Consider the following 62,435-nt stretch of genomic DNA (forward strand, 5'->3'; position numbering starts at 1 on the left):
GCCAAGGTGCTTAGGCACTTGGCCGTGTGAGCTTCACAACCCGTCGGAACACTACTCCCATGGAATTAGCTTCATCAAACGCAACACTACGAGTCGGGGAGTATTGTTTTGATTGCTTCTCCCACATTTGCTTTTTGAATTATATACATTTTGAGTGAGCTTGCATGTGTACATTGAGGACAATGTACATCTTAAGTGTGTGTGTGTGTGTGTGGGGGGAGTTTCATAGTGCACACATCTTTTCTATTATTCTTGATTAATATATGCTCACATAACCAATGGCGGTTCACCCTAGTTGCAATGATCGTATTTTTTTAAGTTTATGATAATTTTTTTAACATTGAATATTTTCATGCTCTAGTTTTTGCTTTGAATTTCTAGGAATTTTTTTGTCCCGATTTACACTCGAGTGCACTATTCACTCTTTAAACTCTTTTGGAAACTCATGTTCGATGTTAAAGGGACTAGTTGTAGTTGTTTCTTGTATTAAATTCTAAAAAAAAAGTGTTTTTTGTTATTTGTGCTTGTTGGGTGGAAAGAGCTACCACCTATGTAGTATGAAGCTACTCTCATAAGTTGAATACTAGCTATGCCCTAATGGGAGAAAGAGCTATCTCATAGGATGAGTGGAAGCTACCACTCCGGTAGAAAGAGCTACCACCTCGAAAGTGTGAAAGCCACCTTAGCGGCTGCTTTGGAAAGGGCTACCTTATAGGATGTGTGAAGCTACTACCATCTTTGAAATTGTTGTCACTTTTGTAGATAAATAAGTCCATTGTACTTAGAACTTTTGAGGAGTATACCTTGGGTTGTTTTGAGTGAGTTCACACACGTACATGATTTTTGGGTTTGTTGTCCTTTTTGATTCAAGTTTTTTTAGCTAGAGCTTTGATCTTTCATATCTAGTGTTGAAATTTCCCTTACTTGTAGAATGCTCTCTTTGTATACTTTTGGTGAACCCTAAGGCCAAGCACTTTCAATATTTTTCTTCATTGATGCATAGAATGTTTAATTTTTGCTTAAGGACAAGCAAAAGCTTAAGTGTGGGGGAGTTTGATAAGTGCTTGTGCGATATGAATGCGAAGCATTCATTCCTTATGTTGAGCATCACTTTTCTTGGGTTTTTACACTAATATGTGTGTTTTTATGTTGCTTTCATGCAGATAGGGTTGTGAGGCCGATTATGAAGGAAAGAAGCCAATGTGGATCACAATGCACCGATTTTGGAGGAAATCTTGCTAAGGTTCAAACACGATGACATAGGCCGGGTGTGAGATGCACACGGGCGTGTGGAAATTATACAGGAAATCCTTATGTTGAGCAGCACTGTTCACAGCTGACCGAGAAAATAGGAATTCAGAGAATCCACACGGGTGTGTGGAAATTATACACGCCCGTGTGGAAATTCCACATGGGCGTGTGTAAAATCCACAGGCCCGTGTGGTCGCCCGATTCCAGCCCTATTTAAATCCAAATTAGCCCTGATTTTAGTATTCTTTTCTCCATCTTTTTCCCCAACTTGGGAGAGGGCTTCGGCTAGGGTTTTGAGGGGTATTGGCTATGGTTTTGGAGAGGTTCTATGGCTCCGACATCGTCATTCCTTAGGAAGAATGTTGGTAGGGGAGCTTCCGTCGAGGCGTATCCTATAGCGGACGAAGGAATCCTTGGACGACGAGTAGAGGACTCTCCATAAGACCATCGACATGACCATCGAGGCGGTTTCTATATGGATTCATTGCTTTTATATTCTATTTCTTTGATTGTACTTAGATCCATGGAGAGCTAAACCCCTAGTGGGTACTTGGGTATTTGTGAACCCTAGGATGTATTTGTTTCATTGAATATCTTTATTATGCTTTCAATTAATTGATGTTTATTGTGAGTTCCAACCTTGAATGCTTGATTGTATGAACATTTCCCCTAGAGTGACACTAGGGTTGAGAATTCTTGTTGGTAACCTTGTGAGTGAGTGACACACCACGAGCGTTAGACAAAGCTAGGTTGGAGAGGGTTGAGAGGGTGAGGCGAGAGGTACAGGAGCGTCCCCTTTCCTCTCCGACATGATAGATTCTACCTCCGTTCCTCGAGTTCTTTGTGGCCATAATAGAGTAAATTGTCTAAGGGATGATCTTCCGCTGGGGCTTAGTTGCACATGCAACGGAGTGAAGCGTTGAGGTGATCTTAGTATCTAGTGCTTAATCGTGGTTAGGGATCTTCCACCTGGACCAAAGGGTTAGGTCTATAATTAGGAAGAGATTTATCACTTGGAATCCCTAGAGCTCATTGCAACTCTATGCGAGTGCGAGGTTGAGAGGTTATCTAATCTCTCCTCCGGGACATGTATAGAGTTAGGCATATTTGTTCTTAGATTTGTGACTATGTAGTTAAGGATTTCCATGACTCACCATTGCATTGATTAGGAAGCATAATAGAGGGTTCTTGCACTTGAAACAATTATCCTAGGTGGAACATTATCCGAGTACCCCATCTTTTATCGATTGCCTTACCTCCTCCTTTTACTCGTGCTCTCTTACTTGTTGCTTTTTACTTTTTGAGAATTGAATCATTGTCACAATTATCACTACTGATCTTTCACATAGCTAAGAAGTGAATTAAGTGTTTTTTATTCCCTACTCCCGAGTGGATTCGATACTCGCTCACACGGGATTATTACTCGACAAACCCGTGCACTTGCGGGATATACGCAGGGGACCTTGTCGAAGAATTATACCTCCGTCCCTACAAAAGGCGGCTTGATGGCTGAAGTTGGCTTAGTGTCTTACCAGACAGATGGAAAGATCATGCTAATGGAAGCCAATCAATCCGGAACGGAAGGCTAACTAAGAAAGCTTATGTGGTACTACCACTACCGGAAGGACTGTTTGGTTGTGATACCAATGTCAGGCGAGACTGAAGCTCGACAGAAGGTAGAACAACTTTTTTTGTTGTTCGAATCGAAAGAAAGGTTTTAGACTCTCAATGGCTAGGCTAGGATTAACCAAGACCAGCTCTCCTTTTTGCAACACTGCTTTGTTCTCGGCGGTCCTTATGTTTACTTTCACTCACTATGCCTTTAGCTGAAAAGGGTCCCTGATGGGGTCCTTTCGTTACCCTTGTGTTTCAACATCGAACGCCCTTGAAGTTCCTCCCAGATACATGGCTTAACTTACATACCTGGGCCCGACTCAACATTCTTGGAAAACAATCGAATCTCGGACTTGGGCATTCAATCTTGTGAACTAATCGAGACCAAAATTAGATAAGGAGATACGAACGGAGAGGAATAACCAATCGATGAAAGATCATGAAACTATTCTGTTTCAACATAGGTATAGGAAAGGGTTGGGGGGAAATGAAGTAGGTGAGGTGGTTGGATTTTGCGAGCTATTCCAAGCACTACTGGATGGGATTCCAAGAGCCGAATGAGAATGAATACCACATAGAAGAGTCAAGACCGTGCTCCCTAATAGAATATTTAACCGATCCATTCCGGATCGATCGAATTGGTACGGAAGTTCTAACATGGGAAAACAACAGAAAACACGACTTATTTGAATAACCTGGTGACCTACCAATTGTATAACTAGGATCTTTGGCAAGCAATAACCACTTAAATAATACAATTCGAGTGTACCAAATTCTTTCTCATTTCGAGGAAAAGGTTCGGAAGGAAAGGGAAACAACGGAGAGATCCGAATCAGACCTAAATGGGAATGACATGAAAAGTCTTTTTCAAAACCTATCATTAAGGGTGTTATGACGATATATGATAGGAATGAAAAAAAACTAGTGATTGGTGTGGAGGGGAGGATCTGCTTAAGAAATAGTTCAAGAAAGAGTCGTATCATTTCCTTACTTCTTTGTTCTTTCGAATTCATTCACTTCGACGACTAGTTCTGAACGCTGCGTAACGTCATCTTCTTCAACCAACCTCCACCGCCATTTACACTAAGGGGCCTGCCTACAGCCACTAAAGAATTACTTATACACTAAACAACTGCTTATGTACGCTTACTTTCTCCCCGTGATGTGACTTTCAATTTTAAGTGACTAAATGGACCATAAGACATTGTATTCTTTCATACTCTCTTCTCTTTACCATGCGATTGGTCAGTGAAGCATGAGTGGGCGTGGAAAAGGAAATGCCAAAGACTTCTGCCTAACAGGAATGAGCAACGACGAAATGACAAGATGAGGTGCCCGAGTACCCCATATAGAAAGAAGAATTGAAGGTTTTGGGCCTGTAGCTTTCCCCGTTCCCCCTTCATCGAGTGGTGCTTGTTTGGAGGGTGTGCCACCAGAAATCAGGCTTGTTTGGTCATGACTACTATAATAAAGTGAAGATTCATCTTCCTATTCCACATGGAGGAGTGCGCATATTTATGTTGTGTTCTTCTGTCGTGCGACCCGGTGGCTTATGTTCGACCTATGGCCCATGCCACCTATTTGTTCCAGGTGGACGGTGTGAACTCTGATTCGATCCGGGTATTCAATCCCGTAGCTGAGATGCTCAGCTGACTCATTAACCTTGATAGGAAGATGGCTTATTGCAAAATTCGTGCATAAGGGTAAGGAACTTTGGATGAACTAATGCGAATGGGTGTTAGCCTCGCTGCTCGGAAACACCCATTACTGACCACACTGAGAGACACTTGACAAGATCCCCTTGCGTATATTCCGCAAGTGCACGGGTTTATCGAAGTAATAATCCCGGATGAGCGGGTATCGAATCCACAGGGACTAGGGAATAACTACTCTGGTCGCCGGAAAGGGTAATGGTGGGATTGGCAGACAGCTTCTGTCAAAGTGCAAGAATACAAGATTTCGGGTTGAGCGAAGCAATTAATCAAGCTTACATCACTGATTTTAGCTCTTTACTCGTGCTCACTTTAGTATTAGTAATAGGAGGTTAGATATGGTGGAATTTTTTACCTAGAAAAATTTTCAACCAACCAAAGACAATATGTTGACCAGAATGCCTTCACGCTAATCAAGTGGTGTGTCACTCACTCACAAGGTTACCAACAAGAACTCTCAACCCTAGTGTCACTCTAGGGGAAATGTTCATACAATCAAGCATTCAAGGTTGGAACTCACAATAAACATCAATTTATTGAAAGCATAATAAAGAAGTTCAAAGAAACGAATACATCCTAGGGTTCACAATCACCCAAGTACCCACTAGGGGTTTAGCTCTCCATGGAGCTAAGTAAAATGAAAGAAATTGAATGTAAAAGAAATGAATCCATAAAAAAAACCCTCGATGGTCATGTCGATGGTCTTACGGAGAGTCCTCTACTCGTCGTCCAAGGATTCCCTCGTCCGGTATAGGATACGCCTCGACGGAAGCTCCCCTACCAACCTTCTTCCTCAGGAATGACGATGTCAGAGCCATAGAACCTCTCCAAAACCCTAGCCAATACCCCTCAAAACCCTAGCCGAAGCCCTCTCGCAAGTTGGGGAAAAGATGGAGAAAAGAATACTGAAATCGGGGCTGAAATCGGCTTTTAAATAGGGCTAGAATCGAGCGACTACAATGGGCGTGTATGATGTCACACGCCTCATGGAATTTTCCACACGCGTGGATAATTTCCACAGCCCGGTGTGGATTCTCGAAAGTCGTCATTTTCGGCCGGCTGTGAACAGTAACTACTTTGCCCAAAAAATACTCCGGAATCCACTTTTCATAGAGGTAACATAAACGGGCACACGTTTATGCGGTGGATCGCTTTGCTTCTTCAATGACGGATAAGTTGATGGAAATCTTGTTCTATGTGCATAAGTGGGGAGTGCTTGAGTGTAGCTGCCTTTGTGCCCCTCCAAATGGTTGTGCTCACTCAAATACGAGGAGGTTGGCACACACTCTAGCATCTCACACCCGACCTATGTCATCGCGTTTGAACCTTAGCAAGATTTCCTCCAAAATCGGTGCATTGTAATCCACATTAGCTTCTTTCCTTCATAATTGGTTACACAACCCTACCTTCATAAAAGTAATATAAAAACACACATATTAGTGTAAAAACGGAGAAAAGTAATGCTCAACATAAAGGAAATAATGCTTCCACATTCATATCGCACAAGCACTTATCGGTGGGTGAACGGACGACAAGGGTAGGTGGGCATTTTATGTAACAGTCGATGCATCGATGCTCACTCGAGCGAGAGGTTGTATAGCGGTTGAGCGATCGGGTGGTAGCGGCTATAAGCAGCTCATATCTCATACTACGAATTAGAAAGTAGCAATAATAGAGATCTCTTTCCTCACTGAGTTTACCCGCCTGGGATGAGGATTCGAACCACGTAGTTTATTGTTGATCCCACGGGAAAAAAAGAGCAGGAATACCCCGTGCGAAATTCCAATTTTTCAAATATCTCTACTATGAGCAGTCGCGAGTAAACCGGATTTTGAGCATCGTTAAGGTAAATAAAAATCAAGATTGCAGGCGTCTTTAGACACTTTTACCAGAGGGAGGCGTAAGGAGGTTAAGTACTAAGTTTTAAACGACCACATTCGAGGCGTCGACAAGACGAAACGAGCCTTCAAACAGACCAAAATTGTCCTACCAAGGGCCACACATAGAGATCACTGATAGACATAAGCAGGCACTACCAGTTGAATAAAAAAAGACTTCCAGCGAACAAGCACTCACCACTCATACATAGGGAGATAGGAAGTCTTCTAGAAGTCCCATTACTTGTCTATAACCTGATTCTAGCAGCAGTCGAGATGCCTTTCCTAGGGGAACCCTTCCCTTGCATTCTATTATTGTATTGGGTTCAATTGATCCTGAATCGGCGTAAGGCATAAGAAGTCATCAATCAGACGGCCTTAAATGCGACTCATCTCGCATGATGGGGCTCATCTGATGTCATCTGTCGCCAGGTTTCTGTCTGGCAGGGGGGTCTCGGCTCATTCATGCTTCTTCCACTGGTAGCTTTATTGCTTGAATCGGCGCATCAAAGATCGGTTGTGAATACCTGCCCTTAACTGCTAGAGGTGGATCGAATGATAGGCCTCTATTTGTGTTTGCTCCTCCTTTTGCTATCGAAAGAAGTCAAACTTGAATTTGCTATTATTTCAGCCTTTCCAAATGAACCTTTCTCCTTCGGTCGAAAATGAGATCCTTCTCCGCTGCCCATTAATGGTCAATCCAGCTATATCTCCCATGAGACAGCTGACCTCCAACTCTTAGCATCTTTCACAAAGATGAGCTCACTGTCTAAACATTCGATTAAGTCTGCTTAAGGTGTCAACTGTCTAGCCTTTGCTTTCTTGTCATGCAATGCGGTCTTCTCAGCTCCCTTGCGTTGATGGATGCTTTCAAGGTGAGGTTATCGATGTCTAGTTCTGATCCATTAAGCTTGGCTCCAGTTCGGGACCTTGGTACTAGGTAAGGCTCTATAAGGCATGGTTCTCTTCTTAGTGTTGCGGATCCGGATCCCCATCTATTGCATGGTGCCTATCTCTTGTTGAGCATAGTAGCTACGGATCTTCATCTTCAAAAGATGTGCTCGGGCGGTGATTGGCGATGTTCGGGATGCTCGATTCTTTTCTCGATTCGGAGCATAGGCATGGCCAAAGAGATCAAACTTGATGAATTCAGATTCTAATCTCTTTTTCCTATTTTTATGGATCATCCAAAAGAGGAAGATCTCTTCAGCTACTCCTAACTCTCAAAGCGAGCCCTTTAATTCAATTCTTCATTCTTTAATTAGGAATTAATCAAATCTCCCCAAGTAGGATTCGAACCTACGACCAGTCAGTTAACAGCCAACCGCTCTACCACTGAGCTACTGAGGAACAACGGGAGATTCGACCTCATAGAGTTCAACTCCCGTTCTCAACCCATGAACAATATGAGTCCGAAGCTTCCTTCGTAACTCTCGGAACTTCTTCGTAGTGGCTCCGTTCCATGCCTCATTTCATAGGGAACCTCAAAGTGGCTCTATTTCATTATATTCCATCTATATTCCAATTCCATTCATTTAATATCCCTTTGGTGTCAGTGACATAACATAAGAGATGTCATTTATAGTCTATCTCTTTCTATATATGGAAAGTTAAGAAATCATCATATAATAATCGAGAAATTGCAATAGAAAAGAAAAAGGGGAGGTTTGCGATGATTTTGAAATCTTTTCTACTAGGTAATCTATTATCCTTATGCATAAAGATAATAAATTCGGTCGTTGTGGTCGGACTCTATTATGGATTTCTGACCACATTCTCCATAGGGCCCTCTTATCTCTTCCTTCTCCGAGCTCGGGTTATGGAAGAAGGAACCGAGAAGGAGGTATCAGCAACAACTGGTTTTATTACGGGACAGCTCATGATGTTCATATCGATCTATTATGCGCCTCTGCATCTAGCATTGGGTAGACCTCATACAATGACTGTCTTAGTTCTACCATATCTTTTGTTTCATTTCTTCTGGAAAAATCAAAAAAGCTTTAACAGTATTAGAAATACCAGTACCAGAAACTCAATGCGTAATCTCCGCAATCTCAACATTCAATGTGTATTCTTGAATAATCTAATCTTTCAATTATTGAACCATTTTATTTTACCAAGTTCAACGTTAATCAGATTAGTCAACATTTATATGTTTCGATGCAACAACAAGATCTTATTTGTAACAAGTAGTTTTGTTGGTTGGTTAATTGGTCACTTTTTATTCATGAAATGGCTTGGATTGGTATTTATTATTCTGGATCCGGACAAAATAGATGAAACGGAAGATGTCCGAGCAAATAGAAAGGAAAAAACAAAGGATGAATTCGACTTTCACTTTATAGAGACATGCTAAAAAGATAGCCCTGGTTACGATCTTATCTCCCTAATTTGCAATTGGGAAGACTTAAAGAAGATAAAAAAGAAAAGAATTAAGAGTTCCATGCAGCGAGCCACTCCCCGAGGCCAAGGACGGGGTCGGACCGTCATTCTAGGATTTGCAGTCCGATACATTTCCATTATGTTACCTAGCCAAACCCACCACCTCATGTGCCAAAGTAAAATGGTTGTTCTTCCTTCCCCGCTCCCTCTTTTTCTACATATGCGGTGGCGGGCTCCGCACTCTATATAACCGGCGGTGTGTTACCATAGAGAGAAGAGGGGACAACTTCTTTCTCCCTTGTCTTGCTCAATCTTCCTTTTTCGATTGAAAGTTGCAAGCTACTCCCACTGCTGGTACAGAGGCGGATAGAAGGTGGCTTCTTCTAGATGTATGTTCGAGCGAAGAAACGAGATAGAAGCTAGCTCTTGTTTTGGTTGCAACCATACCCATATAATATAATTTAGCTGACCAAAGTAAAGTGGTCTTACAAAAGAGAAAATTAGAGGATAGTAAGTAAGCTTTAGAGTTTCGTTTCCAAGTGACATGCCTTTTTCACTATTTCTAGGAGAAAGGTTGTACATCCAGTCCTCCGAGATCAATTGTTTATGCTGGCGAGTGCGGTGTGCTCAAAAATCTATCTTTCGCCACTCCTCATTTCCTTGTCTCCATTCTTCGTGATTTGCTTCTTCACGCAAGCGCTTGGTTCACTCCTTGTTGCATTTCGTGATCCTCCGCTTCAGGATGCCCGCCTTTTTAGATAGCTCTGGATCCGACGTTGATTTCCGATTTCAATGTCGACTCGAGGTTTTGGGCGGCCCTATCTGGTTGGTTTAGCTATCACTGTCTGGAAGCCCCATGCGGTTGTTCGGCTGCATATCTCAAACTAACCCTACCTATTTCATTTTTCCTTTCCTGTATCTTTCTATCTATAGGGTCGGCTTTCAGATGCAGATAGATGTTCACCGTGGGAGATGGATGTTCCTTTAGGTATGCCTTTCCCGATTGCTTCTTCCCTTATCATCTTTTTCCATCCGAGTGGCGCACTTTGCGTCGAGGAAAAATCTTCGTCTTCGAAAGCAACGCAATAAAGAAGTCTAACTCTTTCTCTCGGCTTATGCGGTCATTGATTCAATCAGGGAGTCATAGTTCACTATAAATCCTATGCCCGTCCATTCCTTGAAAGCTTGATCACGCCTGCCCCATCTTTCATCTTGCCCTTGTTATGCAAAATGCCAACAAATCACCCTCTCCTTAAAAGGGCTCTATTCGGTCCGAACCGAAGTTGTCTTGCTTTAGGTTCTCGAACCTTATCTCTAGGATTTCCTGCATTTCACCAAGTCATTGCCAGCAATCTGCTATTATCACTTGGGCGAGTTCCTGTCTTTTGTCTTGCCCAAAAATAGTCTCTCATTGGAGAAAAACTATCCAACGGCAAGGCAGTCCAGCTGCTTTCTTTATCTCGCTTGCCTCGTCTAGCATCTTTCGGTGCCCCGGGGTTAGACTGCTTGGGTTAGATTTTTCTAGCGATCAACGTTCTTCTCCCATTAGACTTGTCAATACTTTGTTTGCTCTTTTTCCTTCTCTCTTCCAGTTATCTCTTTATTTGACGAGGGCGGAGAATACCACTCTCTCAATAACAAGAAAAAAAAGCAACAATTCCATTTCAAATGGTTTGAGCTTGGAAGTAACCTGCTATCTATCGATAGTAGAGACTGCTATTGGCTACTTCGCCTATCTATTCTATTATGTATGGGTCGGGTTTGGAAGACGGGAAGAGGAAGACCATTATCTCTATCCGAAAGTACGATCAACGCTTTATTCATTCGTTTTTCCTTGGGGATAACCATAAGCATTGAGATCAATCACCACACCACCTCTATCATACATATGACATTACACGACGCGAGAGTGCATCGTCAGCACACACATACAATGCCTACATTCTGCTTGCAGCCAATACAACCATAACCTAACTTGCACGATATTAAATAAGCGAAGCTACTGGTAATAGTGGGGGACGGCATCCTCCTATACTATAATAGTTAGCGAGTAAAAAAACAACCGCTTTGGGGAAAAGAAAAGGACCGTCTTTGACCATAGTAATTCGCTTAACTTAGGCCTTGAACAAAAGGTTATCTCACATTATAGCAGCAATAGGTCTCGACAACCAAGAAGAACAACTCTGTGAGGGGGGTGGGGCGGATAACTGTCCCTAGGCGAGTGCGACTTCTCGGGGAAGGAAGCATTTCATCAGTAGTTCAAGGTCAATATATATAATAGAAAGCACAGATCTGTACACCAGATCCTGATTGGTTTTAAAAGTTATAGCATACTGGAGTAAGAGGAAAGTCATCTCGCTTCCATGCCACTCATGTATTGATCACTCTCATTCCTTCCTATGCTACAAACTCAATAAGACAGGCTTCCTTATGCCCCAGGAAGCTCTCGTTCGGTTCGATCAATTTCTTTTATACAATGAGTATTCTAAGATGGGAGTCACATCTAAGTTTGCAATGAATGGTAAATCCCTCCTGTACTTATAGATTAGATAGAATTCGAATAGGATAAGCCTACATTATGGGTTCCCTAGAGGTTTACCACCGGGGCTCGTGTTCCATTGCCCTACTAATGTTCATTATGTGATTAGGTTCCGGAGGGATGGCCCCTTATCCTAGCTAATATATAGGGGCGAGCTAGGGAGAAAAAATAGCTAGGACCCGAGTGGCATCTATTTTGCTCCGAACATTGCCCCCGGGTCTTCCACACATGTATAGGTAACCCGAGGGAATATGATTGACCCATGGATACTACAAACATCGTGGGATTCCCTTCCCAGAACCGCTAAAAAAAGGTGAGCGTAGTATAAGCTAGGGGTTGCTTTTGGCGCACCACTCACTTCTACGGACCTCGAGAAAGAAAAAAATATATATCGGTGGCTATGCTATAAGGTGTTTCTTGGCTCATTATCCAGCCACCTGCTAGAATAGCCGAGTGCCAGCGTTATATCTTAAATATGGAGTCGGGCAAGGTGTTGCAAAAAGCAAAGATTGGTGAGGATAAGAAAAGAATGGAAGCCCGAGTAGGAAGGTTACAAAAAAAGATTCCACTAAAAAAATTTCCCATACTACCGAGGCAATTTGTGATTGAGATTCGTCTGCCACTACCTCCTTCCTATTTGACTTGGAACTGGGTCAAAGCACACTTTGTTTTTTTCTTTCTTGCTTCAAATGATGAGCTGCTTCTCACAGTGGCTCACACAGGCTCTGGAAGAGTTGTTAAGGGGGCGCAGCGATGTCTATTCCTTATCAATTGATACAGCCATATCTCTAGCTTGAAATTCCTCGTCTCCCATTTTTCCGTTTTCGTTAGGCAAATAAAGAATCATCGTGAAGGAGATAAGTCTTGCATGTCCCCGAGAGTAAACTTGACCAAGAAGACAAGGCTATTTGAATAGTGTGCACTCCACATCAGATGGGAGACCGTCTTTTAGGTGGGATCCAACCATCGATCTTCCTTCACAGTTCGAGAAAGTGAGGTAGTCTTGACTGAAAAAAGTTTTGTAAGAAAATGCATGGATGTCAGTCTTGCCCTTCGATCGCGATGCGAATCTTACTATCTGACACAGTCCAACTTCTCCCTGCTAACCTACAACTAAAGCACCATGACTCTTTCATTCCGAATTGCGGCCGAGGGCATTCCATCGGAAAGGACCCATCACACACCCTAACTCCACGAAGAGATGGAATAGATAGGCACCGTTGACCCTACGATTAGTCCTTGCTAGTAGGACAAGACATACCTATTGCACTTGTGAAAATGCAAGACAAAAGAAAAAACTGTAAGTTTTCATGCCTAGTCTTTATAGATTTATTTTTTCATATCTACATAAAGTGGTGTGAAGGCTGATGAAGAAAAGTTAAAAGGCGACCCCCAAGAGTGTTACAGACATACGGAGTTTCCAAGGACTTGCCACCTTCTTTCTATCGGCGGTTCATCAGGTCAGTAGCCTGATAGCTCTAGTTACCAACTTCTTGAAGCAACAGCGATTCGAATTGACACAAACAAGAAGCTAATGAGTGCTTCAAACTGATCAAGCATAACTTGACCGAGTCTCAGAAAAAGATTATACAAACGATCATACCAACATTTTTTCTTGCTCATCTATTAGAAGAAGAAGGGGGTATTGTAAAAAGAATGATCATTCAACAGCTCTCATCTATCTCATATGTAGGAAGCAGCTATTGGCTTCCAAGACTAGAAAGGACAAGGGAGTTCTCGAAAAGAAAGCAAAACCGAGAGAAGAAAGTGAATGAAATGGAATCTTTGTTTTTCCAGTGACGAGACGATCAAAGATAGATACGTTGGTCTTGAAAGCCCCTACACTTTTAAATATAAAGTTGTTGATGATAGGGCCTAATTCAATGGAAAGACCAGAAGGAAGGGGAGATAAGATGGATGTCCTACCAACTCAGCTAACCCCTACTTAGTTCCCCAAAACTAGTAAGTCCGGTGTGAGGCTATCAAACTCCCTCGGTTACTTTACCAACTTGATGTAACCAACTTCCTGAAAGTGCGAGAGGCTCGAGGAAAGTTTCTTTCTAGTTTGGATATTGAGACGAGTCAGGCTCAGTGAAAGCCCTGGAGAAAGCTATTCTACCCTTTTCTTATAGCATAGCTGCTACTTCACTTTACTGCTGCTACTTTAGGCTCTACTAAATTGTACTGTATGGAGTCAAGTAGCTTTCCGTACATTACTCAACTGGTTGGATATTAGGGTCATTTGCTCACTTGAAAATTGCCCAATTTAGTAAGTTGGGAAGAGGTATTCTCCTATCGTTTTCCCGAAATCGTCTTTCCCTCACCTAGCTGCCCTATCTTATAAGTTTGAAGCAAGAGAAGTCAGAAAGGAAGGGACATAATAGGTAGTTAACAGAGGAAGAGAGTGGTAAAGACAAGAAAAGAGAAAGAAAGCCTAAAGCCTTGAACTGGAATTGAAAAAAGAGCTGTTTCACTTCATTAGTCTCTTAAAGTCAAGGTCAAAGATCACAGTAGTCTAAAGCTGAAAACTAAAAAACCCAGAAGGAATTGAATGACTTATCCTTCTATGTTAAGCCCTGGCAGTAGTTCTGTGGACGTGTACTCGCTAACACAGTTTTAGCCTCTTTCCCCACGGCTGGTTGTCCCTAATATAACAATAGAGTCTGTCGGGGGATAACAAGACCAAGAAGATCAGTTCAAGGAGTGTTTCACTGAGACCAAAGGATCCTCTACCAGTGCCGGTCGCTACTACTCCCTCAACGAAACCACTTTATGCTCGGGATGTCCTAGCCAGTGAGGGACTAGCCCTGCGCGTCTTGGCGTGGTTGAACGAATGACTGACTCATTAGTGCTTTTGGTTAGACCTATCTAAAGTTCCCTTCGGGGAATCACTTAGTGATTAGTACTCTTTCTAGTGGGTCAAAACTCACTGTTCTAAAAAAAAAGCCAAGGCTTATCATCAAGTTCAAGGCGAGGGATTAGACTGACCGAAAAAAATGTATTTGCATACCGAAACAGTTTTCTGACTGAATAGAGTGGAACGCTGCCCCTCAGGGGGTAAACTGTGTAAAGCTCTCCCCTTCTTTCTTTTAACATGAGACTCATTCTGATACCTGTAAGATCTGCAAACCTTTTTTTTAAAGGCCCCTAATCTCTCAAAGGCCTGTTCTAGATCGATAAGTACTTAACAATCTTAACTCGGATCCCTACTTTTTTTTCCTGCCTGTTAACCCCTTTCTTTTTTCTTTATAGTACCGGTCCTTTAACCAACCGGAAGATGAGGAATATCCAATCCAACCAAAAGAGCTTTTAATAAGCTCCTATACTCTTCATGCACCTCTTTTCCCATATGAGCCTACCATCGGAAATCTTCTAGTTGCATGATGAGAGATGAAAATTCCCCAGCGCTTTGGTCCATGAGATGCCTTATCTCTATGGCATTAAATCCATCATTGGGAAGGAAATTCAATGAACCCACAAGAGTAGGCTTAGGCTTTTTAGTTGGGCTAATGAAAAGTAGTAGGGCTAACCAGGGATTCATTTTTCCTTGAGGCTTGTGGTAGTCTAGTCTCCCCTTTTTGGGTTCTTAGGGGTGTGGAAGGAAGATTTTTTCCCTTCTCTATGCCTGCGTCAACCATGATTGGTCTCCTAGAAACTAGATAAAGAGTCAGAGAATTGGGAAGGTATAACGAGGTTTGTATCATGAAGAAGAAAGGAACTAGGGAGCTGAGATAGGGAACCGTAACTGCATGATGGTAGGAGAGGCTTGGACAGACATACAGCTTGGCTTAATAAGCCAAGAGCAAGCAACATTTTTTTTCTTTTTTCATTCAAGTGGTTATTTCAGTCATGATAGCACTTCTAGCTAGTTTTTCTTTTATTCTCCTATAAGCCAGGAAGAGGAAAACCTGAAAAAGTGTGACTTTTCATGTACAAAGAAGGTTACGTTTGACTACGGCACGCATGACGCATGGTTTACAATCGCAAATGCCTTAGCATACAGCGAGTTATATAGAAAGCATGAACCACCTCGAACTCGCTTAATCGATGGTTCTACGTAATTAGTAGGATCGAGTTGCTACCCTAATCTAAGTGAGTTGTGAACTAAAAGATGCAGTGCACGAGTTATTTTAGTAAGGAACTAGTAGGCATGTACTTATGTCAATGAGTGAGAAACGGTAGTAGTAGATTGAGTTAAAGAGTTTGATCTTCCCCAAAAAGGGATATAGGGGGATAAGGGTCCTTTCTTTTTGTTGTTGCACTTTGAAATAAGGTTGTGTCCTATTCTCGAGAGAGGAGGAGTTACCTAAAGGATTAGTTCAGTCGAGTCTAGTTAACTCGACGACTAACACTGAATAACGCACGAGCTTTCCTTGACTATAGCACGAGTAGAGTCTTGTATAGCTCGATAAGAGGAACTACTTAACTTGACAATAGCTCGACTAGGTCGCTTCGCTTCAAATAATAAAATATCTCATTTCTTGTATTTATAGTGTATTTTATTACTTGTAATTGAGTCTGAGTAGTAGTAGTTGTATTTGAGTTAAAGAGGTTGCTATCTCCCGAGTGAGCTCGCTTCATAGAGACTTACCGATACTCACGACCTTCTGACTTACCGACAACAACTGTCACCATCCGTACCGCTTCAGCCAGCTGCTAGCTGGTCTCACTGCCGCTCTTTGGTCATTCTCGATTCAACTGCCCCGTCTGCTTCCAACCGCTTCCTCTTTCTTTCTTGTCGCTTTTCATACCGCTAAGGCTACGAGGAAACATTGATGGAATTCTTCCACCGACTTGAGATTTTTCTTTGAAAACTAGAACTTGAAGATCCGACCAATGGAGATGGGAAGAGAAGAGCGACAATCAATAAGATAACCGTCAATAAAGATACTAAGATGAGGATTTCTTTGATGACAATGTTGGAGATAAAGATCAATGTGCTGTGCTCATCGAGAACAAAGCCTTTACTGGATGTGGCAGTAGAAGGAGAGAGTGGAAGCTTATCTTCGACTATTGGGAGAGAAGTGTTTTTTCTTTATTTGTCTTTGTGCTGGTCTATGCACTCGAAATTCTCTTTAGTGGCTTTCTTGGTATGAATCAATCCATGCGAGTAGTGATTCCAAGCGGTCTTCTAGATAGAGTTCCTTCCTGAATCCAATCCCTCAGATCTAGGTTTCGGCTTGAAGCTTGGAAGGGCAAGAAGATTGGAGAGGTCTAACCAAAGGGTAAAGGAGGACTCTAAACTTGACTTTAAGAATTTCGAGTCTGATTGGATAAGAGGATTAATTCAATAGAACTCTAACTAAACCCCTTTTTCTTTTTTTTCCTAATTCAACCTGGAGCCTATGAGAATGCTGAACTCTTCCTTGAGTTCTTTTTTTCCAGCCCGGCCTCGAGAGGCGGCTGCTTACGGGGAAGTGCGGGAGAGGGGAAGAGCGAAGCTCCAACCTCCGCGCCGAGCCGCAACCTAAGCGCTGGTTCTATCCCGGCCAAGCAAAGCCGTGGAACCCCAGTGAGAAGAGGGAAAGAAAGATCAAGGGAAGAAGCGGGGTAGAGGAATTGGTCAACTCATCGGGGCTCATGACACGAATCTGCAGGTTGGAATCACGTCCCTCGCCTAATCACGTTAGGCTGCTGGGGAGGTTCGATTGCATCGATCTTGAATAACTCAGGGCTACAGCAATGTCTTCCGGGCTGAGTCAATCTTGGAAAACAGGCAACAAGCTATACGTGGTCTCTTGATCACAGTCCGACCTGCTTTTCTCTATCTGCTTCTAACCTGCTCCCAGCCAGATTTCATCTAAAGTCTTCTGGCCGAGGCTAGCGAAAGGTGGCTTAGTCATGCCAAAATTTATTGTCTCAGGGGACATAGTCATTGGCTGGTATAGAGGGTGAGGATATATCTGCATCCTTACCTTCATAGGAGCTATATTTTGTAATATGCTGTTTTTTTCTGTGTTGCTTTGTACATCTCGGGGATGAATTGGTCACACCCTCTTAACCTCTCAGGATAGTCAAGCGTTGTGTCTGAATTTTATTAAGAGGCTCTCATAACTTGATCTGTAAAAAGAACCCATTCTTCTCCTCCTTCTGATATGTGGGTTTAGCGTTTCCAGGTAATGTCATCTGTCCTCAGGTCTACTCATTGCTTCCTTTTCTTTCAACAGGAAGACGTCTACCCACTTGGTCAATAGACTCTCTTGGTGACCCAGCAAGAGACGGCGAAAAAGCCGTTGCGCTCTCGCTTTAGTTTTTCAGCTGGCACAAGGCTCGAGAAAGAGAAGGCTCAAAAATGAGTTTTCCTTTAGACATTCAATCGTTTGTTTTTAGAGCAAGAATCAACAAAGTCTGCTTAGCTAGCTGTCAACTCCTAGAGTTCATTTCCCCGATTCCTGGTTCACTAATGATTTTATGTAAATGGCAGGAGTCCAGAGCAAAGGCCACATATAAAAGAAATAAGATGGAATTGCCAGTTCTTTCAGGTGACATCCCCTTTCATAGACTATTTCATCAGGCACTTGACTTTTCTATGCTGCGACTATGGTAATAAGCGCCAGACCATGTTTTTTGTTTTTCCTGAAAGCGTTTGAAACCTGCTTTAGGATTTGATCGGTGACTATATTCACTTGCTTGCTTTATCTTTAGTTTAAATAGTATATTTTAGGATTTTTTTCAGATGCACGATTCGCCTGCAAAATTTCTTCTGACCAATCTTTCTTGATCTAGGATCATGACTGATCAGTGCTACACAACCCAAGTCTAAGTCCGTCTGTCATTGCCCAGAATGGCATTGCGTTAGAGACCGTCATCATGAAAATCAAGTCTTTTCCTACTTTTGATCGGGAAGGGCATGCGTATAGCGCATAATAGTAGTAGTATAGTGGTTCTTACAGTTCATTGCTGGGTGGATGATCATATGCTTCTTATTGGGGTGTCCATTTGGATAATCATATAGACTAGTACCTACCATTTCATGAGCTAACATTTTTGTTAGTGTTTAGCGGGTTCCATTCTCTTACCTATTCAAGGTACTTTTACTCTTTTGAGACAAAATATACTGGGAGTTCTTCTTTTCATTTTTATTTGAGAAGGCTTTCTCAATTATGATAAGATTAAATCAATCTTTAACTAATGAAATACGGGATTGAGTATAGAACTATACATACAGTTCACTCTATTTACTAATATAGTCAGTCGGCTGTTAGGATGGGATTTTCATGAATAGCAAGATGAGCTTGACTTGATTGAGTTGCATGATGGAATATCCTAGTTAGTTGCAAGCAAGTAGAGTAGTCAAGCCAGAAGAGCAGTTCTGTGAAAGCCAGCCATAATAGTGAAAGCAGCGCCGAGGGAGCCAGTAGTCTCAAGTTTCGGAGCATATTACTGGAGGAAAAACCTCAATGAAACCTCTACTTCTTGCCAAAACCCCTCAATTGGCTTCACCTATCCTTGAAGATGAATGAAAAATGAAAGTTTAGGGGGGGTCCTCAGCCACAATGGAAGCAGTAGCTAGAGCTCATCCAAAAGCCTAGAAAAAGATCTAAAGCTTACTCGACTAAACATCCTAATTCACCTTCGGAAAGGAAGGCCCTCTCTTTCTATATTTTTGGGTAGTTGGAAAAGAAAGTGAAAAAAAAATGACAATGACTATGTCAAGGCGTGGTGGACTTTTAGTCATATAGAGGAGATATGGTTTTTAATCCTCTCTTCGTCACAACATCCTACAAAAGTCAGTGGAAGGAGATCAATCCAGCTTGCTCACACAAGATGGAGCTGAAGTTCAATTTGGAAACGAAATGAAGGGATAAAGATAAAAAAGCAAGATGATCAGCTACGAAACTCCCTCTACAGATGATTAGTTAAGCACCTCTTCATTTGGGGGATCGGCTTCGCCAAAGGGCCTCATCTTTAGAAAGAAAGCCCACCTCGTCCCTTTCACTCTATCCTGTCTGAAACTTCCTCTCTCTCCACAGTAGGTAAAGTCTTGCTCATGTTCGTGACATGCGATCTTTTCTTTCTTCATCATCCTTCTTCAGTAAGAGGGTTTCCTTTCCAAGAGCAGTAATCGTGAGAGCGGATTTTGAGTGCGGGAAAGGCTCATTAGAGAATCTCGGAATTGGATCAAGATCCCGGCTCTCCCTGATCGACCAAAGGTTTGGCTCGATTCTCCATTTAATTATAATTGCAAAAAAAAAGATGGATTTCACCTTGCTTTCTCTAAGGAGAAAGATTGATGAGAAAGGTATTATGCCCTTCCGGCGGGATCTTTTATAAAATAAATAATAAAAGGTGCAAATCACTAGAATTTTGAGGCTTTCATGGAGTCTTGGATCCTGCTGTGCGTGCTTCAATTGGTCTTTCTCTTCCCTAAGAACTCTACTTCCTCCCTAGGGGTGTTTGGGGGTGAATCTACATCATCAGCTATGTTAGTTGGAGATTTCCACCATAGGATCGCTAGCCTATCCTCCGTATGGTTCGTGGTCAAAGAAATTTCCTGGATCGACAAGCGTGGCTACAACCTCGGTTCGAAGAAGCATGATGGAAGCCATTGGCTATGCATAGACTATCGAGCCCTAAACAAGGTGATCATCAAGAATAAGTACCCCATCCCTCTCATAGCGGATTTGTTCGACCTGGGGCGCGATATTTCTCCAAGTTGGACCTACGATCGGGGTACTACCAAGTGCGGATCTCCGAGGAGACGAGGCCAAAAGACAACGTGCGTGACGCGGTACGGAGCTTACGAATTTCTCGTAATGCCCTTCGGCTTGACTAACGCCCCGGCCACGTTCTGCACCTTTATGAAAAAATTGTTCTATCCTTACTTGGATAGGTTCGTTGTAGTGTACTTCTATTACATTTTTTTCTATAGCAAGACAAAGGAGGAGCATGCCCAACATCTAAGTACTAAGGGCGAACTCCCTCTATGTAAAGTAAAGAGAGAGAAGTGCTCCTTCGCCCGACAGGAGGTGTCCTTCCTTGGGCACTGGATCAAGGATGGAACGAGTTGGATGGATGAGGGCAAGGTGCAGGCTATCAAAGAATGGGAGACCCCAAAAACAAGCCACAAGACTTAAAACAAGCTGTGATAGAGGAGCCTGAGACTACCGGATCACAGCAAACTTGAAGAAGTGCACACCGATGCATCAGACTACGCGATCGGGGGAGTGCAAAGAGTAATATGTCATCAGCATAAGCCACATTAGTGAGGGTCCTATTGTCTTGATCAATCCTGATTCCTCTTATGAGTTTAGTCTGACTTGCCTTAACTTGAAGAGGAGATCCGAAAGAACTTTACTGTGTAAAAGGACGGGGACAAAGGATCGCCTTGTCTAATTCCCCATTTAGGAGTAAGCCATCGAGTCATATAACCATTGATAAGAAAGATGTAACGAACAGTGGAGATGCAAGTATAAATCCAGTTGCAAAAAAGAGGATAAAAACCATAACCCAGCATCAGCTGCCTAATGAGATCCTACGGAACCCCATCATAGCCCTTAGAAAGATTAATTTCAAAGGCCATCATAGAGTTCCTACCCCTGGCTCTATGAATGGAATGCATGATCTCCTGAGTGAGAATGATATTATCGTTAATGGATCTGTGGGGAAGGAAGGCAAACTGTTTTTCAGTAATCAGAGTTTGAAGAGAGAGGTTAAAGCGAGAAGATAAGATCTTATAAATAATCTTGTAGCAAAAGTTACATAGGTAAATGGCCTATAATCTTTGATCTCAGACACATTACAAGAAAAAAAGGAGATGGCCAGATTTGCGTGCTACGTTGTATTCATCGGTAGACATCTGGTCATTTTTTTGACATGGGAGAAATTAGACTTTGACTTGCAAGTAAAGTAATATGGATATCTGATAAGTTCTTGTGCGATATGAATGTGAAGCGTTCATTCCTTATGTTGAGCATTACTTTTCTCGGGTTTTTACACTAATATGTGTGTTTTTATGTTACTTTCGTGCATGTAGGGTTGTGAGGCCGAGTATGAAGGAAAGAAGCCAATGTGGATCATAATGCACCGATTTTGGAGGAAATCTTGCTAAGGTTCAAACGCGAAGACATAGGGTGGGTGTGAGATGCTAGAGTGTGTGCCAACCTTCTCGTATTCTAGTTGGCACATCCATTTGGAGGGGCACAAGGGCAGTCACACTCGAGCATTCGACTTATGCACATAGAACAAGAGCTCCACCAACTTGTCTATCATTGAAGAAGCAAGTGATCCACGACGTGAACGTGTGCCCATTTGCGTTACCTCGATGAAAGTATAGATTCGGGAAGCTATTCAGGCCGGATACTACAGCAGGCACTGTAGCAAGGTAATGTAGCAGCACTGTTCATAGCCGGCCGAGAAAACAGGAATTCAGAGAATCCACACGGGCGTATGGAAATTATCCACACCCGTGTGGAAATTCCACATGGGCTTGTGAAAAATCCACAGGCCCGTGTAGTCGCCTCGACTCAAACTCTATTTAAAGCTGATTCAGCCCCGATTTCAGCATTCTTTTCTCCATCTTTTCCCCAACTTGAGAGAGGGCTTTGGCAAGGGCTTTGAGGGTTATTGGCTAGGGTTTTGGAGAAGTTCTATGGTTCCAACATCGCGCGTCATTTGGAAGAAGGTTATTGGTAGAGCTTTCGTCCGCACTTATCCGGTGAGGTGTTTCCTAGGCCGGACAAAGGATCCCTTACAACGAGTAGAGGACTCACCCCAAGACCATCAACACGACATTCAAGGTGGTTTTTCTATGGATTCATTGCTTTTACATTCTATTTCTTTGATTGTACTTAGCTTCATGGAGAGCTAAACCCCTAGTGGGTACTTGGGTATTTTTGAACCCTAGGATGTATTCGTTTCATTAAATATCTTTATTATGCGTTCAATTAATTGATGTTTATTGTGAGTTCCAACCTTGAATGCTTGATTGTATGAACATTTCCCCTAGAGTGACACTAGGGTTGAGAGTTCTCGTTGGTAACCTTGTGAGTGAGTGACACACCACGAGCGTTAGAGAAAGCTAGGTTGGAGAGGGTTGAGAGGGTGAATCGAGAGGTATAGTAGCATCCCCTTTCTCCTCCGACATGATAGATTGTACCTCCGTTTCTCAAGTTCTTTGCGGCCATAATAGAGTGAATGGTCTAAGGGATGAACTTCCGCTGGGGCTTAGTTGCACATGCAATGGAGTGAAGCGTTGAGGTGATCTTAGTATCTAGGGCTTAATCGTGGTTAGGGACCTTCCACTTGGACCAAAGGGTTAGGTCTATAATTAGGAAGAGATTTATCACTTGGAATCCCTAGAGCTCATTGCAACTCTATGCGAATGCGAGGTGTTCAGATTGTTCGATTTATCCTCCGGGACATATATAGAGTTAGGCATAGTTGACCTTAGATTTGGGACTATGTAATGAAGGATTTCCACGACTCACTATTGCATTGATTAGGAAGCATAAGAGAGGGTTCTTGCACTTGAAGCGATAGTCCTAGCCGAAGCATTATCCGTGTACCCCATCTTTATCGATTACCTTACCTTCTCCTTTACTCGTGCTCTCTTACTTGTTGATTTTACTTGTGAGAATTGAATCATTGTCACACTTATCACTATTGATTTTTCATATAGCTAAGAAGCGGATTGAGTGTTTTTATTCCCTAGTCCATGTGGATTCGATACCTACTCATCCGGGATTATTACTTCGACAAACCCGTGCACTTGCGGGATATATGCAAAGGGACCTTGTCAAGTTTTTTTGGCACCGTTGCCGGGAGTAGGCGTTTAGAGATACTTTGCACTTTGTTTTTCTTAGCTATTTCACCATACATTCTATTTCCTATCTTCTTATTTGATCATCGTTCTGATTTTTTTTCTTTCTTTCTTTTTGGGTGCAGCTCCAGGTTATGACCTGAGGGAATCCCTTAATATTGGTTGCAGCTCCAGAAAAAAATGGAAAGAGCCTGTACAAGAACAGTCTAACTTAGCTGATTTGGAAGTTGAAGGATCTGAAAACATGGCGAACGTAATGAGCAACAGCTGAACATTATCCGATTATGCCGGACCTTCTGTGTTGGGGATACAATCAAGTATTGTGCGTCCCCCGATTACATGCTCGAACTTTGAGTTGAAGCCGTAGATCATCCACATGTTGCGAGAATCCACACAGTTCAACGGTTTGGCCGATAAGGATCCAAACAGTCATATAGAGAGTTTTCTCGAGGTTTGTGATATGCTGAAGAAAAACGGAGTGACGGATGATGCCGTCAAGTTGAGAGGCTTCCCATTTTCCCTAAAGGGAAGAGCGAAGCAGTGGCTACACTCATTACCTAGAGCATCGATTACCACATTGGAGGAGATGGTAGAAGCTTTTCTTGCCTGTTATTTTCCTCTCGGAAAATCTGCAAAGCTTAGGAATGAGGTCTCATCCTTTGTTAAGTTGGAATTGGAGTCTCTATTTGAGACATGGGTAAGGTTCATGGAGCTCCTGAGAAAGTGCCCTCAACACTGATTCCCGGAGTGGATGATTGTCCAAACCTTTTATAATGGTTTGAACCCGAGTACAAGGCAACTCTTGGATGCGGCAGCAGGAGGTACCTTAGGTAGCAAGACCCCCGATGAGGCTCGGCAGTTAAATGAAGAAATGGGGTTAAACAGCTACCAATGGAACATTAGGGAGAAGAAAAAAGTGGCCGGTCTCCATGAAATAGATGAGGTAACTTCATTAGCGGCTCAAGTGGAGAGTTTGAGTAAGAAGTTAGATATTCTAACTTCAAATAGAGTGGCAGCCGTGACTAATTGCAACGGGTGTGGTGGAGGACATGCTCCTTCCGATTGCCGATCTCTATCGGTGATGTTTCTTCGGTGGAAAACGTTGATTTTGTAGGTAATGGCATGAGACCTCAAGGAAACCCATATAGCAATACCTACAATTCGGGTTGGAAGAATCATCCAAAGTTCTCATGTAGTAATCAAGGTCCACAAAAGGCCATGGGGCCACCAGGTTTCTAACAACAACAACAACAAGCCCCTCAGGTGAAAAACAGAGTCTTAGGTTTGGAAACCCGAATGACTGACTTAGATAAGCACTTGGCTAGATTTGTACAATCTGCAAATACAAGGTTTGAATCAGTCGAGGCTACACTTCGCAACCACAGCGCTTCTTTGCATAACCTTGAAATCAGGTGTGGCAAATTGCGAAGTCTCTCTCTAAAAGGCCACATGGAAGCTTGCCGAGCAATACAGAGACCAACCCTAGAGAGCATGTGAAGGCGATCACTTTGAGAAGTGGTCGTGAGGTTGAAGGTAGGCTTCTGAGTGAGAAGCCAAAAGAACACGTACCCGAGGTTATAGAGGTAGAAGATGGGACGACCAAAGAGAAGGAGGTGGCACCCACACCTTTTAAGCCAAGAATCCCTATCCCTCTAGATTGAAAAATGACCAAGGAGATGAATAGTACAAGAAGTTCCTGAGTTTGTTCAAGCAGCTCCACATCAATATTCCTTTTGTTGAGGCATTGGCCCAAATGCCTAAGTATGCGAAGTTCTTGAAAGACTTGTTGACTAATAAGAGAAAGTTGGAGGAAAGTGCTTCAGTGATTTTAGATGCTTCATGCTCGGCGGTATTGCAAAAGAACATGGCGAACAAGAAGAAAGACCCGGGAAGCTTCATCATTCCGTGTAATATTAGCAATTTAGGTGAGGAAATGGCATTGGCGGACTCAGGGGCTAGTATCAACGTCATGCCATACACTTTCTTTCAAAAGCTAGGCTTGGGCAAGCCTAGGCCTACTCGGATGACTTTGCAAATAGCGGACAGAACAGTGCGACATCTGAGAGGCATCATTGAAGACGTGCTTGTCAAGGTGGACAAGTACATTTTTCCGGTTGACTTTGTAGTGCTAGATGTCGATGAGGATGCGGATGTACCCTTGATACTTGGGAGACCATTCTCACGGACTTCCAAAGCATTGATTGACATGGATGGCGGAGAGCTCACATTGAGAGTTGTCGATGACAAGCTCACATACCGCCTTGCTGAAGCCATGCGGCATTCTCTTAATTTTGATGATACTTTATACTTTCTAGACACTACTGATGAGATTGTTGATGAATACATGCAGGAAATGTTCAATCCGGACCCATACGAGGGTTAGTTCAACCAAGAGGAGGATTATGAAGAAGTAATGATGCTTGGTGTGACGGAAGAAGTACCATCTACCCCGGGGATCTTGAAGAAGGTGCAATGGAAAATGAAGAGGGCTAGGAGACGCCACCGGAAACACTCTAATTCTGTTGGAGATGTACGTGAACCGAAGAAGTTGGATGAATCATTGTTAGGTGGCCGGAAGCCCGATAATTCACCTTCTACCCTCAAGAGACTTTACACATCATGCTTTCAAGCCATGGGTAAGAGGGCAACTTTCATTCATGAACCCCCGTGAGGTAAGACAAGGTACGTCAAGCTTAGTGACATTAAACAAGCGCTTCTTGGGAGGCAACCCAAGTGTTTACTGTTTTCTTATCTTCTACTTTAGTTTCTTTGCATGAATAAATTGTTAAGTGTTGGTGTCTTGATTTTTAGATGCTTGTACTGAGATTTCCTTGTGAACTGTGAATATTCATCAGGTGTTTTCATGTGGAATTGGCGAAGTTATATCGCTTTGAGCTTTATTCCATGTTTTTTTCTCACTGGGTAAAATTTGCATACTAGGCGGGTGCTCGAGTGTGTAAACATGTTTAGAAACTTTCTGCAGAGCCTGCAGGTTTTTCTAAGGCATCCAGTGAAAATGCACGGGCGTGTGGAATTTCCACATGCCCGTGGAATTGTATTGTGAGCTCAACCAGAGAAGGCACAGGGGCGTGCGGCTGCCCCTGTGAATGACCATGCGACTATCACACGCCCGTGGGTAATTTCCGCGCAGGGCGTATGAATTCTCGCAGAGTTGGGCGGATTATCCCGAGAGCACACAGGGGCGTGCACTCGCCCCTGTGGGCGACCTTGTGAACCACACATAGGCGTGGGTAAGTTCCACACGTCCAGGCCCGTGCGGAATTTAAGCACGGGCGTGTAGAACACTTGGCATTTTTCTCGGATGTCCAGGGAAGCCACAGGGGCGTGCGGTTACCACTGTGAGTCGGGCGCACGGGCATGGGTATTTTCCGCATGCCCGTGTGAATGCACAGAATTCCTAGAGATGCGATTTTTTCCTTAAAAACTTTGTGAACCGTCTCATTCCTCATCTCCAGTCGCCTAAAAACTACTTCTGATCATCTTCTCGATCGATCAACGTTGTTTTGGAGGATTTTTTTGTCGCATATCATGCCGATTTTCAGAGTTTTCGCGTTTATTTCATCGGTAACCTTTTTTCCTCGCCAACTCTTTTTTTTCATGGATTAAATGTCTTCATGAGCACGAATTTTCATTTAAAAATGCATGGTGCATGTTTAGAAAGCGTCTAGACGCGGTTTTAAGTTGAATTCTTTAGAATTTTTGTGCACCCGTGCTTGTTTTTCATGCCCTGCAAGTCCACACGGGCGTGGGTGATTTCCACAAGCCTGTGTGGAATTCTGCAATATACTGTTTTTGAGCTTCTTTGATCGTTTTCCTATTTTTGTCTTCCAGATATGGCAACTCGAGTGAGGAAGAATGAAGTTAAGCGTCTCAGAGTGACCCCACCCCGAGCCCAATACACATGGATTTCTCAAATCCCGAGCATCAGACTCGATTTGAGAAACTTTCAGCACTTGGTTTTGGTCAGACTCATTTTGTGGATTTGCAAGTGCTAAGAGATATTCAGCGGGGTGACGAGTTAGCTGATGAGATTGATGAGATTCTAGCGAGAGGGAAGTCGGAGGAGACTATCGACGATCGCTGAGCCGACCTACGCGCATTGACGCTTGAGTTTTTAGCGTCTCTTGAGTTTTATCGGATGCATGGGAGATTTGACACTACGAAGGCTATATAGTTTCGGGCATTCGGATATTCATTTTCCATGAGTGTCATTGAGTTTTCGATTTGGATGGGCCTGTACGATGTTGCGTATACAGGTACAATGGAGTATGGACAGTTACCTGCGAATTTTCCAGTATCAGTAACTCCACATCATGTGTATAGGATTCTGGGTGGCCATGGGGAGTATGAACCGGGGATGTCGAAGGCCACTAGCCTACAACGGTTGAGCTACAAGTATTTGCACGCGGTTATCAGCAGGTCTATATCAGGTCGAGCCGATAACACAACTGCTCTCGACCCAGTGTGATTTACTCTTTATATACTCCATGGACCTGCAATGTGCCGATTCACTTGGGACGATATTAGCGGATATTCGAAGTACCGTGGTCGAGTCCCGAGAGTGGGTTTATTATTTGTTGGCCCTTACATCACCAGGGTCATCTTGGGAATGGGTTTGGGGGATGCTTTATATGGTGCAGAGAGGACATTTGTGCCTACCCCTCTTGTGTTTGAGACGATCAGGATGATCGGGTTGGTACGGAGATATGGGCCAGGGGTCTATATTATTTCTACAGATACAAGGGTTAAATGGATGGAGATCTCAATCAGTAAAAGTGGGGTATTCGGGCAATGCTCCCCTAGGATTCAGTATTAGGTAAACCGAATAAGCAAAGTGTTTCTATGATGAGTAAGTTAAGTCATGGAAATACAAATATAATTGGATCCGGCCTCCCGATCACCAATACTAGGTCCCAGTGGAGAAATCGCTCAATCTCAACACCTCACACCACATATGACTGCAAAGCACTCTAGGGATTCCAAGAGTTGTATCCGATTCCTAAAGATTGATCCAACCCTAATTCCCGGCGAAGGATCCTAACCCCCTACAAGGTCCCGGCAGAGAAATCTCTCAATCTCATGCCTAACACCAAATATGGTTGCATAGAGCTTAAGGAACGGAGATAGAATACACTCAATCAGAAGGGAGAGGGGACACTCCACTATCTCATGACTCACCCTCTCAACACTCTTTAACCTTGAAGTTCTAACTCTAATGGAGACCTCTCTCACATCAAAGTAACAAATCATGCAAATCCAATCAACCACAAGGATTAATTAAACAAGCAAGCAATGAGAATACAAGATTAAAACTTAATCAAACTAGGATTAAATAGAAACACTAAGAAAATCGACAAAAGATGAGAATCCTAGGGTTCACAAGCTCAAATATCCTCTAGGGTTTTAGCTCTCCATGGAGCAACATACAAAACACACCATCAATGAATAAAAGTACATTAAAACTATAGAAATAAACCCCCTTATATATGAACTGATGGCCTTAATGGAGAGCTTCAACATCTTAAAGGACCCACTCCGAAGCTAGGTTCACCGGTGGCTTCCTTAATGCTATGATGGAGGAGGAATCGATCAAAGTTAGTGAAGAAGCACCTCCAAAGCCGCAAAGACCTCCTCTCCAAACCCTAGCCATCTCATCCCTCAAGAGCCGCACAAAAGATCCGAAAGAACAGGGCAAAACGGCTATTTATAGGCCTTAGATCGCGTCTGTCACGTACCCCCACGCGCCCGTGTGGATTTTCCAAGCGGCCGCGTGGGCTGCAGAAATTTTCACGCGGGCGCGTGGAATTTCCACTCGTGCGCGTGAACATTAATTTTGCTACAGTAAAGTTGCTATAGTACTTTTCACAAACCACGGTCCAAACACTCTTCTCTTGAGGCCACATGTCCGGGCACACGTTCATATGGTAGGCTATAGAACTTTTCTTCATCGACGTATCTTCGAGAGGTCTTGCAATCTTCACAAAGAGAAGGAACATGAAGATGTGGCTGCCTTTGTGCCCTTCCAACTAGTAAATTGACTTGAATCTTCTTGGAAGTTGGCACACATCTCCACGTTTATGAACTCCTCTTGTGTCTTGGTCCTTGAATTGAACAAGGACTCCGAACATTGTGTCTTTATAGCCCATCTTTGCTTCCTTTTTACCCTTCAAGGCATTCACAACCTATATGCATAAAAGAACACCAAATACACAATATGAGACATAAACCATGGTAAAAATCATGCTCTATGCATGTAAAACATATATAAAAATATGTCTACTCAAGCACTTATCATACAGCTACCCCAAAAACTGGCAGCAGGGGAGGAGATAGTGCGGAGGGTTTCCGATAGATTCCCGAACCCCTCGCAACACAGGGTCCTCGAGCTTATGACCGTATTGAGAGGGTCGAGAGCGATGTGGGTGAGATTCGGACCGAGATAGTGGACCTCCGAGCTACCCAGGCAGTGCAGTACGCTGAGATATTATACCATTTTGACATGATACAACGGCTACTGATAGGCAGGCCACTGGTCCCCCCACCACTTCCTCTGGCATCTCCCTCACCACTTTCGCACCCTTCAATTTAGCACCACCAGCAGCAGCAACAGTTGAGCCAGAGGATGACACCGATAGCTAACTTTTATTTCTTTTACTTTCATGCATTTCATTTTAGACTTGTTCACTCAGAAAGGATTCTCATTCTGAGTTTATTTTCATTTTGCATCTCGAGTTGTATTCATTGTCTATCTTTTATATATACTTGAGATATTTTGCTTTTATTGAGCTTCACTGAACCCCCTTGTGTATGCGTGTAGATGCTCTTGTCATCATGGGAATTGAGACTTAGTCATGGGCACGGCCAAGGTGCTTCCGCACATGGCTGTGTGAGCTTCACAACCCGTCGGAACAATACTCCCAAGGACTTAGCTTCATCAAATGCGACACTCGGACTCAGGGGAGTATTGTTTTGATTGCTTCTCCCACATCTATTTTTGAATGAAATACATTTTGAGTGAGCTTGCATGTGTACATTGGGGACAATATACAACTTAAGTGTGGGGGGGGAGTTCCATAGTGCACACATCTTTCCTATTATTCTTGATTGATATATGCTGATATAGCCAATGGCGGTTCACCCTAGTTACATTGATTGTATTCTTGAGTTTAGGAGAATTTTTAACTTTGAATATTTTCATGCTCTAGTTTTGCTTGAATGTCTAGGAATTTTTGCCCGATTTATACTTGTTACACTACTCACTTATTAGACTCTTTTGGAAACTCAAGTTTGATGTTAAAGGGACTAGTTATAGTTGTTTCTTGTGTTAAATCCTAAAAATAAAAAAATGAATGAAAAGAAAGAACAAAATAGTTTTATTGTTTATTTGTACTTGTTGGGTGGAAAGATCTACCACCTATGAAGTATGAAGCTACTCTCATAAGTTGGATACTAGCTATGCCCTAATGAGATAAAGAGCTATCTCATAGGATGAGTGAAGGCTACCACTCCGGTAGAAAGAGCTACCACCTCGAAAGTGTGAAAGCCACCTTAGCGGCCGCTTTGGAAAGGGCTACCTTAGAGGATGTGTGAAGTTACTACCATCTTTGAAATTGTTGTCACTTTTGTAGATAAATAAGTCCCTTGTACTTAGAACTTTGAGGAGTATACCTTGGGTTGTTTTGAGTGAGTTCACACACGTACACGATTTTGGGTTTGTTGTCCTTTTTGATTCAAGGTTTTAGCTAGAGCTTTGATTTTTTTTGTATTTAATGTTGAGATTTCCCTTACTTGTAGAATGCTCTCTCTGTACACTTTGGAGAACCTAAGGGCAAGCACTTCCAATATTTCCTTCATCTATGTACAAAATGTCTAATTTTTGCTTGAGGACAAGCAAAAGCTTAAGTGTGGGGAAGTTTGATAAGTGCTTGTGCGATATGAATGCGAAGCGTTCATTCCTTATGTTGAGCATTACTTTTCTCGGGTTTTTACACTAATATGTGTGTTTTTATGTTACTTTCTTGCAGGTAGGGTTGTGAGGCCGAGTATAAAGGAAAGAAGCCAATGTGGATCGTAATGCACAGATTTTGGAGGAAATCTTGCTAAGGTTCAAAAACAAAGATATAGGTCGGGTGTGAGATGCTAGAGTGTGTGCCAACCTTCTCGTATTCTAGTTGGCACATCCATTTGGAGGTGCAAAAGTGCAGTCACACTCGAGCATTCTGACTTATGCACATAGAACAAGAGCTCCACCAACTTGTCTATCATTGAAGAAGCAAGTGATCCACGATGTGAACGTGTGCCCGCTTATGCGTACTCCCCGATGAAAGTATGGATTCGGGAAGCTATTCGAGCCGAATCGTAGATAAGCGACTGAGCAAAGGCATCGTAGCAAAGATCTGCTTTATAGCCGGCCGAGAAAATATGAATTCAGATAATCCACACGGGCGTGTGGAAATTATCCACGCCCGTGTGGAAAATTCCACATGGGCGTGTGAAAAATCAACGAGCCCGTGTAGTCGCTGGACTCAGACCTCTATTTAATGCCGATTCAGCCCCGATTTCAGCATTCTTTTCTCCATCTTTTCCCCAACTTGAGAGAGGGATTCATCTAGGGTTTTGAGGGGTATTGGCTAGGGTTTTGGAGAAGTTCTACGGCTCCGACATTGGGCATCCTTTTGAAGAAGGTTATTGGGAGAGTTTTCGTCGGCACCGCTCCGGCGAGGTGTATCCTAGGCCGGACAAAGGATCCCTTGCGACGAGTAGAGGACTCACCCCAAGACCATCAACACGACATTTGAGGTGGTTTTTCTATGGATTCATTGCTTTTACATTCTATTTCTTTGATTGTATTTAGCTCCATGGAGAGCTAAACCCCTAGTGGGTACTTGGGTATTTGTGAACCCTAGGATGTATTTGTTTCATTGAATCTCTTTATTATGCTTTCAATTAATTGATGTTTATTGTGAGTTCCAACCTTGAATACTTGATTGTATGAACATTTCCCCTAGAGTTACACTAGGGTTGAGAGTTCTCGTTCGTAACCTTGTTAGTGAGTGACACACCACGAGCGTTAGACAAAGCTAGGTTGGAGAGGGTTGAGAGGGTGAGTCGAGAGGTACAAGAGCATCCCCTTTCCTTTCTGACGTGATAGATTCTACCTCTGTTCCTCGAGTTCTTTGCAGCCATAATAGAGTGAATGGTCTAAGGGATGAACTTCCGCTAGGGCTTAGTTGCGCGTGCAACGGAGTGAAGCGTTGAGGTGATCTTAGTTTCTAGGTCTTAATCGTGGTTAGGGACCTTCCAACTGGACCAAAGGGTTAGGCCTATAATTAGGAAGAGATTTATCACTTGGAATCCCTAGAGCTCATTGCAACTCTATGCGAGTGTGATAACTGCTTGAGTAGACATATTTTTATATATATTTTACTTGCATTGAGCATCATTTTTACTGTGGTTTATGTCTCATATTGTGTATTTGGTGTTCTTTTTATGCATATAGGTTGTGAATGCCTTGAAGAGTAAAAAGGAAGCAAAGATAGGCTATAAAGACACAATGTTGGGAGTTCTTGTTCAATTCAAGGATCAAGACACGAGAGCAGTTCATAAAGCGTGGAGATGTGTGCCAACTTACAAGAAGATTCAAGTCAATTCACTATTTGGAAGGGCACAAAGGCAGCCACATCTTCATATTCCTTCTCTTTGTGAAGATTGCAAGACCTCTCAAAGATACGTCGATGAAGAAAAAGTTTTATAGCCTACCACATGGACGTGTGCCCGGACATGTGACCTTAAGAGAAGAGTGTTCGGATTGCGTTTTGTGAAAATCGCATGGGCTGCAGAAAATTCCACGCGCCCGCGTGGAAATTTCTGCAGACCCACTGCCGCAGTGGAAAAATCCACACGGGCGCGTGAGGGCACGTGACAGACGCGATCTAAGGCCTATAAATAGCCATTTTGCCCTATTCTTTCTCATCTTTTGTGTGGCTCTTGAGGGGTGAGACGGCTAGGGGTTTGGAGAGGAGGTCTTTGCGGCTTTGGAGATGCTTCGTCACCAACTTTGATCGATTCCTCCTCCGTCATAGCATCAAGGAAGCCGCCGGTGAACCTAGCTTCGGAGTGGGTCATTCAAGACGTCGAAGCTCTCCATCAAGGCCATCAGTTCATATATAAGGGGATTTATTTCTATGGTTTTAATATACTTTCATTCATTGATGCTGTGTTTTGTATGTTGCTCCATGGAGAGCTAAAACTCTAGAGGGTATTTGGGCTTGAGAACCCTAGGATTCTCATCTTTTGTGGATTTGCTTAGTGTTTCTATTTAATCCGAGTTTGATTAAGTTTTAATCTTGTATTCTCATTGCTTGCTTGTTTAATTAATCCTTGTGGTTGATTGGATTTGCATGATTTGTTACTTTGATGCGAGAGAGGTCTCCATTAGAGTTAGAACTTCAAGGTTAAAGAGTGTTGAGAGGGTGAGTCATGAGATAGTGGAGTGTCCCCTCTCCCTTCCGATTGAGTGTATTCTATCTCCGTTCCTTAAGCTCTATGCAACCATATTTGGTGTGAGGCGTGAGATTGAGAGATTTCTTTGCCGGGACCTTGTAGGGGGTTAGGATCCTTCGCCGGGAATTAGGGTTGGATCAATCTTTAGGAATCGGATACAACTCATGGAATCCCTAGAGTGCTTTGCAGTCATATGTGGTGTGAGGTGTTGAGATTGAGCGATTTCTCCACCGGGACCTCGTAGGGCACTAGTATCGGTGATCGGGAGGCCGGATCTGATTATATTTGGATTTCCACGACTTAACTTACTCATCATAGAAACACTTTGCTTATTCGCTACCTAATACACGAATCCTAGGGGAGCATTGCCCGAATACCCCACTTTTCATCGATTGAGATCTCCATCCATTTTACCCTTGCATATTTGTCTCCGTATTCATTTCTTCGCACATTAGATCACCACACCTTTCCATTTATCATTAGGTTAGAAAGCGAGAGAAGAAGTTAGTACTAGTAGCCCTGTTCCTCGTGGATTCGACTACCCACTCACCGGGGTAATTATTACTTCGACACCCGTGCACTTGCGGTTTATACGCATATTCGGACATGTCTGAGTGCGAGGTGTTGAGATTGTTAGATTTCTCCTCCGGGACATGTATAGAGTTAGGCATAGTTGACCTTAGATTTGGGACTATGTATTTAAGGATTTCCATGACTCACCATTGCATTGATTAGGAAGCATAATAGAGGGTTCTTGCACTTGAAACGATTGTCCTAGGCGGAGCATTATCCGAGTACCCTATATTTATTGATTGCCTTACGTTCTCCTTTACTCGTGCTCTCTTACTTGTTAATTTTACTTGTGAGAATTGAATCATTGTCACACTTATCACTAATGATTTTTCACATAGCTAAGAAATGGATTAAGTGTTTTTATTCCCTACTCGCTGTGGATTCGATAACCGCTCATCCGGAATTATTACTTCGACAAACCCGTGCACTTGCGGGATATGCGCAAGGGGACCTTGTCAATATCATGGCGCCTGTTATCGTGGATTTAGAACAAAGTCTGTAGGTAGAGAAGCGGCAACTGCGTATTTTGTAGCAGCAAAAACGGATATACCAGGAATGACGACATTTGAGAGAACAACAATGGAGGAGACGACAAGTCTGCTCCCAGACCCATATGTTATGAATACGGCGGTGGTTACCTTCATGAATGGTGTGGACGGCGCAGAGAATGAACACGTCAAAAGAAAAGTTTGCGCTTTACTTATATCAGTTATCAGTGCTACTTATTATTTTATTGGCATGCATGGTGTTTAAACTAATAATAATAAGGTAACCTTGCTCTTTTTGAATTATATCAACTACCATCGCCCATGCATACTATGATCACACTAAGCATATCGTATGTTCATTCAGTATTTTTAACGTAATATTATTCCCCCACCCCACTCCTTCCTTACAACCAAGCTCTCTGTTGTATCGGCACATGTCATTTTATTTCGATGAAAAAATACGGTAAGTTTCTCAATTTGTTATTTCCACATATATTTGTAGATGTATTTCTTTTATAGAACCGAAACCAGGAATTCTGTGAACCATCTCAATGGGGCCTATACAGACCGTCTTGATTTGGTCCACTGTCGAAGATGACAATGAGGAAATGGACACTGCATATGACGTCAAACATCCTTATATGGTCTACACTGGTTGCTAGGTCTCCATGTGAATCAAGGGACAGTATATATAGGCGCAATGTCAAAATTTTTAACACTATAACCTTTCATGTAGGGGTCATTGACGATGTAAAGTTGGAATTTCTGCAGTGCTGACTACACTTACGTGTGGCAGCGAGTTGAGGGAAAATCAAATATGGTTCAACCAGTGTGTACGCATCGTAGAAAAAGTTTTTGTAACAGAAAAGCAGTAGTTTTCTATAAGTCAATTCTAACACCCTTTTCTCGTCTAATGAAAAAAGGAGTGGAGTTTCTGGGACCAAGCATGGCAAGATGAATTCGAAAGCATAAAGAATACCTGACTAAGTCGCCGGTATTACCCACTCATGTACCAGGACGACCATTTATATGTGACATATGCATTCTCGACTACTCACTGGGGGCACTCCTGGCCCAAAAAGATGATGAAGGAAAAGAGAGGGCCCTCTATGTATTAGCTAAGTCGGGATGATGGTCGGGAGCGGAAGACCGATATCCTCATGTTGAGAAGGAATGCCTCACATTAATGTGAGCAGTACTCAAGTTGCGGTATTACTTGACTTGATGAGCCGTATTACGTCTTAAGAAGTCTTTTTTAGGCTCTCTAAATGCACAGCTACCTAAGTTGTCCATTCTCTTATCACAATTCGACATCATTTATGTTCCACAAAAAGCTGTCAATGGCCAAGCTTTGGCTGACTTCTTAGTGGCGCACCCTATCCCATTAGATCCCACTCCGCTATATTAAATCATTTCAACTTGCCTTCAGCTTAATGATGGGCATAGAAGCCATTTAGCTCATTATATAGATACGGCCCTCTTCCACTCCTCTTCGAATTGCCTCAAGCTCATGCACAAGGATGGAGAAAGGAGGACACCTGGCTGTAATCGCTACTTTCGGTTATCCAGCATGGTCTCTTAAGATGCATCCATACCCTGCAAAATCATCTCTAAGAGAACCAACTGTGCGTGTTCAAGCACCACATATTTGGGTCCGGATGGCGCCATAAACACCATGTGGGAGATGGAACAGTAAATTTTACTGAAATCTGCCAAGAGTCTAGGAATTCTCTACTCTTGGGAGCATCGTCCACTGTATCTCGCAAACTAAGGAATCTGTTTCCGGTATCCCTCAGCTGCATACATCATTGCACTTGCACTTGCCATCTATCGTAATGATAAATGGCTCGTCTCTCCGTGACCTTATCTTGGATTCCTAATATTTCTGTCGCTCCATCCCCGCAGGGCCAGAGAGCCCGTCGCTGTCTCGGCTGTGCTACCGGAGGTTCTAGGAAGTCAGAATATGAGAGCACTCATCTTGGGGTGGGCTTACTACTTAGATGCTTTCAGCAGTTATCTGCTCCGCACTTGGCTACCCAGCATTTACCGTGGACACGATAACTGGTACACTAGAGGTACATCCTTCCCGGTCCTCTCGTACTAGGGAAAGGTCCTCTCAATGCTCTAACGCCCACACCGGATATGAACCGAACTGTCTCACGACGTTCTGAACCCAGCTCACGTACTGTACCTCTTTAATGGGCGAACAACCCAACCCTTGGAACATAATACAGCCCCAGCTGGTGAAGAGCCGACATCAAGGTGCCAAACCTTCCCCTTGATGTGAACTCTTGGGGAAGATCAGCCTGTTATCCCTAGAGTAACTTTTATCTATTGAGCGACGGTCCATCAACTAGGCACCATCGGATCACTAAGGCTGACTTTCGTCCCTACTCGACGGGTGGGTCTTGTAGTCAAGCTCCCTTCCGCCTTTGCACTCAAGGGCCAATCTCCTTCCGGCCCGGGGAAACCTTTGCACGCCTCTATTACCCTTTGGGAGGCCTACACCACATAGAAACTGTCTACCTGAGACTGTCCCTTGGCCCGTAGATCCTGACACAAGGTTAGAATTCTAGCTCTTACAGAGTGGTATCTCACTAATGGCTCGGGCCTCCCCAGAAGGAGGCCTTCTTCGCCCTCCACCTAAGCTGCGCAAGAAAGGCCCAAAGCCAATCTGAGGGAACAGTATAGCTTCATAGGGTCTTCCTATCAAGGTGCAGATAGTCCGCATCTTCACAAACATGTCTATTTCACCGAGCCTCTCTCTGAGACAGTGCCCAGATCATTACGTCTTTCATGCGGGTCAGAACTTACCCGACATTGAGACCTCGCCAAACTCAGTCTACCTCATGATACTATACATTACTAGTGAAAGATACTGTTCGGATAGATATTATCGGTGCTTCATAGTTGGAAAGACACTGGAGAGTGATGGAGGGTGATTCTGATGTAATGCTGAAGAAATTCGGCTCTATTTGGTATAGGCCTCCAATCCTATCACCTGTCCTCTCTAAAACTGGTAACTGTTTTGGGGCTTTATTAGATGGTATTTTGGGGTGCAGCTCATTGATGTTACCGTTAGGCGTAGCACACCTACGGACTCAACTGGGCACCTTGGTTCTGACTCGAGGTGTGTTTCAGCCTAGGCAGGAGGGGACTAGAAGCCGTGATCAAACTCCTTGTGAGTATTCATGGGTCGAGGTCCCTAAAGAATCTGACATATAAGAACTCACCTACCTAGAATCATATGATCAGAACAAGGGAAGCTCAGCCGGTGTCCTGGCCTATCAACCCGAAAGAGGAAGCAGAGGTAAGTCCCCTAGTCAATCTAGTCAAAGGGAAGTCTAGGCAAGTCAAGTTCTAACTCTGAAGCGCTGGGAAAGCCGGATGATTCAAAAACAAAAGATGATATTACTCCCGCTCTATTCCAGCCTTTCGCTTGCTTCAAGTAAAGACCTTCCACTATGAAGGGAGGTGCCTATACTCCTTCCCTTTGTTTTCAATCAAGGCAAAGAATGGATTCTATTCCTATTATAAAAAATCAAACAACAAATTCTATTCCCCTACCGATATCATCAAGACAGGCATTCAACATCGGTTCGGTTGACGCTAAAAAATAGGCCCGTAGAAAAAAAGTATGTGACAGAAAAGCACATAAGGACAAGCAACCCATTAGGCATTTCCCTCCAATCCAACCCTCTAACCGATATGTTCCAGCCCTGCGAACTTCGGGTGATTCAAGTCAAGTCCTTCCCTTTGCCAAGCAAGTCTGTTGTTATGCTGAATGATCACTTACTAAATCTGAGCCCCTCCCAGTTGCCCGACTGTTCTCTATCCAAATCCAATTCCTGGAGAGACCATGAATGATTTTGTCTTGGGATGCCAATCAATAAGGAATAGCCAATTTGAAAAATGGGTTGCAGAGTACTCCTGGATGTCCAGATGCTGGTCTTAAGGAATCTTAAGATTTGGTTGACCGAGTAGAAGCGGAAGAGGGATGGATTCATTGCTGCAACTGGGCAAGCAAAGTTTGTTAGCTTTCTTTGAGGTCTTTAATGAAACAGGGCAAAGCAAGGAAATCAAAGAGGGGTAGATTATACCAACTCCAACTGATAGCATCCGAAAGATGAAGCCCTCAACCGAAGGACTCTTTTATCGAAGAACTCATGGGAACTTGCATGATCAAGACTACTGAAGAAGATGTTCGTACTTTAGAGAATACAACCCAATCAGAGCAACACCTCGAAGAACTTATGGAGAAATAAGAAAAATGATCTCAAGCAAAGGCGAAAAGCAAGACGGTGATTATTTGCTTTAAAGCTCATTTTTAAGCCGTTGGAAACGAGAAGTATTGGATATGTTTAGTCCTTATCTCCTCAACCATCCGATAATACCATTTTTTTTGCTTAGAATAGACGCTTCATAAAACCGCACCACATCTATGAGAGGAGTTGATGGATGATTGGGCAAAACCTTTCGATTCACGGAATGTGATCTGGTACACGATGGGAGTTAGCGTGCCTCGGTAGGTAAGAGATCACTGGAGTATAGCACAAGATCACCTTTTGTTGCTGCCATGGGTTCAACCTGTGAACAAGATAAACCCAATGGGATGGGAACCAAAAAATGGGAGGGTACCGCATTGGGCAGAAGATGATCCAAAAAACGAAAGCTCACCCTTCCCAATAGCAAGAGAATTTGAAAGATTGACCTCCTCAATGAAATAGTATCCAGGTCTCTCCTCAGCTTAGCAATCCATGAAGCAGCCTGACCTCCCCTGATCGCGTAGTTCGACTCTATCCTCATGTGTGGAGGAAGGATCGGTCCTGTGGACACTAAGGCATACCATTCAACATAGTCGTCGTGGCCGGTCAAATGCATCTCGAAGAAATCTACTCAAACCTATTCTATTACAACGTGAACTCTCTATATCCCTTCGTAATGAAAGAATATCCAATGGTCGGTGGTGTTCCAGTCTGGCATGGTAATCTTAATAGGAAGGACTTAGATAGCATCTTCGGCTTTATCGAGGCGTATGTCGTCTGTCCTAAGACTATCAAAAAGCCCTTTCGTCCCTATCAAGACAAAAATGACACTCTTATCTTTCCAAATGGGGAATTTATTAGTGTCTACTATAGCGAAGAGTTAAATTATGCAAGAGACTTAGGCTACACAATGATTCCAATCTCCAGCTACCTTTTTGAGAAGATGGAAAGCCCCTTCCAGGACTTTGTCAGCGAACTTTTTCAGAACAGGCTTGAGGCAAAGAAGAAAGGAAATGATGCCTTGTCATATGTATACAAGCTCATTATGAACACTCTCTATGGCATTAACCCTTAAAGCACCATTACCGAGATATGCTCTTAAGAGAGATACTTTGATTTGATCAGGCATAGTGACTTAATTTTCGGTGACAGGCTTAGCGAGACATACTACATCGTTTCTTACCATATAAATACCAGAAAAACACGGATTATTGGGTACCACCAAAAAACACTGCTGTACAACTAGTTGCTACTATCACTGCATCTGCTAGGATCTATATGTACCCCTTTATATCAAGAGAGGACTACTACTACACGGACACTGACTCGGTTGTGCTTGGGTATCAACTGCTTAGTGATGTGATTTCTTTTTCTGACTTAAGAAAGTTTAAACTAGAGGATGAAATAAAGATGGGATACTTTTTAGCACCTAAATCCTATGGTTACTATAACATTGAGGGTCAATTTATCTTTAAGTTCAAGGGACCACCTTAAAACCAAATTCAACCTTCATTCTTTGAGCAACTATATTTAGATCCAACCTGGGAAATACTCGTTCAGGCGGAATTTCCCTTCTGGATCAATAAGCACATCCTTAACATCTTCAAGAAAGACTCATTTGTCAAAGTGAGAATTAAGCTGGGCAACAAGAGGTGTGAAGTATTCCATGGAGATGTGTGGGTGGATACTGAGCCAATTCATTTCACAGACTTGTCTTGTCTAGATCACAGTAGTAAACTAATCATCTCCCAACTATAGGAAAAAGACCCAGAAGCTTTTTTAGTTCCAGATGATGCAGAGCCAATTCGAATTCCGGAATCAATCCCATCTTTTGAACTATACCTAACACTTTTGAAAATGTGGATTTGCTCGGACTTATTTAAGAAGGCGAGATGGAGTCCCTGATTTGGATCCTCGTGATCTATCTTATGATTGTAAAGAACGCGAAGCCATAGTCAAACGATCCAAACCAGTTGAGAGCATCGAAGCTTATTCATCTGAAGCACTCACTTCTACTCCCCGTCCCTTCCGCCGAACCCAGTGGCCGGAAGCTTCACTATAGAGGCAGGGTGGTCCGATGGAGCCGATTAGATCTACAACGGAGATGGAGCCATCCTCGGAACCCGGGGAGCAAGCTATCCCTCCGCCCACAAGAATACATCTCGAGGGCCCCGCAATACAAAGACTAACCATGGAGGTCACTGAAGTTGCTGAATCGACCTCTAAGAAGGAAAAAGAATAAGAGCTACTGCGGTTGAGGAACAAGACAACAATGTGATGATTTTTTCGCTCAACAGCTACATCTTTCCAATCAACATTTTCTTTAGCTAGCTTCAAATTCGGTTCATAAAGGGTTACCAAATTCTCTACCAAGTGAAAGCCAAAAGTTTTGAATTCCCAGCCAAGGTGAAGGTCTGCAAGGACTCAACCACGGCCATTGCCGGCCGATGACCAGAGTACGGCAAGGATGGTTTGAGAATAATGAGCTCATCGAACGAAGGCAGGTCAGGTTCTATTTAGTGGCATATTCCTGGACCAGCTAAGCTACTTCTCCCGATGTCGGAGCTTTAGCGAATGCTAGGGCTGGATATTTCTTCGAGATTAAACTCTCAGGCTATCTTTCCATGGCTAATCGTTGATGACCGGAGATTCCCCAACCCTTGGTCGCTTTCGTATATCTATTCTTATTCTCGACGGGATGATGAACGGCTGTACGGGTTAATAAAGTTTATGATCGAATGTTGTAATGCACGTGAGGAGAATTGTTCTTGTGAACATGGGCAGTAGCTCCGGTCCCCTCGAACCCTATACCAATACACCACGCACCCTGGACAAAAAAAACATGTCTTCTAAGAGACTGGAAGGTCTGAGCTGTTGGTTCATAAAAAAAAAACTAGTTTGCTTTTTAAACACCAGCCCTCATCTTTCTTTTACAACCAGTGGCCCACTACTGGATATCGACGAAAGGAAGAAAGCAGGGGCCAGGTAGGGGATTTTATCTATCAGCCGGAGTTCCCTTCCTTAGACCAAAATTCGACCCCTCTTTCTAACTCATAAACCATCCCATCCCAGGTGGGCTCACTCACTAGTCAAAGAAGGAAGAATCCCTATCAAGATAGGAGCCTCTCCAAAGAAAAGAAGCCTATTGAATGGGGGCAATCCTTTAGCAAAGGAGGGAAGCACCCGTGGGGAAGATCTCGTTTGGAGGAGGTGAAAAAATGTACGTGTACGAATTGAAAGAATCGAAGCTGACCAAAGCCCTGATTTTTCTTGCTTACCATTGGGGGCTTCATTAGGCAGGTCCCATAATATCCAAAAAAGAGGGATCTCGCTCGGTTCCCTAGTCGACAAATAAATTTAGACATCAAGTTGTTTCTTTTTAGAGCAAGAATCAACAAAGTCTGCTTAGCTAGCTGTCAGCTACTAGAGTTCACTAATGATTTTATGTAAACGGTAGGAGTCCGAAGGTAAGGCCCCATACAAAAGAAATAAGAGGGAATTGCCAGTTCTTTCAGGTGACATCCCCATTCATATACTATTTCATCGGGCACCTGACTTTTCTATGCTGCGACTATGGTAATAAGCGTCGAACCATGTTTTTTGTTTTTCCTAAAAGCGTTCGAAACATGCTTTAGGATTTGATCAGTGACTATATTTACTTGCTTGCTTTATCTTTAATTTAAATAGTATATTTTAGGTGTTTTTTCAGATGCACGACTTGCCGGCAAAATTTCTTCTAACCAATATTTCTTGATCAAGGATCCTGACCGATCAGCGGTAAGTCTCTACGAAGCGATCATTCACTGGGGAGATAGCAACCTCTTCAACTCAACTACAACTACTACTACCTGTAATTAATTACAATCAATAAAATACACTATAAATACAAGAAAGGAGGTATTTTATTATTGGAAGTGAAGCGACCTAGTCGAGTGACAAGATCACCTTGCGTATATCCCATAAGTGCACTTGTTTGTCGAAGTAATAATACCGGGTGAGCGAGGTCGAATCCATAGGGAGTAGGGAGTGAAAATACTTAATTTGGTTATTAGCTATGTGGAAGATCAATAGTGATTAGTGTGAAATTGATTCAATTCTCAACAATAAAAGCAACAAGTGAGAGAGCAAGAATAAAGAAGAGGGCAAGGCAATCGATAAAGATGGGGTACTCGGATGATGCTTCACCTAGGATAATCGTTTCAAGTGCAAGAACTCTCTATTATACTTCCTAATCAATGCCATGGTGAGTCATGGAAATCCTTACATACATAGTCCCAAATCTAAGGTCAACTATGCCTAACTCTATACATGTCCCGGAGGAGAAATCGAACAATCTCAACACCTCGCACTCTCATAGAGTTGCAATGAGCTCTAGGGATTCCAAGTGATAAATCTCATCCTAAAACTAGACCTAACCCTTTGGTCCAGGCGGAATGCCCCTAGCCACAATTAAGCCCTAGATACTAAGATCCTCTCACCGCTTCACTCCATTGCACACGCAACTAGGCCCCTGCGGAGGTTCATCCCTTAGACCACTCACTCTATTATGGCCACAAAGAACTCGAGGAACGGAGGTAGAATCTATCACGCCGGAGGGGAAAGGGGACGCTCCTGTACCTCTCGACTCACCCTCTCAACCCTCTCCAACCTAGCTTTGTCTAACGCTTATGGTGTGTCACTCACTCACAAGGTTACCAACAAGAACTCTCAACCCTAGTGTCACTCTAGGTGAAATGTTCATATAATTAAACATTCAAGGTTGGAACTCACAATAAACATTAATTTATTGAAAGCATAATAAAGAAGTTCAATGAAACAAATACATCCTAGGGTTCACAATCATCCAAGCACCCATTAGGGGTTTAGCTCTCCATGGAGCTTAGTACAATCAAAGAAATCGAATGTAAAAGCAATGAATCCATAAAGAAACCACCTTGATTATCGTGTCGATTGTCTTGTGGAGAGTCCTCTACTCGTCGTCCAAGGATTCCTTCCTCCGGTATAGGATACGCCTCAATCGAAGCTCCCCTACCAACCTTTTTCCTAATGGAATCATGATGTTGAAGCCATAGAACTTCTCCAAAACCTTAGCTAATACCCCTCGAAACCCTAGCCGAAGCCTTCTCGCAAGTTGGGGAAAAGATGGAGAAAAGAATCTTGAAATCGGCTTTAAATAGAGGGTGGAATCGGGTGACTACACGGGTGTGTATGATGTCACACGCTCCTGTGGAATTTCCAGACGGCCATGGATAATTTCCACACGTTCGTGTGGATTCTCTGTTTCTCTTATTTCTCGGCCAGTTGTGAACAGTGTTGCTACGAGTACTCGCCAAAAATACTCCCGAATTCCATACTTTCATTGGGGGTAGCATAAGCGGGCACATGTTTACGTTGTGAATCACTTGCTTCTTCAATGATGTACATGTTGGTGGATCTCTTGTTCTTATATGCATAAGTCGGGAATGCTCGGGTGTGAGCGCCTTCGTGCCCCTCAAATGAATGTGCTCACTTGAATACGAGGAGGTTGGCACACACTCTAGCATCTCACACCCGACCCTATGTCTTCACGTTTGAACCTTAGCAAGATCTCCTCCAAAAATAGGTGCATTATGATCCACATTGGCCTATTTCCTTCATCTTGGGCCTCACAACCCCTACCCGCATAAAAGTAATATAAAAACACACATATTAATGTAAAAACCTGAGAAAAGTAATGCTCAACATAAGGAATGAACGGTTCGTATTCATATCGCACAAGCACTTATCATCGAGCTGTTGTCAAGTTAAGCATTTCCTCTTGTCGAGCTAGACAAGACTCTACTCATGCTATAGTTAAGGAAAGCTCGTGCGTTATTCATGTTAAGCTGTCGAGTTAACTAGACTTGATGGACTAATCCTTTAGGCAACTCCTCCTCTCTGAGAATAGGACACAACCCTAGTTCAGTGCAACAACATAAGAAAGGACCCCTACCCCCTTATATCCCTTTTTGGGGAAGATCCAACTCTTTAACTCAATCTACTACTACCGTTCTCACTCATTGACATAAGTAACAGCTACTAGTTCCTTACTAAAATAACTCGTACCAGTACTCTTAGTTCACAACTCCCTTAGATTAGAGTAGCAACTCGATCCTACTAATTACGTAGAACCATCGATCGAGAGAGTTTGAGGTGGTTCATGCTTTCTATATAACTCGGTGTACGCTAAGGCGTGTGCGGTTGCAAACCATGCATCATGCGTGCCATAGTCATATGTAAAATGATAGGTAAGTTAGTGCTTACTGAGGTAAGGAATCTGCGATCTGTCCTAGCCAGAGATTTGTGTTACAAGTAAGTTGCCTTATTCTAATAACTCAGTATCGTTTTTCTCGTTGAGAGAGGCTTAAATAAAACTGGTCTATAATTACAGCACTACTTAGTGAGTATAGTTTTGGATTTTCATACATGGGACTAACCTCTTACCTGTCAGGGGTATTTGAGTTTTGGCCCATGTCTACTTATAAGCTAAGCCAGAGGGAACGGTCTTGAGTGGAACTCCCCTTTCAGGTTTCTGGGGTTGGGAGCCTCAGTAGCCCACGGAGTGGTAGGACACCTAATCTTTCGTTTATAGCTAGCTGAATAATATTCGGAATGGCAGGTCCACCTGCTGAGGGGAGGTATTGGCCATAAGCCCTACTTAATTTCTCCAGCTGGACTTGAGTCGTCTGCCCTTGTTTGTACTCGAATGCGTGAGTTATACCGAGTACTCAGTAAATTATGGACAACTTCAAATCTGAGTTTTCGAGAGGGATGATCAACTCCGCAAATATCGATCGAAACTTGAACCCGTGTATAGGTATGAAATTTGAGAAAGCACAACAATGGAAATGGGTAGTCAGTATTGGTATAAGATCTATTCCCATGTTCCGATCTTTCCATTTTATGTACCCATTTCTTGGGGAAAGTCTCCCAACTATATTTGAAAATGGATTGGTTATCCATAAATATCAAGAAAGCTTTATTTTTGTTCCGCTTCTTGCTCTAAAAATTTAGAAAGACTTGTCGGAAATCGCCGGTTGGGTTGGTCCGACCAAGAAAGGCATGGGAGTGGAGAGGCGGAAGTGATGAAAGACTGGCTACCCATAAAGATCCCTCACTGCACACTTTCAATAGTTCTGTATCCAGGATCGGCAGCATGCTATAGTTATGAATAGAGTATAGAACCCAGGATGCTTGGTTACAATTCCGAATCCGCTAAACCATCTTAGTTTTTCTTTTTCAAGAGAAGCGTATGGAAAGAGATGTTGGGCGCTGCTGTACAGGCCCCTTGCCCTACCGAGCTTCCGCATCGGAGCGGGAGCGGTCGCAAGAGAAAAAAACAATGCGAGTAGATGCTCTCCCTATACCCCTCTGGCCTAGCTGCAGATGAAAGAAAAACCTGTCTAGCGTCTTTCCGGTCACCCCTATATGCTTCAAGCTGAGACCATACCATGACTCTACTTGCCGCATATAAATAAATGCTTAAAGTAAGTAAGCGGAGCCCGACAACTAGAGCTCATAAGAAAATTTCCCAGCCAGTCAGATCAAAGGCCTGCGTGTCTAACTTCAACTAACTGCCCAATAATTACTCTAGCAAAGTTCCCGGAAGGTCAGAAAGGAGCTTCGATCGAATAGGGTTAGGAGAATAGACTCACTCCGGATATGTAAGACAGAAATGATCGGAACTGGACAATCCAAGAGTGATACCACGAGAGGACCAATCCTCAGTGGGAGACATTTTCTTTTTTCAGGCCAAGCTAAGAGTCTGTCCATCCATTAACCAATCGATCCAGACTAGATTCGAGCCAAAGATGACACGATGACGGAACAACGGAAATTCCGCTTGGCTTGAAAGGATCACAGTCGAAGAGGTCGGCTAGATCTTCAAGGGTCAGAATTGAAGGCCAAGCAGTTCTAGGAAAAAAACCAGGGCGATAGAACAGCTATACCATCCATCAAGGAGAGAGGTGCCGGGAAGACAAGAAAGGTAGATATATAGAAGCTTGATATATCTTAGCTGATCAATCTGCTCCTATCCGCAGTGGTGCAAGAGGGAGCTTGAGAGAGAGTCCTCGAGCCAAGGGTTAGGAATGGGGTTCAAGGGGAAAGGTCATGCCCAATATACCTATAAAGATAAAGATTAAAAAAAAAAAAAGATAGAACCCATTGTCCGCTCATCGGTCTTTCGGGGAAATCAACAATTGTTCGCTCAAAAAGGCAGAGCCTCTCTAACAGCATCATGGCTTTTGAAGTACTAAGGGTATAAGGAGAAAGTATCCACGGTCTTGGTCCTCCCTCTCGGATTAGTACTGTCTAGTCCGGGACGTCTCAGCGTAGCAGTCTATCTATCCTCTCTATTTAACTTAACCGATCTTTATTTCAATCTTATCATCTATTCGTGGATGTAATGTAATAAAGCTTCTTTGGCTTTCTCTCGCCTCTGTCCATTTCTTAAGATAATAATGTTAGATTTTGTTTCCTGGCTGAGGGACCCGTGTTTACTCGACGAACCCCGTCGAGGCGGTAAATGAAATTGAGGGTCCGCACGATCCTGAAGAAGATGCGGACTGGCGACAGCCTTTTATATTATAGAATACCTCATAAACGAGAGGTTGCCCGATGAAGCTCCCAATAAGGTGGAGATAAAGAGGCGCACTATTCGATATGCTTATGATAAGTGCTTGTGCGATATGAATGCGAATTGTTCATTCCTTATGTTGAGCATTACTTTTCTCGGGGTTTTTACATTAATATGTGTGTTTTTATGTTACTTTTACAGGGGAAGGGTCGTGAGGCCGAGTATGAAGGAAAATAGGCCAATGTGGATCATAATACACTTATTTTGGAGGAGATCTTGCTAAAGTTCAAACGCAAAGACATAGGACAGGTGTGAGATGCTAGAGTGTGTGCCAATCTCCTCGCATTCGAGTGAGTACATCCATTTGGAGGTGCACAAAGGCAGGCACACTCGAGCATTCCGTCTTATGCATACAAGAACAAGAACCCCACCAACATATATATCATTGAAGAAGCAAGCGATTCACGATATGAACATGTGCCCGTTTGCGTTACCCTGTTTTGCACTATAGCAACACTCGCGCAATTCATCGTAACGAGCATTTCATGACCGACCGAGAAATCGGGAGAAACGAGAAAATCCACACGGGCATGGGGAAATTATCCACGCCCGTGTGGAAATTCCGCACGGGCTCGTGTAGCTTCCACGCCCGTGGAGTCGCCCGATTCCACCTTTTATTTATAGCCGATTCAGCCCCGATTTTTGGTATTCTTTTTCTCCATCTTTTCCGCAACTTGAGAGAGGGCTTGGCTAGAGTTTTTGAGGGGTATTGGCCAAGGTTTTGGAGAGGTTCTACGGCTCCGACATCATCATTCCCGAGGAAGAAGGTTGGTAGGGAGCTCCGTCGAGGCGTATCCTATACCTGGGACGAGGGAATCCTTGGACGACAGTAGCAGAGGACTCTCCGTAAGACCACCGACACCCGACCATCGAGGTAGTTTCTTTTATGGATTCATTGCTTTTTACATTCAATTTCTTTGATTGTACTTAGCTCCATGGAGAGCTAAACCCCTAGTGGGTACTTGGGTGATTGTGAACCCTAGGATGTATTCATTTCGTTGAACTTTTTATTATGCTTTCAATAAATTGATGTTTTATTGTGAGTTCCAACCTTGAATGCTTGATTGTATGAACATTTCACCCAGAGTGACACTAGGGTTGAGAGTTCTTGTTGGTAACCTTGTGAGTGAGTGACACACCACGAGCGTTAGACAAAGCTAGGTTGGAGAGGGTTGACAGGATGAGTCGAGAGGTACCGGAGCGTCCCCTTTCCCCTCCGACGTGATAGATTCTACCTCCATTCCTTGAGTTCTTTGCGGCTGACAAGATCTCCTTGCATATATCCCGCAAGTGCACGGGTTTGTCGAAGTAATAATCCCGGGTGAGCGGGGTCGAATCCACAGGGAGTAAGGAGTGAAAATACTTAATTTGGTTCTTAGCTATGTGGAAGATCAATAGTGATTAGTGCGAAATTGATTCAATTCTCAACAATAAAAGCAACAAGTGAGAGAGCAAGAATAAAGAAGAGGGAAAGGCAATCAATAAAGATGGGGTACTCGGATGATGCTTAACCTACAATAATCGTTTCAAGTGCAAGAACTCTCTATTATACTTCATAATCAATGCCATGGTGAGTCGTGGAAATCCTTACATACATAATCCCAAATATAAGGTCAACTATGCCTAACTCTATACATGTCCCGGAGGAGAAATCGAACAATCTTAACACCTCACTTTCTCATGCGAGTTGCAATGAGCTCTAGTGATTCCAAGTGATAAATCTCTTCCTAAAAGTAGACCTAACCCTTTGTTCCAGGCGGAAGGTCCCTAGCCACAATTAAGCCCTAGATACTAAGATCCTCTCAACGCTTCACTCCATTGCACGTGCAACTAGGCTGCGGAGGTTCATCCCTTAGACCACTCACTCTATTATGGCTCGCAAAGAACTCGAGGAACGGAGGTAGAATCTATTCGCCCGGAGGGGAAAGGGGACGCTCTTGTACCTCTGACTCACCCTCTCAACTCTCTCCAACCTAGCTTTATCTAACGCTCGTGGTGTGTCACTCACTCACAAGGTTACCAACAAGAACTCTCAACCCTAGTGCCACTCTAGGTGAAATGTTGATACAATTAAACATTAAAGGTTGGAACTCACAATAAACATCAATTTATTGAAAGCATAATAAAGAATTTCAATGAAACGAATACATCCTAGGGTTCACAATCATCCAAGCACCCACTAAGAGTTTAGCACTCCATGGAGCTTAGTACAATCAAAGAAATCGAATGTGAAAGTAATGAATCCATAAAGAAACCCCCTCGATGGTCATGTCAATGGTCTTATGGAGAGTCCTCTACTCGTCATCCAAGGATTCCCTCGTCCAGTATAGGATACGCCTCGATCGCAGCTCCCCTACCAACCTTCTTCCTAATGGAATCACGATATCAGAGCCATAGAACTTCTCAAAAACCTTGGCCAATACACCTCGAAACCCTAGCCGAAGCCCTCTCACAAATTGGGGAAAAGATGGAGAAAAGAATACCAAAATCGGGGTTGAATCGGCTTTAAATAGGGTTGGAATCGGGCAACTCCACGGGCGTGAACGGTACAGCGCCCGTGCGGAATCTCCTGCAGGCGTGGATAATTTCCACACGCCCGTGTGGATGCTTCGTCTCTCGATTTCTCGGCGGTCAGTGAGCAGTCTTTGCTACTGATGTTACTACGATGTTCCCTGTAGTACTACGCTACGATCTTCGACCGAATAACTTCCCAATTCCATACTTTCATCGGGGTAACACAAACGAGCACACGTTCACGTCGTGAATCATTTGCTTCTTCAATGATATATATGTTGGTGGGGTTCTTGTTCTTGTATGCATAAGACGGAATGCTCGAGTGTGCTTGCCTTTGTGCCCCTTCAAATGGATGTACTCACTCGAATGCGAGGAGGTTGGCACACACTCTAGCATTTAACACCTGTCCTATGTCTTCGCGTTTGAACCTTAGCAAGATCTCCTCCAAAATAGGTGCATTATGATCCACATTGGCCCATTTCCTTCATACTCGGCCTCACAACCCTACCTGCATAAAAGTAAGATAAAAACACAAATATTAATGTAAAAAACTGAGAAAAGTAATGCTCAACATAAGGAATGAACGCTTCTCATTCATATCGCACAAGCACTTATCAGCGGCGATAATAGAGTGAATGGTCTAAGGGATGAACCTCCGCTGGGGCCTAGTTGCGCGTGCAATGGAGTGAAGCATTGAGGGGATCTCAGTATCTAGGGCTTAATTGTGGCTAGGGACCTTCCGCCTGGACCAAACGGTTAGGTCTATAATTAGGAAGCGATTTATCACTTGGAATCCTTAGAGCTCATTCCAACTTTATTAGAGTGCGCGAGGTTGAGAGGTTATTTAATCTCTCCTCCGGGACATGAATAGAGTTAGGCATAGTTGACCTTAGATTTGGGGCTATGTATGTAAGGATTTCCACGACTCACCATTGCATTGATTAGGAAGCATAATATCGATTGCCTTGCCTTCTCCTTACTTTTGCTCTCTTACTTGTTGCTTTTAATTGTTGAGAATTGAATCATTATCACACTTATCATTGTTGATACTCGACATAGCTAAGAATCGAATTAAGTGTCTTTACTCCCTACTCCTTGTGCATTCGACCCCGCTCACCCGGGATTATTACTTCGACAAACCCATGCACTTGCGGGATATACGCAAGGGGATCTTGTCAGCTTACATCAGCAACACCCTCTACTAGAGATCCATTGATCAGCTTTTCCTAATCTGCCTCTTGCATAAACATAAAGAAGATTAGCAAGTCATGGAAGAGGTAGACGCCAGCGTGTGTGGTGCTCATCAGTCAGGGCCTAAACAAGAATATTTAATATTATAGTAAAGATAACAGAAATGGCTTACTACTGGCCCACCATGATTACTGACTGCATGGAATTCGCCAGGAAATGCCACATTTGCCAGCTCCATGGCGAAACTCTCCATCAACCCCAAAATACTCTGGCATCATGGCCGTTTGCAGCTTGGGGAACCGACAAACTCAGACCGATAGATCCTCCATCCTCTGCTGGTCACAAGAAAATATTGGCAGCAACAGACTCTTTCTCGCGTTGGGCCGAAGCTGTTCCGCTCAGAGAAGTCAAAGCAATAACGGTCAACAAGTTTTTCCTGAACAACATTAACTATCGGTTTGGGGTCCCCATCAGATCACCTCCGACAACGGGAAGTCCTTCCAGAACACCAAGGTGTGGAAGTTCGCCCATCAGTCTCATCTTTACTGGATCTACTCCACCATATACAACGCGCGACCCAATGGACTGGCGGAAGCGTTCAACAAAACCCTATCTATCTAACTTGCTGAGTAAGGTCGTCTCTAAGGGTAAGAGGGATTGGCACTGGTTTTAACAGCACTTGGCCGTTTTCTTGCAAAAACAATTATCTCTTCCACTACATTTGAAGTTAAGTAGCCATTTGCATTCGTGGCTTTGCTTAGGTTTCCCCACAGAAAGATGCTTTTTGCACCCTTAGCACTTTTTTCTCATTGAATTGGAGGCCATCCTCTGACCCTTTTTGATAGGTGAAGAAGGGCGGAGGGTAGGGAAGAGAATTGAGGCAAGGCCAAAGGGCGGAATGACCCGAGGCTGTATGGTAGGGGTCAGGTTTCACGCCCAAAAAAACGAAATGGTACTTCCTTATGTTCTTTTGTATGTGACTTGCTGTACCTTTTTTTTTCCTGACATTGTCATGATTTTTTTTTATTAGCTATCCTTCTTTTCTTGGTGATAATGCTCCGCAAGTCCTTCTTCCGGATAATAGTGTCTGAATGCGCCTTATGATTATCTTTGTTCATCCACTCCTCATGAATCCTCTGTTACTGAGAAGGAAGATCTCGCGATTCTCTTAGCTTGTGATTCTTTATCCTTGTGAAAAAAAAACCTTAAATATGTTCATTCAGGTAAGCCCTTCTCCTCACTTTCTTTTGGACATTGGAAGCTATCTTTGATGAAACTTTGTTGCATGGGAGTAAGCTTACTTTATTTTGTTTGACAGTCTATGCAGTAAATTGCTCTCTATCTTGGCCTGAACTTGCCTTGTCAACTTTACGCCAATAAAAAAATTTGTGTCAACCATGACCGTCTTCTTGATTTTTTTATATGGTTTATTTAGTTTGATGAAATACGCGTACGTGCTATAGAATTGCTGGACTCCGGTATCAAGGTAGCGGCCGATATTGGCCAAAGTTAATAATAAAAAGGATCCGACATCGGAACTGCAGACAAGACAGACAGCACTTTTTTTAGCAATGAGTCCTGCTTTGACTGAGATTTCTTTACGGACTGCAACCTTTTTGTCTACACAATTCACGGCAAAGTAGTGATCTCTCGCTATAATATATAATATAAGAAGACTGCCTCAGCCACCTACGAAGTTATGATGGCAACTCCTGGCTTCGGGAGATGAGGTAGAACAAGGACAGACCTCAAAAAAGCCCTATAAAATAAAGAAAAAAAAGAAAGCTGCATTGCATAAAAGGCTCTTGATCAAGATGCCATGGAGACGCGATCTAAGACTCAAGCCGGCAAAGGCGTAGAGGGCTCCAATCAAGCAAGATGAATATCCCGTTGAAGAGGAAGGTTATGAAGAACTGCCGGGGCTTATCCAGAACCAGAATCATGTAGATGAATTAGGTTATGATATGGAAGAAGGGGCAGAAGGAGGATCTCTCTTTCAACATTCAGCACCTCTGTGACCCAAGGCGTATGACTTATCGTATGGCCGAAGCAAGAAGGTCAGAAAGTGCCCTTCGTCTAAGGAATGAGTTTGAAAGCAGCCACCGTTGGATCGATGATTTCACTGCTCAGGTTGAAAGATTGTTTATAGCAGCACAACAACCGATCTCCGTCTCACCCTCTCCAGTTCAGAATGAGGTCTCTGCGCCTCAGGCTCCGTTCGTCCCTCCACCCATTGCTAATCTTGGGGACATAATTATACCTTTGTATATATAGCAGTTGCTTTCTAAAATTCTCCGGAATCTCAACACAGGTAGCACCAGCTCTATTACGAGGTACGAGAGACTATATTCTGCGGGAAGAGCTACACCCACTACAAGATCACCATTACAGCTAAAAGAAAGATAAAAAATAATGGATTTTAAAGTCAATTGAGCTTTGCACGTGAATGGAGAAGGTAACAAGCAAAGGTTTCTAGATTCCTGGTAGGAGCGTTACGGCTGGCTCCTTCGATGAAGGACATGTGCTTAATGAGTGGAGTCTTAAACGAGCGTTAGCCTTATTGACTCGAGCACGGCATGGCAAAACCGGATCTGATTGATCTAAAATGGTCTTAAATCTTGGATGCCTTTTGATGACATGATGGCTAGAGATCCTAGAGTCCCGGCCCAATTTTTTTATTTCTTTCTTACTTGAAAATTGGCTTTGAGAACTTGAACATACTCCTATTTGGCAATCTTCTCTTCCTCATGTAACTTCTTATTAATTAAAAGGATCCCATAGAATCCTGTATTGAATTCTATTCAGCTATTCCTTATGTTGCTGCAAACACCGGCCCAAACTCATTGGAGTACCATCCCAGGCTTTAACTTTCTTAGTAGCTCTAAGTTTTGCACATTGAATATAGATAGGCTTTTCCCTTACCTGCGTATGTATTCCAAGCATCATTTACTACTTTCATCAAATTAATTAAGGTGGTCAATCCACATCTAAGGAGATGGACTGCGTAGCCATTGCACAGGAGATTGTGCATACCTACAAATAAGAGAGTAGGGAGTCGTTCATCCTTAAGCTAGATTTTCTGAAGGCATATGATAACATCAGGTGGGAGACTCTCTTTCAAATCCTACAGGTGAGGGGGTTCGATCATAGGTAGATTCAATGGATCAGGATGGTGGTGCCCTCTGGTAGTTCGAGAGTACTAGTGAATTGGATCCCAACTCGCCAGGAATGAAGCTGCTTCTCTAATAGCCCCATTGAATAGGAGGGCAAAGGCTTTTTCAAAAAGTTTGATAGAGATGGGCTTCGACCTTCTTAGGAAGAGCCGTATGAGATAGCTCACGTACGGTTCGAGAGCCGAGCCACTGCACAGGGGCTTAAGTCAACACTTACATATTAGCTAGTCATCAATTGGAAGCGGGTAAAAGGGTGATGAATTGCGATTGGTCCAAACGTTCTAAAAGTGGCTTCTTGCGACCTGCCCAGAATGCTAATACATACATTCGGTTCCAAGACCTTGTTCGCACATCAAATAAAGGTCGGGTTGAAAGGGGCAGTCAGCTGGCTGCTTCTTGACCACGCTCCCCTGCTTATAGATACGAGATACTTGATCTAAATTCTCAAGTAGGAAATTGCATACCATTAGCTAATATACATATAGGAACATGGGTACATGATATTGAATGTCATCTAAGTCAAGGCGCAAAGCTGCCTCGAGCCGCAGGAACTTATGAAAAAATAATTAAGGAGCCAGCCCCACAATGTCTTGTGCGGCTACCTTCGGGTCTTGAAAAACTCATAGATTCCCGATGCCGAGCTACTATTGGTATAGTTTCCAATCCCACCCATGGTGCATGTAAGCTTAGAAAAGCAGGACAAAGCTGGTGGTTAGGCAGACGCCCTATTGTTTGTGGTGTTGCAATGAATCCAGTGGATCATCCTCATAGAGGAGGTGAGGGGTGCATGAAAGGAGGTAGACCTTCAGTGTCGCCTTGGGGAAAGCCCACCAAAGCAGGATTTCGGGCAGTAGTGGTGGGGAAAGGCAGAATTTAGTTCATGCCACGACGATCTATATGGAAGGGAAGTTTTGTTGATGCTTTCCTGTTTAGAATGAAGAAGAATAGAGAAAGTCTTTTTAGCAGGAAAATTTGGTCAGGTTGATCTTCTATTTTGGCGGAATTCGTTGATTGCTCTGGTCATAATCAACTGATCCCAAAACTTAAATTGAGAGAGAAAGCGAGTCTGCCAGACCAGGAAGACAAGCAAAGGGAATAGCCAAAACTTCCATCACAACAATTTCATTGCCTCATGTTAAACAACCGAATTTCCTAGCTCCACTAATGGGTAGTATTAACAAGAACGAAAGTCAGGAAATCAATAAAAAATCAGTCTGTTGTAGTAACTGGTGTAGGAGCATACACATAAAAAAAAAGCCAATTCTTCCGTTTGGGTAAAAGACCAAGCCAATCGAATCAAATAAGTCAATAACTCACTCAATAAGAATAAGAGGATCTTCTTATTGAGGTTGAGTGAGGGGAACTGACCAATGACGAGAGCTAAACGAAGGACTCATTTCCATAGTGGGAGCGTACGCAAGGAGCTAATCACGAGAGGCGAATGGCAATCTTTTACTTCGCACATCGTTAACTTCCTTTCGGAATATATTCTTAAAACCCAAATTCAACGAAAATGAGCTTAAGACTCTCCCGTTGATTGAGTGCTTTACTTCCTTCGGATATGTTAGCTGCACTTGTATCGGAGCAATCCTCTTGACTTCAAGTTCCATTGGAGAGGTGAGTCAGGTGGGCTTCTATATACGAGATAGTCGATCTACTAACTGATTTTCATTGATTCTGGCTTCAAGTCCTGGTTCTATCTTAACTTGACCGCGATGAGATCTTATTTTAGCTCCTTCTATTGGTACTTCTTTGCCTTGGGAAAGCCTCTTAGGCCTTTGAGTTGACCTTCCTTTCATCTATAGAGCTAATAAATAGAAGGATGTCCGATAGTGACTCTTTTGCTATGGATTCGAGTAGGGGGCCTCTTGACCTTTACGCCTTAACCCCCTTGATCCATAGGACTTCAAGGGGGCCGTTGACCTTGGATTCCTTATCCGAAGCTACTCGACATCCTGCGGGGGAGGGATAAGGCCTCTATTTTTCCTTTCTTGCTATTCCAGTCACTTTGAAAGTTGTTCGGGTCTTTGTAAATCTACAGAGTAAGGGCAGGTAAGACCGGGCAGGAGGCTCATTCGGGTCTTTGAGGATAGTTTCCTAATTGGACTCTTCTCTTTTTTTTTAGACTAATCCTTAGATCAAAGCACCGAGTGATGCAAAAGATCGAGGCAGGGAGATAGAACAAGGTGTGAGCGAGAAGGACTATTTCATAGCAGGGGGTTATAGCCTTCTCTAGATACCGGATGCCTTTGATTCGAAGCGTAATCCCTTTTTATCTTTCTATGTTCACGGTCCTCACCTCTCTTTCGAATTCCTTAGGTAGCAGATATCCTGGCAAAACTCTTCTTTTCATAGAAATCATTCTTCCTTCCTCATTATCCTTTACATTTTGGACACTCATCTAAGTACGGGTATCCCAGATATCTAGGGTTCTCATGCTCTTTCAACTGGAAGCTTCCATTCCCCACTGTGAACCTCTTTGTCGATTGAGTCGAATGAGCTTTTCTTTTGTGTCTTTGGAGACTTGTCTTCTCCCCGGATCCTCTTATCCTTTCTTCTTCCATTGATGTGAGTTCTCCTCTCTCCTCTCTCTTCCTAGGTTTCTCATAGGAGTGGGTTTTGGAACAATATCCATCTTGGTGCAAAGATGGAGTCAAAAGCAACATGATTTCATAATTCACTATCCGAATCCCAGGCACTTGAATTCTCTAGTCGAGTACTTCACTTTAAGATATCTCACCTTTCACTAATTCATAAATAGTTATTTATTTCAAGTCGTGTTCGAGGACAACCATGTAGCCCTAGCTATTCGGGAGCAGAAAGTGGGAAAGCAGTGAATCAGATTCCCTGTAGCCTAAAGGAAAATGTCTCGGAGAGAGCTGAGCTAGCAATGTCTTGCCAGCGAGCTATGTATTGCAGAGTTGTAGTAGCTATCTTCCACTAATTGGGACATGTGCCGGGCCGCTCTTTCCTTCGGTGGACCACCCTTCTCATTCCAAGGGAGGCAATGAAATCCAATTCATATTCATTTCTGGAGGAAGCAAAATAGTGCACTAGGCAACACTGTCTCCATTTTGATCCTTAGGACCAAAGAGGAGTTTGTCGAACAAGAGCCACTTGACTGACATGGATTTTTTATGAACATCACCGAGCACTACCGGTTAAATAAAAAACTTTAACTTACTTATTCTATTTCTATTCAAAGGTAAGAGGAGGACTAAAGGTTCACAATATTACATGGGAATCAGGACAACTAGCTTTCTCCTATATCTTATCACCAGATTTGTTTTTAAGTCTCTTTCTGGTAGCTCGGAATAGTGTGGAGTGCAGGCGGCGCATGCTCAAATTTCTTTTTTATAGCGGGGAGCGGGGGAGCAACCGTGAAGTTCATGTAATTGCCCCCTACACACCCTATCCTAATTCGTAGGATTGTCCCACTACCTCACCACCCGATCTACATAAATAGGGATGAGCACCTCTTAGACAAATGGCCTATGGACCCAAGATTCATCACTTAGGCATATGCCTTCAGAAAATCTAGCTTGAGGATGAACGACTCCCTACTCTCCGATTTCTTTGGTATGGACAATCTCCTGTGCAATGGCTACGCAATCCATCTCCCATAGTAAATGCGCTCTGAGTGGGGTGAATGAGCTCTCCCATCAGCGGCTTCATCCTGTTTGCTAGAATTTTTGAGAATGCCTTGAAGATAACATTGAGTAATGTTATCGCCCTGAACTCCGAGATCTCCTCTGCTCCTTAGGAATAATTGCCATGAATTCATGATTTACCTCCCTAAGGTCTCTAGTCCCGTTATAGATGCTTTGAAACAAGGCCACCACATCGGGCTGATGCAGGCTTTCCAAGCAACTACCCCCGTTGTCTGCTTTGCTTGGTAAACAAACGGTCTCACGTAGCCCATGCGTCTGAATTTTTGGATAGCATGAAAGATACATCGGTGTAAAGGATTGAGTAGAGTAGGATGATTTGAAGAGATAGTTCTCTTAAGTCAGTATAATATACAATATTATTAAAGAAAGAAGTTCTAAGAAAGAAATGTGCGCAGTCTGAAGAATGAAGAAAGAACAATAGAGTAGTGTTCATTCAGAATGAAAATAGCACAGTGCTTTAAGAATACGAGAATCCATACTCAATTTGACGAGTGATCAAGCCCTTGTCCAAATCCTGACGGTGAAACTTCTTCAAAACTTTACTTGAGGAGTTAGTTTCAACCAAACCCTATCACCAACCTTGAACTCCAAGGGCCTCCTTCCTTTGTCAGCATACTTCTTCATTTCATCCTACGAGAAGCTTTTGAAAGCACCTCTTCTTTCTTCCTCTCTTGGCGGTGAGATTTGAACCCTTCCATGACCCCCTTACGCGATGATGACACCTGGGCTACCCATATGAGAACTGGGCCACATCAAGTTAACTTAACCAGTTCCTCTGCGAAACAGACACATAGTGATGGAGATACTCCTGCAGCAAACTTAACCAGTTCCTTTGCGAAACAGACACATTATGAGAACTGGGATTGCCAAGGCCTTTCTGGTACAGGCAAAAGCTAAAGAAGACCAGCTTCGCGTCTTCTCTCAGACTTGTCTTGCTGGCACAACTTCACATAAGCTTCAATGTCCTCGCCCATATTGGGCCAATAATTATGCCGAGATAACAATGCCTTCATTCTCAAGGCACTCTACCTGCTACCGCCTGGGCCTGGGAGTTGATTGCCTTGACAAGGCTGCTGTGCATGCAAACGCTCAACCCAAACCATACAATGGTTACCTCTCGAATGAAATTATGAGTGGCTCTAGTGTCCACCATGGCCTGGGCTTCCCTGCCATTCAGGTTCAGTGGCACATAAAGAAGAGAATGAGAAGGGATATCTTCCACTGCCTGTCGAGTCCCTAACAATTGCAAAGGATTGATCAGGCTCTGAGTTCTCCACCAAAGCTTGGTATCATATGGAGTGGCTGCAACCTTTTTAGTGATAATTGTCATGCATTGGGGGTCCTTTCTTTGGGTAAATGTAGAAAGGGTGGCTCTAGCAATTGCAGAAGTTGGCTTTCCATGGGCATCGATCCTTTTTGATGTCTGATCTTCTGACAAAAAGTCACATTGTGGTATGACACGATTGCTGGTCGCTCTACAACCAGGGCGGGTCTCGCTGCCGGATCAATGCGCAGGACGCACGATCTACAAACAACAATAGAGAGAGCCAACCAAGAACAAGAAAGAGGCGCTCCGCTCCTAGTCACTAAGTAGTGTGCTCTTCTGTCCTCCGTAGGACTCCTTCAAGAATAGGTTCTTTCTCTTATGTAATGTCATTTCGCCCGTTCAACTTCCGTACCGGAGGAAATGGGATTCGAACCCATGATACAATCTTCTTGTATGTCGATTTAGCAAACCAATGCCTTAAGCCACTCAGCCATACCTCCAACTTGTTGATCGGAATTGAATTGAATTGGATGTGCCGGGTTGGGTTGGTTGCCCCACTGCGTAAGCCTACGCGCGCGCCCTTACGTTTTGAAGCAGGGCGAGACTACTTTAGCGTTGAGCCTCTTTTCCTTCTGCCCAGCTCCCCGAAAATCACGTTCGACTTGCATGTGTTAAGCATATAGCTAGCGTTCCTTCTGAGCCAGGATCAAACTCAGATTTGGACTATGATTGAGCCCTGCAGTGGTAGAACCTGGTGAACCGGGCGTACTACTAAAGATTGATTCTCTCTCCTAACCACTCTCTTCTATATATATTATTATTAAATAAACCCAATTTCCTCCCTCGGGGCGGGACCGGCACTACTTCTCTTTTTTGTCTCATCCAGATTTCCCTTCTGTAGAGTGATCTGACAAAACATCTGGAAACATAGATCCAAGATCATATACAAATAGTCCCCAATGATGTGATGACCAGAGGCTCTTTTCTCTGCAAACCAAAATAATCTGTCCGTAAGCTCTTTCCTTTGGCTGGGAATGGGGAATCTTCTCTTTGAGGTGTTATCTTCGCCCCTTCTATGCTCAAGTACGACGGCTACTATATCAGACTCGAATATCAACCTCTTTTACTGGGACTTTAGGTTATCCATGAATGATAGCGGTCGACTCCTCAAAACATTGTTGTGGACTGCTCTTGGGCTAGTGGAGGGGAGGAGGATATAGCTGAAAATGATTTGACGACATGTTGGAACACAATAATGAGTGGCAAAATCTAGCTGTCCGTGACACTCAACTAAATTATTTGCATTTTTCAAACCAAAGATGGTCTATGCTATGATAATGCCATGTTAAAGTCTCTCAAGCGCTCTCGTAAGCCCTCCGAAGTTTCAGGAAAGGCCCCTTTCTTCTCTTTTGTATGGTCGGGCTACACTACAATTCTGGTTAAGGTTAATCAGAAAGCCTACCCACTACCCTTGGGAGGGAGTACTACTCTAATCTAAAGAAGCAAGCAAACTTGAGGTCAGACTGGGCTGGGACTCAGGCAGCGAAAAGAAAGAGCGCTCTTTCTTCCTTCTGCCCGGACTGCCTAAAAAAGAAGGGGCAAAAAGGCCTTTTGACTTTTTATGATTAAATTACACCAAACGTTCTTCCCTTTTGTCCACCCCAAAAAGAATGGGCTTCTTCTTATGGATACCGAAAGAAAAAGATTTGACCCCTGCCTGGCGCAGCTAGCGCGCGTTGAGCTTCCCTCCTGCCCCTCTTCCAACTGATTGAGACTGAGCCGATCTCGTTGTGCGTGGATATCTGTTACGTATGGTTTGACTACAGAGGGGAAGCGCAGTTTTCTTACAAAAGACCTTTAGAGTACCTCAACGAGACCCGGTGAGCATGATAAGTGAGGTCTGAATAAGACTGAAGATCGTTGGGACAAGGTAGGAAAGCATACCGCTCGCCTATCGAGTCTATTCGAGGCTCGACCAGATGAACACTGCACTCCAATTGTCACTAAACATACTGCTACGAGCCTCTATCACGCTCATTGCAAGACAAGCAATACTTATCATACGTCATTCTAAAGATAAGGAAGGGAGTTCTAGTTTACGGTAATTGTCATTCTCTCCTTGATCGGATGACTGTCTGGGAGTCTGACGATGCATTGATGCAACCATTTTCACCGGGTTGTTTGGCCAGGAAAAAGGTGGTGGCAAATGTCGGGTCTTCGCAATCTTGAATGCCTTTTAGCAATTTAAAATCCGAACTGCACATGACTGGTCTATGTCCGTTCTTAGATTAATTCCTATTTATTTAAGTACGTTCGATCGATTCGCACCAGCTTCAAAGGGTTAAATCTCTCTTTTCTTTTGATTTCTCATCGGCCACTGACTGATTTCCTCTGGCAGTGCAATGTCTTATTATCGGAGCTAAGTTTAATCGGCTTACTGCGTTTGCATGGGTTGCTTGTGGTCTTGGCCAGAATGTTTTCTCTTGCCAGACCTCTCATGATTCTCGTTGACTCGGTTTGAGCTGTCTCATTCATTTTGCTACCGGCCAACCGTTGGGTCTTGCCCGCTCTTCGCATTTTGCCATCACTTCATTGTGTGGTACTGTGCAGAAAAGGTCTATCCTAATCCTGTTTTTAAGCGTTATGCTCTCCTCGGTGATGATATCGTCAATGGGAGTTGCGGAAGTCTATCGGTCTGTTATTGACCAGTTGGGTGTCAAGATTTTGGTAAAGAAATCTCAGATTTCCACATGCGAATTCACCAAGCGCTTTCGCATCTATGGTCATGATTTATCTCCTGTGAGCATAAAGATGCTCCATGCGGCTCGTCATGCTATTGCATGGATGTCCGTCTATCGGTCTGTTAGTGCTGGGTTTAGAAGATATTCTTCTCACCCTGAATTGAACATTTATCTCCTAACTACAATCCTCACAGGTTTCACCACATACTTTCAGCATTTTAGCCTGGGAAAACCAT

General features: G+C 43.3%; 2 protein-coding genes, 2 non-coding genes and 1 pseudogene across 4 annotated transcripts; 3 read left to right on the forward strand and 2 right to left on the reverse strand.

Moving 5' to 3' along the window:
- The first annotated feature begins 7,685 nt into the window (after positions 1-7,685).
- Positions 7,686-8,810, forward strand: LOC120268470 (protein TIC 214-like). The gene has a single exon (XM_039275867.1). The coding sequence runs from the start codon at positions 8,127-8,129 to the stop codon at positions 8,808-8,810; it is 684 nt and encodes a 227-aa protein (XP_039131801.1). The 5' UTR covers positions 7,686-8,126.
- TRNAN-GUU lies at positions 7,733-7,804 on the reverse strand. The gene has a single exon. It is a non-coding gene; the product is annotated as a tRNA-Asn (tRNA).
- A 14,960-nt stretch (positions 8,811-23,770) lies between the features above and the next one.
- LOC120269813 lies at positions 23,771-23,877 on the reverse strand. The gene has a single exon (XR_005539447.1). It is a non-coding gene; the product is annotated as a small nucleolar RNA R71 (small nucleolar RNA).
- A 12,364-nt stretch (positions 23,878-36,241) lies between these two features.
- LOC120268471 lies at positions 36,242-38,686 on the forward strand (annotated as a pseudogene).
- Positions 38,687-51,510: 12,824 nt separating this feature from the next.
- On the forward strand, positions 51,511-52,020 carry LOC120268472 (protein NYNRIN-like). Its single transcript, XM_039275868.1, has one exon. It carries the CDS (start codon positions 51,511-51,513, stop codon positions 52,018-52,020), a length of 510 nt encoding a protein of 169 aa, XP_039131802.1.
- The last annotated feature ends 10,415 nt before the right edge of the window (positions 52,021-62,435 follow it).

This window comes from Dioscorea cayenensis, chromosome 9 (genome assembly GCF_009730915.1).
Source record: "Dioscorea cayenensis subsp. rotundata cultivar TDr96_F1 chromosome 9, TDr96_F1_v2_PseudoChromosome.rev07_lg8_w22 25.fasta, whole genome shotgun sequence".
Lineage (NCBI taxonomy): Eukaryota > Viridiplantae > Streptophyta > Magnoliopsida > Dioscoreales > Dioscoreaceae > Dioscorea > Dioscorea cayenensis.

Coding starts and splice junctions, on each gene's coding strand:
- LOC120268472 (XM_039275868.1), top strand. CDS start 51,511: ATGGCTTACTACTGGCCCACCATGATTACTGACTGCATGGAATTCGCC.
- LOC120268470 (XM_039275867.1), top strand. CDS start 8,127: ATGATTTTGAAATCTTTTCTACTAGGTAATCTATTATCCTTATGCATA.